Raw genomic sequence first — 68,409 nt, 5'->3', positions numbered from 1 at the left:
CGATGTTGCTGTTATGACCGACTGATGGTCTTAAATGCAACTTCCCCTTTAATTCCGTTAAATCAATAAATATGTTTAACTGTGCAAGAACAGGGGTGAATAGTACAAGATGAAAGAGCGATGTTCCATCCACAGAGCATGCAGACTGCACAAACAATAGGAACGCATGAGATGGAAGCCCAGGCATGGTCCCGAGGAGCGGACGCCGTATACATAAAGCATATAGGTTGTGGGGAGGGGCTCCTGGTTATTTCTGACAATGGTAACAGGATACAAGCCTCAGTACTGTCTCCTGGCTGGGATCTCCATTCTGCGGGGAGAGACAGGGGTCCGGTTGGCAGTGAGCTCAGCGCCTTGGAATGTCAGACGCTACAAATGAGATTCTCCTGAAATAAAACACGTGTTATCCCCAATTGTCAGCAGGAGCGAGATCAAAACCCAACCTATATATAACGCTTCGCCGGGCTGTATATAACCTATATATAATGCTCCACTGGGCTATATATAACCTATATATAACGCTCCGCCAGGCTATATATAACCTATATATAACGCTCCGCCAGGCTATATATAACCTATATATAATGCTCTGCCGGGCTATATATAACCTATATATAACGCTCCACCGGGCTATATATAACCTATATATAACGCTCCGCGTGGGCTGTATATAACCTGTATATAACGCTCCGCCAGGCTATATATAACCTATATGTAACGCTCCGCCGGGCTATATATAACCTATATATAACGCTCCGCCGGGCTATATATAACCTATACATAACGCTCCGCCGGGCTGTATATAACCTATATATAACGCTCCGCCGGGCTGTATATAACCTATATATAACGCTCCGCCGGGCTATATATAACCTATATATAACGCTCCACCGGGCTGTATATAACCTATATGTAACGCTCCACTGGGCTGTATATAACCTATATATAACGCTCCGCCGGGCTATATATAACCTATATATAACGCTCCACCGGGCTGTATATAACCTATATATAACACTCCACTGGGCTATATATAACCTATATGTAACGCTCCACCGGGCTGTATATAACCTATATATAACGCTCCGCCGGGCTATATATAACCTATATATAACGCTCCGCCGGGCTATATATAACCTATATATAACGCTCCGCCGGGCTATATATAACCTATATGTAACGCTCCGCCGGGCTGTATATAACCTATATATAACGCTCCGCCGGGCTATATATAACCTATATGTAACACTCCGCCGGGCTATATATAACCTATATGTAATGCTCCGCCGGGCTATATATAACCTATATATAACGCTCCGCCGGGCTATATATAACCTATATATAACGCTCCGCCGGGCTATATATAACCTATATATAACGCTCCGCCGGGCTGAAGGCCCCAGAAACCTCAATTTATGTCAGCGTAAACCAAAATTACTACAACATCATTCTTAGGAATCCTATTTATATCTCACCTTATTTGCACTTTCTCCTTCAGAAGAAATCCCATGTACATAGTAGCAGCAAGCTGTGGCCTATTCTATTAGTTACATCCGCTTCTGAGAGAGCTGAGTGACCACCAACATGGCCTTCACTACATGAGATATCACCCAGCTTTTCAAGAGCCCCGAATGGCATATAGTTGAAATAAACAGCAAAAAACTGGTACGAAAGGGCAAACTTCCAGAAAAAGACTTGAAGGAATTAGATCTAACTTTTATTTTATATTGCAACAACCAATAAAAGACCCTTCTTCAGCTGGGCTGGGGTAAGTACTAAGACAATGAGATGAGGAGAGAGAGAAAGATAGAAGATTGAAAAAGTAGTAAGAAGCAAACAAGTGATTAAAGGAAATGTAAGCATATAAACAGTACAGTCCTATAAACATACATGTACGGCCTTCGGGGGTCTCACATCTGCGTTGGACCCTTCAGTCAGAGGATTGTCACAGATACGGCACAAAATACTGGAAGAAAAAGCAACGCATGCAGCGTTATTTCTTCTGGCTAAAAGCGGGGCATCTGTGCGGAAACCAAGCGGACCCCATTGTAGTCAGTGGGGTCTGTCCGGTGCTGCTCAGTTCCGTCGTAATACAGAGTCATTCGGCAAGAGGATTTTCCCTTTCCTGCTCCCCAAATGGAACAGGAAACCAGAACCCCCGCTGCAGATGTGAAACCACCCTTCCCCTTATTTTATTGTGTCTCACACCTACTTGTTATTAGAACTTACCCCAGCTCAGCTGAAGGAGGGGTCTCAACCCCCGAAATGCGTTTTGTTGCTGGTTTTGCAAAATAAAAGTTGGATCTAAGTCCTCCATGCCTTCAAGTCTTTTTCCGGAAGGTTGCACCTTCGTACTGTTTATTTCACCTGTGACTACTTGCACCCACCTGGTGGGCAGTCCATCTGGTCCTTAATACCTCCTTATGAGTCTTTGAACACTTGTTCCCATATCTTACTTGGCCTTTATACAACATTTTAGGCCCCTTCGGCACTACTGGATTGCTCCACCAACATCTTTTTTTGCAGCTGAATGGCATGTAGTCCTTGTTGTCACTGATACTGGAACTAAGGATGTAACCTTGTATACCTAGGTAGATTTGCCATTCAGTAATCTGGGGGAAACCCCTGTAGGAGCGCTAATACAGCCCTTGGCTATCTCCATGAACATGGAAGAGAGCGATGGTCCTGCATACACATTGTGACTCCCTTTACTAAAGGGGACTCAAGGGCACTGTCCTGGTGATCCCTGGAGTCCCAGTGGACAGACCCCAAACAGTCATACATTTATCGTCTATCCTGTAGAGAGGTGACAAATGTTTGTGGTGGGATGATTCCTTTAAGAGGTCAACTCAAAGTGCTTTTACTGCTCTCTCAGCATGTTCTGATATTTGGTGTCTGTTAGGGCATGTTGGGAGTTGTAAGATCTGGAGAGCTACAGGTTGGACACCACCTCAGTGGAACATCTCTACAGGGGCCACATTGAATAAGGTAAAAAGACCAACTACTGCTAAGCTATCCAGGGGCTTTTAAGTTGCAATATCAGAGATGAGGCCAGTTTTGTCTGGATCCCTTCTCTCCAGGTGCCCGTAAGTAGCCAATGGCTTGCCAATATTGGATAATGCCAAGCGGGCGGATGTAGATCCACCTTGCTAGGCACCAGTTTGACTTAGGGTTAACTGGGGAGACAGCACCAGGGGAGCCCCAATTTTCACCCTTGAACCCTCCAAAAAAGAATACGGTCTTTGCCTTGGGATCCCTAAGCCTACACTCATCCAGATAGTCCTGGTAATGTGGCTGCTGTCGCTGCACAGGGCTGAGGCATGGTAGATGATGGTGTGAACTGTAGCGCAGTGGTCAGACAAGCAATGGTCAGGGCTGGCAGAACAGATGCGGTAATGCAATCCAAGCAGAAGGTCAGGACAGGTAATGGCGAAGTCCAATGAGAGCCGAGGTCAGGGAGCATAGAAGTCAGAGTCATCAGAGGTCAAGCAGAAGTCAGAACCAGAGCAAACAACAATGGGGCATTTTCACAATGGCTGATGCAGACCAACTGCAAAGCCAGAGGAGAGTTGGGATTGGTAGGGGAGCAGAATAGGGAGTGCATGCTGACCGTTTAAGAAAGGGGACAAGAGCGTGCGCTCCCTGTGGGCAGCCGATAGGGTCAAGCAGATGATGCATTAAGCATGGTGGACAAAGCCTAGCATGCACGACAAAAAGAACGGCGGTGGCTGACCGCATGTCCAGTGACAGGTAAGCCGTGGCAGTAGCACGACGTGACAAAAAATCGGTAGAACTACTGCAGTTTTGCACAGGTATGTTGTTCATTTCAGAGCATCCTGAAAATCTAAGCTTGCAGTAGTGAAAGTCATGAAAATATTATTTCTGTTTCCCTTAACAACGCGCTAAATATATGATACCACTAAATACACGGCAGACTAAATCCAGTTCATCCTAGTCTATAGTGAGCGGCTCCACCCAGAAGTCCTCCTTAACTCTGTACAATCTGCACCATAACTAGAGCCACATTGTAAAGTATTAGGAATCACCCATAGGGAAACCAGGGTGATAGTGGGGCCATAGAGGTCCTGGGCACCCCACTTTATAGAAGACATAGACAAACTGGAGCAAGTTCAGAGAAGAGTTACCAAGATGGTGAGCGGTCTGCAAATCATGTCCTATGAGGAACGGTTAAAGGATCTGGGAATGTTTAGCAGAAGAGAAGGCTGAGAGGAGACTTAATAGCGGTCTACAAATATCTGAAGGGCTGTCACAGTGCAGAGGGATCAGCCCTATTCTCATCTGCACAGGGAAAGACTAGAAGCAATGGGATGAGACTGAAAAGGAGGAGACACAAATTAGATATTAGACAGTGAGGAGGATCAATGAGTGGAGCAGGTTGCCACGGGTGGTGTGGAGTTCTCCTTCAATGGAAGCGTTCAAACAAAGGCTGGACAAATATCTGTCTGGGATGATTTAGTGATCCTGCATTGAGCAGGAGGTCGGACCTGATGACCCTGGAGGTCCCTTCCAACTCTACCAGTCTAGGATTCTATCACAAAGAGAAAACCGCAGCTTTATGCCTATCAAATTATAATACAGACATTAAGCATGGAGGAGATGTTGGGAGATTTCAGCTCTAAAGCCTGCAGAATTGTGAATGCAGCTCCCTAGTATAATACAATAATCAGTACAAGAAAAGTAATGTGCAGTCAAAAGAGGAAGACTCCTCAGCGGTCCGTTAAACTATACAAAATGTCAGTATCGGAGTCCTACTTGTTTGGGGGTGCCGGTCCCGTGGTACCCCTCATATCCAGGTGAGCGTAAAGTAAATGCAAGGAGAGGATCCTATATGAATTCTGTTTAATGCGATGCGTTTCAGCTTATTCTTAAGCCTTTTTCAAGCACAAACATATACATGCAACATACCTACAGTTATAATAAACCAGGAAATGAGTGCAGGTGATCCGGTTTCGTATCATCTCCTTGCATTTACTTTACGCTCACCTGGATATGAGAGGTGCCACGGGACCGGCACCCCCAAACAAGTAAAACTCCGATACTGATATTTTGTATAGTTTAACGGAGCGCTGAGGAGTTTTTCTCTTTTGACTGCACATTTCCTTCCTCCTTAACATGTATTTGTTTGGAGTCCCTCCATGCTGCTCTCCCTCTGGGATGTTACTTCGAGACCGTTGATCTACTACATACCCATTATATTGGGATAGAAAGCTTCTGTGGATAAGACGACTGACCAGTACCAAGGGAGTGGCCAAGTCGGGGTGAGTTATACATTCCGAATACTCCCGTTCTAACTTAATTGTCTTCTGCTATACACCATTGGAGCGCCGCTTCTGATTATTGTCTCTCACAAGATAAGTAATGTTATTGCTCTCGGTAAGACGGACAAAATAATTTTGTGGATATGATACCTTTTAATGGCTAACAAAAATACATGATGTTATAGTGAGCTTTCGAACGAACACAGGGTTCTTCTTCAGGCTTAAATTAAATAGATCTGAAGAGGCATGCATATATATACACAATAATGAAAACAAAGATCTGGTACCGTGTTAGCCAGTAGAGCAAAATGTGATTGCTCTCAGCAAGAGAAACGACGTAATCTTGTAGATATGATACCTTTTAATGGCTAACAAAAATACATGATGTAATAATAGCGAGCTTTCGTACCAACGCAGTAATTCAGGGACCATAAACTTTCACTCCCTTATCAGTATTTAGCTAAAAATGTTTGTGTATCTCTTATAACAATTCGAGCCTGTTGACCTTTTTCCCCCCCTCCAACAGTAATTTAGGGACCATAAAACTTTCACTCCGCTATCAGTGCCTAGACAAAAAAAGTTTGTTTTCTGGTTTGCAGAATTCCTTTTAAGTGCGAACCAATCACATCCATATCTGTGCCTTGTCATAAGTATGTATGTTATAAGTGTGTATAAATATGCATGCCTCTTCAGATCCAATCCATTTAAGCCTGTAGAAGAACCCTGCGTTGGTACGAAAGCTCACTATTATTACATCATGTATTTTTGTTAGCCATTAAAAGGTATCACATCTACAAGATTACGTCGTTTCTCTTGCTGAGAGCAATCACATTTTATATATACACACACACGTATGACAAGGCCCAGACATGGATGTGATGAATTTGCACTTAAAAGAATACTACCACAGAAATACAAAAATCTTTCAATAGTCACTGATAAAGATGTGAAGGTTTTATGGTCCCTGAATTAGTGTTGGGGGGTCACCAGGTCAGCACTGTTATCTGTGCTATAGATCTTTCATACTTCCCAGTCACGCATGAACCCTCATGAACAATTCAACCCTTTGTTGAAAGTGTCAAAAGTTGTTATAGATTTATATTCCCAAATTCCTCTGTGCTGCTGTGTGTGTATCAGAAGAAAATATACATCACAAAGGAGCAGAGACATGGGGTGATTAATTTTGCATTAAAAAATAACAGAATAACAGCAAGCGCCAAAGAGTAAATCCCTAATTAGTCTGCAGATAAGAATGTGAGAGTTTTGTCTCTAATGTGCTGTAGGTTCAGAGCCCTGGTGCCCCCAGCGTCTCTGCACCAGACCTCTCAGATGTCACACCCCATCATAAAGCCTTCAGAGATATTAAGTTCTGTGTTTAAAATATCAACCACCATTACAAATCTGTATTCCCGCACCCTCCGGTCCCTTTGGGATTTGAAGATGCCTTTTGAATATAGTCATTCCCAAATGTTTTATATTGTGTCCTTGGCAACATACATCTTCAGTCACAGGTAAGCAGGTCTTTCTTTCACTAATTTTATAGCAATGAGACTTCATTCTTGCTAAGTGACTTCCTGGCCTCTTGCTCCATCAAACCATTGGCCTACTTCCGCTACATTGATGACATCATAATCATCTTGGCAAACTCTGAACAAGATCTAAGGAAATCCCATGAAAGATTCACTCCACCATAAGCCTAGCATTGAGCTACTCAGATACAGAAATTGACTTTCTGGAGAACATCCTAACATTTCTAAACAACTCAATAGAGACTTCCCTGTACTGCAAACCTATTGATCGGCCCACATACCTCAGATGGGACAGTTCCCATCCTAAACACTTCTCTGCAGAGATGTTGTGGCCACCCTACCAGAGATGGTGCAGCCGGCCACTCCGACCACTTGGCGGTAATTTACATGCAGCATGAGAAATGTAAATAGCCTCGTTATTAAGGTATGCTTTGGCCAGGAAGTCTAACAGAATAACGATATAACTATGTATTACATCATTGCTTTATCAGTGAAGGGGGTTTAATAGCTCTAGAATGGATGACAGGTTTCCTTTAATTCACCTTAAAAGGACATTTGTAAATCAGGGCTACCATTCTACTTCAGTTGATGATCAAATCACTGGAGCCACCAGGATACTTAGAAGTCAACTACTCCAATACAAGGAGAAGGAAGGAGACAACCGTGTGCCTCTAGTAGTGACCTACAACCCACAGCTGAAGGTACTAAGGGAAACTGTAGGGAAACCCCACCGTACCTGCACAAGGATGACCGTCTGACCACCATATTCCTGCACCCTCCGCTTCTGTGTTACAGGAAACCTCCTAATTTGAGGAACCTTATAATCAGGAGCGCATTAACCTCTGACACACAAAAAGGAACTCATCCTGGCAAAAACTGTTCCTACACTCATTGTAAAAATAAATAAAATAAATTAAGCACTTCGGAGGAGTTGTCAGAATCAGATGAAACTTTTTCTGCGTGATTGTAATGTTGGTGTAAGAGATTACAATATCAGAGCAAAAGGAGAATTTATTGCAGAAAACTGAACACTTGAAGGCTCTAGTACCCTGTTGTACCGCCTCCAGCTTGGATACAAGATGTGATATGGGCAGGCATGGAGGCTCTAGTAACCTGTTGTACCGCCTCCAGCTTGGATACAAGATGTGATACAGGGGGCATGGAGGCTCTAGTACACTGTTGTACCGCCTCTAGCTTGGATACAAGATGTGATACAGGCGGACATGGAGGCTCTAGTAGTACCCTGTTGTACCGCCTCTAGCTTGGATACAAGATGTGATACAAGCGGACATGGAGGCTCTAGTACCCTGTTGTACCGCCTCTAGCTTGGATACAAGATGTGATACAGGGGCATGGAGGCTCTAGTACCCTGTTGTACTGCCTCTAGCTTGGATACAAGATGTGATACAGGCGGTCATGGAGGCTCTAGTAACCTGTTGTACTGCCTCTAGCTTGGATACAAGATGTGATACAGGCGGCAATGGAGGCTCTAGTACCCTGTTGTACTGCCTCTAGCTTGGATACAAGATGTGATACAGGCGGCCATGGAGGCTCTAGTACCCTGTTGTACCACCTCTAGCTTGGATACAAGATATGATACAGACGGACATGGAGGCTCTAGCACCCTGTTGTACCACCTCTAGCTTGGATACAAGATGTGATACAGGCAGGCATGGAGGCTCTAGCACCCTGTTGTACCACCTCTAGCTTGGATACAAGATATGATACAGACGGACATGGAGGCTCTAGCACCCTGTTGTACCGCCTCTAGCTTGGATACAAGATGTGATACGGGCGGCATGGAGGCTCTAGTATCCTGGTGTACTGCCTCTAGCTTGGATGCAAGATGTGATACAGGCAGGTATGGAGGCTCTAGTACCCTGTTGTACCACCTCCAGCTTGGATATAAGATGTAATACAGGCAGGCATGGAGGCTCTAGTACCCTGTTGTATCGCCTCTAGCTTAGATACAAGATGTGATATGGGGGGCATGGAGGCTCTAATACCCTGTTGTACCGCCTCTAGCTTGGATCTAAGATGTGATACTGGTGGGCATGAAGGCTCTAGTACCCTGTTGGGCCACCTGTAGCTTGGATCTAAGATGTGATATGGGTGAGCATGAAAGCATACAGGTTCCATATGATATCCTGTGGTATTTCAGTGCACATTTGCTGTAACTGAGCCTCTAGATCACCTGAATTCATAGGTTGTTGAAGTTGGCATTCCAGATGGTCATATACACGTTCTATTGATGATAAAGCTGGCAAACGGGCAGGCCACAGAAATGTGACAATGTTGTGGAGACATTTCTTTAATCCCCTTGTGTTGCGGCCGAGCATTATCCTGCTAGGAGCCGCCATGAGAGGAACACATGTGGCTGCAGGATGTCCTGAACATATCGCTGAGCTGTTCTTGTCCCTTGTAACACTACTAGGGGGGACTGACTGTCGGGTGTGATGGACCTCCAGACCATCACACCAGCAGGGGGCAGTGTACCACGCCACAGCAAAGACAGGATTGAGGCGCTTGCCCCTAGGACGCTACACAGGAACGCATCGGTCATCAGTGACCAAACTAAACCTGGATTCATCAATGAAGACAACGCAGTTCCACTCCATTGCAGTCCAGTTTTATCGTTCATGACAGCACAGCAAATAAAGGCCACGGTGGGTGTCAAAGGCAATACATGTAATGGGCACCATGAGACCAAATGGCCTTCAACCAAGTGTCTGGAAATTGTTCTGACAGACACAGGGGTGTAACTATGGGGTCACCTGTCCCTGGATGGCGGATAGTGAAACAGATGCTTGTGCTCATCGTATGATCCTCGTTACTGGTGTTCTGCCAAGATGCATCCTGAGCCCAGTCGCCTTGTGTGTCCTCACACATCCACTGGTTCCATCATCTCTTAACAGTCTGGACAGAACGGCCGGTGGTGGACAATTCGTCGATACGACCATCCAGCTCCTCACATCCCAATAATGCGCCCCTCTCAGACTCTGGAAACGGGGTGACATCTCTTCTCTGCGTCGTAGAGGCGTCTAGTGGTCAACAAGCTCTACAAGCAGAAGAAGAGGTGACTGCACACAAGGAGCCTCCGAGAGCCTCTTATAGGACAAGGGGGAAACCACTTTTAGGGCCTCCGGTGACAAAACGGTTCATGTAATCACCACAACTCTCCATTACAGATCTGCCTGAGATGGAACCGCATGCCGAGATTCACAGCAAAATGACAACTTCTTCTGGGTGCTGGATTTTGTTTTACCAGAATGTATATGCTTACCAGAGACAGGATACGGATCCCCAACACACAGCAGGACTATAAGATCCCGGGGACATTCACATGTTCCACGTCCGATGCTGTGTACCTCATTCTGTTCACTAAATGTCCGATTGGGGGGCTTTATGTTGGCGAAAAACTTAAAGCAAGGGTGAGGTCTCACAATTAAACTGAGCCTGCCACGTTCCCACAGCACCTACCTTATGGTGCTGTTAGGGGATATGACAGGGAGCCGGGTGATGCGTTATTCATACTCACCTGTTCCTTGGATCCAGCGCTGTCGCCCATCAAAGATCGCGCGGCCCTGGAGAATATGACTCTAAAGAGTTCCATATAAGCGCCTTCCAATATAAGTCTATAGGAGAAGCACGCGTGCATGGGGCTCTAAAAAGAGTCAGATTTTCAAGCACCACGCCATCTTTGGAGGGCGCCATGTGTGATCCGTTTTTTTTGTGCACCCAGTGACATAAATAGGTGACTGTCATCTAAGAAGTCAGATCAGAATAGGGCATGTTGCAAGATTTTTAGAGTCTGTGTAAAAAAAAAAACACATGTTGTTATAGCTCCATTGACTCTGATGGGTCAGTGTGCTGTCTGTGGGAAGTCTGTTACAAATAAGGGAGATGGAATAATACCTCCACAGCGCCACCTGTTGGAAGGCAGCATTCCTTCAAGCCAAAGTCAGACTCTTTATACAAGCCTTGTAACAATGACTGGAAACTAAAAGCAAAGCCAGACTCCATGTACAGACAACTGTTTCAGGGTATTTACCCTTCATCAGTGTGCAGTAGGAGTCTGGATTTGCTAGTGAGAGGCCTGGGATGGGGGTCAGAAATGCTATCTTTTCTCCTTAGGGTGAGCAACTATACTATAAACTAAGTGAGGAGACTCAAATGGCTTCTTTCAGGGCCAATACCCTGAAACAGCTGTCTGTACATGGAGTCTGGCTTTGCTTTCAATTCCCAGTCATTGTTACAAGGCTTGTATAAAGAGTCTGAGTTTGGCTTGAAGGAATGCTGCCTTCTAATAGGTGGCGCTGTGGAGGTTTTAGTCAATCTCTCTTATTTGCATATTACCCAGAGGAGCATGCATGGCCATTTGAGTCTCCTCATTCACCGTCTAGGTGCTCTCCCTAAGGAGAAAAGATAGCAAGTCTGTTACAATCATGGGCAGCACACAGACCTGTGGATAAGCCCCATCACGGAAAAACCCTTTAAGTGTATTAAACTGAACTACAGTGACTTTCTTGGTTGTTACCATATCATTTGTCTCTGCCTGGAACTCCCTTTAAGCGAAAATCTCATGACGTTATTGAAAAAAAATGAGAAAGTCACCGTGTATGTAATAATATATCAACATGATGATGTATAAAGCAGCTGTGAAGTGCGCGACGCTTAACAGTATAACCACAAGATGAAATCGTATGATATGGAGTCACTGATGTAAGCGGTTGTGACAGAGACAGCACACAGATTGTGGAGCAGAAACACATGCTGACCCTCCATGTGTACCCACTGCACCTCTGGGAGCTTTTTTGCAATTTTTTTCTTAAACTTTTGCCAAAAATGGCAAAAACACTCTGATTTTGGTGTGCTGACGGTCACAAGACTGAAGGACGCCTGTGGCATAGGGACAGTTGAGGGAGCATCTGGAACAGAGACAATACAGGGGACATCGGTGACAGAGATATTGGTGGGGACACTTGGAGCAATGACAATGAAGGTGCCTCAGGGTTGTGAACAGGCCCTATAAAATAGTTTGTTTAATTATAAATATATTTCCTTTTGTTAGAGAATACATTATGTTGGTGATGTAACTGTTTCTTTAAGGTTTGTGAGCGCTAGGCTCCTGGACAAAGTGGCGCAATGGGCACGGTCGGGTATCATGAGCATAGGGGCTGATAAAAACTGCACTACGGAAGGAAGCAGTTTTGTAGCTCTGGACGGTGCATGTGTTCTGGCCTGCATGGAAAGCAAGCTGCGATTCTCGAATGCTCAAGCAAAGGTCTACCAAAGGTCCATCCATCCAAGGCTTGGTAGTATGCCAAAAAGCTTCTGCTAAAAGTAGCACTGAGTGGCTACCATGGTGAGGCAAAACACAGCCGAATCTGCTGTGAGTGGAGAGTCCAAAGTGACAGTCAGACCTTGCACTTCTCGTCTATGAAGTCCAGCATCCGGTGACACTAGAGAGACTGTTCTATGAGCCATAATGTCAAGTTTTCTTGTTGCCTGTTTAGCTGTAAATACAACGGAAGACTTTGTTATGCACCAGTCAAGTGATATTTATTGGCAAATGTCAAATATTGGACCCTGCGACCCAGCATTCTGTAACCAGCACGGATGAGACTTTGAGGTGTCCCTCAGCTATGGGAGGCCGGTGATGGAGTCACTGGGTCCGGCCCCGTCTCAAGTTGTGAGTACGAAACAGGCCGCATCCCCTGCTAACCCCCCTATTCCTTAAAAATTCTGCAGAACAATCCGAGCAGGAGTGTTAAAAGAGCACCCAAGGCACAGACACTAAAAGAGACACCTAGGGCAGAGACAAAAAAGGAGATACCAGGGAACGAGACAATAAAGGTGGCAGCAATACTGGAGGGGAACCTGGGGCAGACCCAAGAAGAAGGCATTGGTGGTAGAGACATTAAAGGGACACCTGGGGCAGACCCATGAAGAAGGCATTGGTGGGAGAGACATTAAAGGGGGCAACTGGGGCAGAAACACTGGAGGGTAAACTTGTGACAGAGACACTGGAGAGTATATCTGAAGCAGAGACACTGAAAAAGGTACATGGTGCACTTGAGGCAATGATATTTAAATGGAAATGTGGTGCAAAGACAAAGAAGGGGACACCTGGGGCAAGTATACTAGGGCAGATACCTGAGATGCAAGCGCTAAAGCGGATAACCCGGTCAGAGACACTAAAGAAGGCACAACACTTGGGGCAGAGACACTGGAAGGAACGCCTCAAACACAGACAGCTTACTCCAAGGTACACTAGTTTTGGATTGCGTGTAAGAGTATCCATTACTCTGAGTGGCTGGCTAGACTAATAGACAAAACGCTCCTCAATCCCCTATTAATCACCCTGGATTCCAGTATGTGCCAGTGCAGGCGTAACTATGTAACTATGCCATGAGTGTACAGCGGGGGTGCACGGAGGCCGTGAGAGTTACCATCAGAAACACCATTTATTTCTACAGTTAGGACAGTTAGTCAGTTTTATATACAAAGTATCAAGTCCCTCGGTGCCGAGTGCAACCGCTACAGGGTCTACAAGGCTGAGCTTACATGGCACAGGAGGGGCAACCGAATTGTTCTATGCATCACAATGCAAGCCTCTGTAGTCAGCTACAACAGCCTGCAATGTCCCTATATGCCAACATGTAATGTGCCATGTAGTAAACGCTGCAGTAAGACCTAGAGCAGTAGATTATAGTCCAGAGCTAGTATGAAGCCAAGCGATCGCGTTACAGCATGAAGAACATGACAACCCTATGTGAAAAGTCATGATAGAGCAGGGCTAAATGGGTTGTCCGCTTTCTCCACACCCTTTTCGTTAAAGGAACCCCCTGACAATAAGCTGATCACATGTTGTGCAGCTGTTGGAGTCTGCAGGAAGAGTTCGATGTCCCTACAGCGCCTCCGCAGGGGACATGAAGCATTATACGATGTCTATTAAAATCAATGCGCTGTCTATATAATGCATGCATGTGTTAGGTCCTCCAGAGCAAGACACGGTCTACTCAGGCTAATAGAGTAAGGTCTTGAATAGGTAACCCACCTGTGAATGCGCTAATAGGGTGCTTGAAAATGGTTTTTGCAAATCGGATAGCCCCTTTAAGGGATCTGATAAATGTACTTTACATATGAGATCTCTCTCTTACAGCTTCTTTATCGCAACATGAAAGCATCTGCTCTCCTCCCTGCTGCGGCTGCCTGCGAGCGCCGAGCACCACATGACACTGTGACATCATGCTTGGCCGAATGTCCTTTTCTAAGTTCCCAGGGTCACAAGAACTTTGTCTGGAGGAGGGTAACTTCTAAGCCTGCAGAGAAGCAGTGAGAGCAAGAGAAAGAGAAGATGTTCGGGAATATAAAGTGGCACTTTACTGATGTCCGGGGATTATTCTCCATAACTGCACATAAAACATAGCAATGTGCGCGGTCAGCATTATTCTCCTACTTTATGCAAATAGGAGATGTTCAATGCCTCACCAGCGCCACCTATTAGAAGGTAGTATTCCTGCAAGTCAATGTCTGACCTTTCAAGAGGCTTTGTAACAATGATTGGAAATATAAACCAAAGCCCTAAAGAAAAGATAACCACGCACAGACAGACTGTTTCAGGGTTTTCGCCCCTTACAGTAGGTTGCTGGCTGGCTGGGTGAGAGGCCTATGATGTGGATCTGAAGGAGTAAAGTTGACACTGACTTGTAGGAATACTACATTGGTGGCGCTGCAGAGGTATTGTTCCATCTTCCCATTTGCATATTTCCCAGAGGAGCATGCATGGCCTTATAAGTCTCATCACACCTACTAACTGCTCTCCCTAAGGAGAAACTTTACCCATTCCATCCCACATCAGAACTTCAGACAATCCTTAAAGATGCACCTCTTCATTGGCATACCAAACCTCCTGATCTAGTCTCCTATCTCCACAATATGCCCCCTGCCCCTCCCTATGGCTTCCCACTTTTGCCTATCGTGTACCCTTCCTGCCCCACATCTCCCGTACTACCCCAACCTGTTTGCGTCCCCAAAAACTGTATATCACATGGTATCATCGCATTGCTGTGCTCCCCCTTGCTTCACCTCCTGCCCCCGTACCTTCTGTATCACCCCCACCCCGTTGTCTCCAGATAATTGAATACCACATGTAACTTTTGTAATTTCTGTAATTTTCGTATTGTTGATGTTCCACATGTGCCTCGAAAGTGCTGCAGAATAAGTTGGCGCTATACAAATAATGATTATTATTATTATAGGCCTCTCACCCAACCAGCAACCTACTACACACTAATAAAGGGCAAAAAACCCAAACAGTCTGCTTATAGACTCTGGCTTTGGCTTATATTTCTAGTCACTGCTATAAGGCTTGTTAAAAAATCAAATATTGACTTGCAGGAATGCTGCCTTCCAATAGGTGGCGCTGCAGAGGGATTGTTCCATCTTTCCATTTACATATTTCCCAGAGCATAAAGCATGGCTTTATAAAGGTGCGTTTAGACACAAAATGATCGCTCCAAAGTTGGCTTTTGAGCGATCATTTTGCATAAACTACTACTTGGTACTAATGCCTATTAGTACCAATTAGTTGTATGTGAGCCGCTGGGAGCTGCAATCAGGGAACAGACCACCTGCTGTTCTCTGAATACATTCCCTTTATTCTGCAGGCGGGGCTGACAGCTGAGACAATGTAATCAGCGCTCCCTGGGCAGAACACAGCGTGCGGTCCGACTTATCAGCTGTTCTGCTGAACAATGGATTTCACGCCGAACTGAAATCCATCGTTTGGCAAAAAAGTGAAAGATGGGCACATTTACATGCAATTATCACTCAAAAGGTGGCTTTTGAGCAATAATCGTTGTGTCTAAACCAGGCTTACACCTACAGATGAAGCACATCTTAACTTGATTGTGATAGCATGGTCCCGAAAACGATCTTATCCTAACCCATTAAAAAGCTATTGTTTTCTTATCTTAACACAATAAAACCCATTTTAAAGTAATTCAAAGAATAAATAAAGCCCCCTGATAGTGCAGGACTCTGTGATATCACAGCATTCAACAGAGGATTATCAGCAGCACAAACCTTGTAACTCAGATAAGTGAGGCGGGTCTGGGGCACGAGCCCAACAGTGCCATAAAGCGATGGCCTCAGTGCAACCCAAAGATAAAAATAAGGGCTGCAGTCAGTTGGGGCGAACTCTTAATCCAAGATTCTTGTTTCCTCTGCGACAGAAAAAAGTGCATTAAGAATTCAACAGACTGCAGCCCTTCTTTTTATTTTTGGATTACACCGTGATATCACTAGGTGTTATCCCTACGCAGAAGCTTCACCCCTCCGGACTCCTTAACCACACACATTGTCTGCTGCCATAATGACTCAACATGTATAGGAAAAGAAGAAGCCCATGCGATAACCCAGAATGTACAGAGTCCACGGAGATGTTCTCAGCATCGGATATAAGTCCACAGTTTCTTCCCTATAAGGCCCCCTGCCCACGGGCATTGCGAAGTCCCACAGGGAATCTCCACCACGGAAGCCACCGCCCGGGAGCAGGAGCCGGCAGACGAATATCCGCGGTCAGCCATATCTGACAGATAGGCTGACCGCGGAGAATCGCGGCAATTCGCAGCATGCTGCGAATTGCCGGCGGCGAGCAGAGAATCGCAATGATTCTCTGCTTGTGGACAAGGGGCCACCGCTTTCCTTAGCAACGCTATGGAAAGCTTCAGCCGGCGTGATTCACCGGCAATTTACCGCCGGTGTAATCACGTCCGTGGACAGGGGACTTAAGGCCTCCTCACAATATTGGGATAGGCCACCAAACTGGCCCTCCAATGAACACAAGCTCTAACAAAATAATAGTCCTCTATTACAATAGGGTACCAAAGGTTAAAGGTTATCCAGGGACGAAAATACTTATCGGATCAGGTCAGGTCCTTCTCTCCTTCTGCTGCAGAGGATGGATGCTACAGCAGTGGCCTAAGTATCTATATGTATTTATGTGTTTGTGCGCATGCGTCTGCAAGTCCTGTACCTTTCATCTGCATTGCTGGGTGTTAATTGACCCTTTCATGCAGCAGAAGCAGCAACTGCGAAAGGCCCATTTAGAAGCAAAGATGATCGCTTAAAAATCGCTCAAACGACAGTCTGAGTGACGGCTTTGAGTGATAATTTTTCATAAACTACTAAGTAGCTACTCAGATACTTCGTAGCTTATGAGCGTGCAAATGAAGCCTTTCTCTGAATGCAGATAACGGCTGGAGGTCTGTTATCTGCATTCAGCTCCATTGTTCTCCAGTGGGATAGCTGCTGAAAGAATACTATCAGCGCTCTCCCATGTAGAACTATGATAAGCAGGAATGACGGTTTTCAAGCTGGGTTGAAGTCAGAGATGAACGAATAGTGCACGAAAAGTGCACGATGGGCGCGCATTCAGACGCACCGATTAAGATGACTTTTGAGCGATAATCGTTGTGTCTAAATGGGCCTTAAGGTCTTACAGGTGCAGACCCCTAATTAACAATGTTCTGTCTTCACCTGGAAAGAAATGATCTTGCAGCACTTGATTAAGAAATTACCGGCATACACTTAATCCAGATTTCTGGCACATATGATAAAGAACTTTGACTGCTGGACATTACTGGCAGCCAGTAAACCCAATGGGGGGTCATAAAAGAGCTAAAAACTGAAGTACCCCCACTACCAGGAAGATGGCAACAACGGTCCACATGCTTCTCTCCTCATCATGTTTGACATGCGGGGAAGCGTCAGCGCCAATGGATTAAGTCTACCATGTGTTCTGCGCTGTATGAAGAGTGTAGACCCCCACAAGTCTCAAGATGAAACAGATCTGAAGCTTACAAGATAGATATTGTACCAGAACCAAGCTTATTACATAGATACTGCACCAGAAACAAGCCTACAACATAGATATAGTACCAGAACCAAGCTTACTATAGTGATATGGCAACAGAACCACACTGACATGGGTACCTACATGAATCTGACCTTACTACATACATATAGGGCCAAAACCAATCTTACTTCAAAGATACAATACAAAAACCAAGCACAATGCACAATGCATAGATACTTCTAAACTGCTGGAAAAAGTGTGTTCTTGGAAATAGCAAGCTGTTCTTATAGTAAGGCCATATTCATCTAAAGGCATGCATTGTGTTGTCAAAGACTGTGAAGCCGCATTAGGGTGCAGCCGCTTGGAGCAGACCCATGGGAAGAATCCACAGCAACAAGTGTGCTGACTGTAACTCCATACAATGTCGGTTTCTGCTATATATTCGTTGCAAATTTGTTGTGGATTTTCACCATTGACTTCAATGGGAATGTCAAAATTCACAACAAATCCAAATTGTTGATATGCAGCAAAATCACACAAAAAGGGGACACAACTGTATCCTGCACACGTGCATTTTTCTCACGCGTTTTTTTCACGTGAAATCAATAGGACTGTCTATTAACCCCTTCATGACACGGCCTATTTTGGGCTTAAGGACGCAACAATTTTTGGCGGATTTTCTTCTCCGTTTATCAAAAGTCATAACTTTTATTTTTCCGTCGACGCGGCCGTATGAGGGCTTGTTTTTTGCGTGGTGAACTGTAGTTTTTATCGGTGCCACTTTTGGGTACATAGACTATATTGTAAAACTTTTTTTATATCTTTTTTTATGATAGCAGGGAGAGAAAACGCATTAATTCTGCCATAGATTTTTTTAAATTTTTTTTTACAGCGTTAATCATGCAGCATAAATGAGACATTCCATTTCTTCTGCGGACCGGTACGGTTACAACGATACCAAAATTCTTACATTTTTTTTAGGTTTTCCCACTTTACTGCAATAAAAAACCCCTTTTTGGAAATCTTTTTTCTTTTCTAAATCGCTGCATTCAAAGTCCTGTAACTTATTTATTTTTTGATGTACAGAGCTCTATGAGGGCTTATTTTTTGCGAGACGAGCTGTAGTTTTTACAGGTACCATTTTGGGGTACATACGGCTTTTTTGATCACTTTTATTGCGTTTTTAGTGAGGCAAAATGCTAAAAATTAGCATTTTGCCTCAGTTTTTTAGTGTTTTTTTTCCCGTGCACAGTCAAAAGCATGTGCAGCTTATTGTACGCGTCGTTACGGACGCGAAAATACCAAATATGTGGGATTTTATTTTTTTTTTACCTTTTTTTATTCTAATCTGAGAAAAAGCATAAAAAAATGTTTTTTTTACCCTTTTTTTACATTTTTTTTAAATCATTTTTTTAATCTTTGTTTTTTTTACACTGTTTGTGTCCCTCTGAGGGACTTTAACCACTGCCCTGATGATCGCTGTCATAAGGCATGGCAGAGCTACTGCTCTGCCATGCCTTATCGCTTATACAGCGATCATAGGCATAGGCAATACAGGACGCCAGTGTCTGGCGTCCTGTTGCCATGGCGAGTTCCGGCCGGAGACACAGAGGGAGTCCGCTCCCTCTGTGAACTCTTTCCCTGTCGCGATCTACTTAGATTGCGGCAGGGAAGGGGTTAACAGCGGGGGCGCATCTCCGATGCCCCCCGCTGTTGCAGCGGGACGCCGGCTGTGACTGACAGCCGGCTCCCGCTGCGGGATAGCGCGGGCTCATATGTGATCCCACGCTATCTCCAGGACGTAAGTTTACGTCCTGTTGCGGGAACGGGTTAAAGTTGAAATGCATCGCAACACACAAAAATTGCAATGCGTCCTATTGACTTTCACACTGAAAGAACGCAGCAAAATCTTGTGAAAAATTATATATTTCTGTTACAGTATATAGGTAGTAGGCTTGGTTCTAGTATCAAATCTATGTAGTAACCTTGGTTGTGGTATTGCATCTATGTAGTAAACGTGGTTCTACATAGATGCAGTAGTAAGCTGGTATCACAACTATGTAGTAAGTGTTACATCCAACCTTCCTTCCACGCTCAAAACATGAACCCATCATACCCGCTCTTATAACCAGATAGAATTGGTATAATAAGTATGAGGTAGTAGTTTGTGGATTGGCCAAGTCACTTAAGCCCACAAGCCCACATCAAGGGTCCTCGTTATCTTGCTCCTTACTCTAATGAGACAACTACCCCCAGGAAACCTGCCTGCAAGCAGGCCAGTCATCCTGATAAGGACGACTCCATGCTGGAACTTAAGGACCTAACTTGCCCAGAGATAGTAAATGATCCACAGCAGCACAGGACACAGTTCACACCAACACACCAGGAATTGCATGCAACCCAGAACAGGACAGTTTGCGTCACATGTCAGGCAACCTGCACAGACATACAGAACCAATATCTGTTCACACCAATGCACACTGAACAGGACTGTTCACACCCCATGTCCGGTCACCTGCACAGACACAGAACAAGTCTCTGTTCACACCACTGGACTCCACTCAGAATGCTCATGCATACAAATATCAAAGCATAGCTAGCTTAAGTGTCCTCACACCAAGGGGAAAGAGAGTCAGCCACCGTGCTGAGATACAGTGAACAGTGTCAGGAATCACCCATCTGACCATACTAGACATCAGACGTCTAGAGGCCAAACCTGTAACAGGGGAAAGAAGAGGGGGTCTGCATAAAATGCAGACAGGGACAACAGATGTCCAGACCGTCCTCAGGGAAGGTGAGAGACACTTCAGACAAGCATGCATAATACCAGCTCTGAGTAAAGGGGTACCAGCTTCTTTCTGCAGAGGAACTGGTATATATATGCATCAGACCAGTAGAGATTGGCTGTCTGGTGACATCCACACCCAGCCAGCACAATTATTCCACACCTGTGAAGGTGTGCTCCTGGAAACCCAACAACAGATCCCAGCATGCACACCCTGACAGCAAGCTTGATTCTGGTACTGTATGTAGTAAACTGGGTTCTGGTTTCATATCTGTGTAGTAAGCTTGGTTCTGGTACTGTATTTATGTACCTGATTCCTGTACCATGTCTATACAATGATTGATGTTATCATTTGTACGTGGCAAACTTGGTTCTGGTACAGTGCCTATGCACATACTTGGTTCTGTTATCATATCCATGCAATAAGCTTGCTTCTGTTATTTTATATAGGCTATGCTGTAAATTCGGTTCTGTGACTGTATCTATGCAGTACAGTGTTTCAGAATTTGGGGCCTCGCTTTTAATTTTGCCCAGGGCCACACTTTTTCTAAAACCGTCTCTGCCCGCATGAATGAAGCAGTGGTCACGTATACGTGCTGCCGCTCTATTCATCTCATTTGGATAATGTTCTATCCTGGCACAATCCCTATAAGTACCAAGCCAATATAAATAGGGGAGGGGGTGTAGCTGCAGTATCCCTTCCGTAGTATTTCATGAAGAAAGAGGGGAGACATCTGATTGGCTAAGAGTTGTATGGTCAGCAGTAACTTCACACCAGGAAGAAGCTGCCCACTAAGCAGGTATAGAGAAAGGACAGAAGCATTTAAAGATGGTAGCAATGCCTTTAAACAGGTTAAATACATAATTTCCATACCTTCCAACATCTCATTCTCAAACTGCAGGACATTTTAATCCACTGCAGGGAAAACAATTACAGAGCGGTCATTTACATGTAAGACATGGACATCTCGTGTCCGCCAAGCCCTGCACTCTCAGCAGTCTGTTCTGGCACATGAAGAGGGTCCTCCTACAGTATAAGGTCCATATGCCCTATTAGGTAACATGGATGGGATTGTGCTATTATATCCACCAGCAGCCGTCTATGGAGTGATTACCATGCTCAGCTTTATGATAGCGACTCTGTTGTTGGTTGCATATAATAATTCTGTCTTTTTGTAGACCATTAAGTAATTAATTACATAACTTATTCAAACAACTTAGAAATAATGAGGTCTTGTTTGTGCACTATGCCAAGGGTTGGAGTCTTTACTCCTAATGGACTTTATGGCTCAGAAGACTCAAAACCATGGGAAAAGAAATGTTGGCGTGAGAGCACTCACTGCAATGAAGGATAGGTCCGTGACAGTGGAAAGTCACACATTAATCAAATATCAGAGCCAAATGAGGAGATGTCGAGGGATCTAATGGGACGACTGTAGCTTAAGCAGAAGAGATTTGTACAGCAGCTATAGAAGACAAAGGACCAAGTGCAAGAGGAACCTGACATACACTGTCCTACTAAGGGCAAATTGGACTCTTAAGGAAGAATCAAAAGTAGTATTTAATAACATACGTTAATATTTAGTGGGGCTCCTTTGGACCTAATGATATCGGATACTCTCTGTGACATACTTTCTACAAACATCTGATACACTTCAGCTGGTATTTCCCTCCATTCATCCTGCAAACCTCTGGCAAGTTCTCTCAAAGAAGATGGAAGCTGTTCATATTTCCTGACCTGATGTTCCAGTTTGTCCCAAAGGCCTTCAATAGGTCAGGACTCTGCCAGTCCAATCGTCCAACATCCATATCGTCAAACAGCGTTGGATCTCTTACAAGGCGCGGTGTCTTGTTGGAAGTATGGCTGACCATTCCCAGAGTATTGTCACATTGTCTGCAGCACATTATTGTCTAGAGCAGTGTTTCTCAACCTTTTTCAGCCCAGTTAGTCAGTTAAGCTGTAGCTGCTAAAATGTAGGTGTAAAATATTTATAAACAGGTTTATTGTGGATACAATAATAGGTGTTATTGCAGAAGATAATTTTTTTGGGGGGGGGAAGCAAGCAATAATACCATCATTAATTATCATTTAATAGAAACATACAATGTATAAAGAAAATGCAAGATACACCTTAATCCTTAATGGTCAGAAGACTAAATAAAATGCAAGAACAATGAAATTCGACCAATACTAATGCTTGCCACAGTCAATCTGTGTCATTAATGGCTGCCTTGGCCCTGATAAGCGGATGCCAATTTTGCAATATCTAGTTCTATCTTCGTCATCCACAGTCTCAAGTCACCCCTTACACATATCTAAAGTTTGTTTCTGGCTTTTGTCAGGAGCTGCTGAACCACACTGAAGCCCCTCTTCACTAAGTACGTAGATGGAAAAACGAACACGAGCAACTTAACTTCCTGCCACAGGATAGGAGAGGAATTCTTCACTTTCACCCAAAAACATTCATAGCCACATTGTTGGAAAAGTGCTTGGGCTTCACTATCGTGTTTCAGGTAGATCAACTGCTCTTCTAATCTGGGATGAAATTCTCCTGCGTCTGCTGAAAATAGATTGAGTAACCATGTTGGTATTTCAAGGGTACATAGATCATGAAACCTAGTTTGCACGTTGTCTTTGGCTTGTTTGAGGTGTGAGCAAAACACATCTAAGTCTGCATCTTGAAGTTTGTCTCTGTCTTTACGTACAATTTCTTGAAGCCTTGGAAGCTGACAGAGCTCGCGTGGACTCAGGTTATCGGTATGAAGGTCCAGTTTGGCAATGAAGGAAGAGATTATACCTTTAGCCTTAATGAAGTTCATTTTGTCTCCTTGTAGCTTTGTGTTGACCTCGTTGAGTTTGTCAAATATGTCCAAGAAATAAGCAACGTCAAGATGTTGTTGTTCAATTGCATCACAAAGGCTTGGGTCAATCGGCCGAAGAAACTCAACTACTGTCTCAAAATGTTCGTATAAGCATCGTAAGCACTCTCCTCTTGACAGCCACATCACTTCGGTGTGTAGGAGTAGACATTCGAATTCTTCGTCATGGTCTTGACAGAGCTTGTGGAAAAGACGTTGGTTCAAAGAGTGCGCCTTTACCTAGTTAACAGCATTAATTACAGAGTGCAGAGAATCATGGACTCTCTCACATAGATGTTCAGCAACAAGATGCTGCCGACGGATCACCCAGTGGGCTGCCATTATGCCAGGTATAGCAGATTTTAAATAAGCTGTAAATCCGTGATATGGACCAATCATGGATGCAGCTCCACCGGTTGCACAAGCAAGGACATTTGTTAAAGGGATGTTTTTTCCTTGTATGTAGAGGAGCCTTCATGTCGGTGGTTTCATTTCTGGTAAACAGTTCCTCCACTACCTTTTCATCCTGATTAATAAAACAAACGTAAAGGCCCATTTACACCAGCCGATTATCGCAAAAAAACCCCGCTAATCGGCGATCATTTTAGCGATGATCGGTGCGTGTAAATGTGCGCCTATCGTCTGATCTTTAAATTCCGTCCAACATAAACATGGTCCCTCACTTTTATCAGTAGTTCTCCATGGAGGGTGCTGATAGCATTGTTTCCCGTGGAGAACAAAGGATCTGAGCGCAGATAATAGCCTCAGGCTATTACCTTAGTTCAGGGAAGGCTTCAGTTACATGAAGTAGCTGAGTAGCTACTTAAATACCAATTAATCTTTATGATTGGTGATAACTCCAATGACTCCACTACAGATCAATCACACTGGATAACCTAAAGAACAACCTAACCTGCTATATTGCATAATGCCGCTGATTCGCTGGAACTTTCAATTATGTGGATCTTTCGGAGAGTTGTAGTTCATATCACTGTTCTGAAAAGACACTTGGAGTCCAGTAAGACTACAACTCCCAGAGACCCACACAAGTGAAAGTTTGAGGCAGTTCCAGCCAATCAGCGGCATTATGGAATACATCGGGTTCGGTTGTGCTGTAGGTTATCCAGTGTTATGAAGTGTGATTGATCTGTAGTGGAGTCATGGAGTTATAAAAGTCATACATTATATGATAGAGGCGCGCAGGCTGCACACAACTCCTATTACATCTAAGTCATATGGAAATAATTACCTCGGTTCTCGATGCTTTTGGATATCATTGATTGTTCTCGGATGGATTATCGACGAAAACCCAAGTATCACTACTAATTTTTAGAAAAATGTAGTCACTAGATGAAAGAAAAAAATCAACAAAGCAAACACAGAAGCCCCCCCCCCCCCCCCGCACCCCTTTATTCTCCAATGCCCCCTGACACCCTTTTTCATTCCACCGCGCCCTTGAGAAGTAAAAATGCCCCCTAGAGGGCAAAAGCGGGCACGTCGAGAACCACTGGTCTAGAGGGTCAAGAGACACCTCCTTGTTCATGGTTCTTGCCACTACACCCAACGGACCGAGACCATGCCACATACAGCATCCCCAGACCATAATGGAACCTCCACCATACTCAACTGTGGGCACAACACACTCAGGCAGAAGGCGTTCCCCAGAAATTGTCCCCACCCGGGTACAGCCATCTGATCTGAAGATGGAGTAGTGTGATTTATCACTCAATATAACGTTCTTCCATTGTTTATTGACAACACTCCTTGTACCATTGTAGATGGGTCGATGCATCTTTGAGAGAACTTGCCAGATATTTACAGGATGAATGGAGGGAAATACTAGCTGAAGTGTATCAGATGTTAATAGAAAGTATGCCATGGAGAGTATCTGATGTTACTAAGGCCTAAGGATTCTTGCTCAGGTGTCCAATTACTTTTAGTAGGCTAGTGTAGCATAAATGTAGGGGTACAGAGGTTACGGTTGGACTTGGGCCCTGATACTTGTGAGGGAACAGAAGCCCATGTGCTACAGTATATAATAGCCATACTCTACATGTGTAGTGTATAATGGCCTACGATAAGGTGCATAATGTCAGAGCTCTGTGAGTTTAGGGCTCCCCAGTGACATGTGGGTGATGTGAGTGATACCATGTCACAGAAAGACGGCAGCATTACTGCAACACATGCGGAACCTCAATGTTTCTCTATGAGTAAAAAGTCACATAAAGTCACAACTGTTCTGACATGGTTGGAATTCTTGCGAAAGTCACTTTCAACTTTTTCCTTCACAGGGACACATTGAGGTCACTCACGAGTCGTGGTAATGCCACTATTTCACAGCCAGTTTATGGAGTCCTAGTTTTACTGTGCGTATTAATACTTCACTGCCAGATAGGATTACATCTTTTCCCAGAAACAGCACAACTCGTGTCCATATGTGTGGTATTACAGCTGAATGCAGCGGAACTGCAATATCACACCTGGCCTACGGACAAGAGCGGCGCTGTGCTCTGAAATCAGAAAAAGATCTGTTTGTTTCCAGACAACTCTCTTAAAGCTGAAGCAAGAACTGAAAGCACATTTAATCAGGCATTGTCATGTTTTTGTTGGTGTGGCCAGACGGGCGCTTGAAATTTCAATCAATTTTTCAAGAAGAGAAGTCATAATAAGCTAAACTGAACAGGAGTCGACTGAAACAAATCCTGGGAACGGGCGCTGCTAGGATATTTTCCAATGGGAAGCTATAAAAGTTCTCGCTGGCATCTAACAGCTACAAATGAGTTTATTTAAGTTTTAGGAAGTGGTGAAATTCTCGGGTCCCGTTGACTTCCTGAGAGATAGCGCTAGGTGTGCCAGGGCCGGCCCGCCAGATGTCTGCACGGTGATAGGGATCACACTTTATTACATGCCCTACTTGAAGACCTTAAACGGTTCCTGTCAGACTTTTGGTGTGAAGACATCTAGGAGAATTCTTCTCTGCCAATACGATTTTCTAACATGTAGAGAGTTATAACTGAAGGGTCTCCGGCTCCACAAACTAGATGGCCTATACTTAGGATACGCTATTAATCCCTTCAGGGCACGGGTAGTTTTTGTTTTTTCATTTTTGTTTCTCTTCCCAACTTTCAAAAAAAATCTAAACTTTTGTTATTTTTCCCGTTGAAGTAGCGGTCTGAGTAACCGCCTCGTGTTTTTACGAGTCGTATTTTTCAGTGTTACTATTTAATGCGCCAAAAATGTACTGAAAAACTTCAAAAAATTTCTAAGTGGAGTAAAAATGGGGGGGAAAAAAACCCAATTTCATCACTTTTGAGGAGGTCTTGTTTTTACAGCATATGCAGCTTTATTCCGTGGGTCAGTACAATCACGACACCCAATTTAAGTCGAGTCTTGTGAGGGATTGGCGTTTAGGATCGGTAGCAATCTGGGCATAAGCAGTCAGAGACAGTGACACATAGGATAAAGTCTTTAGTCCAGGCTTTGCCTGGGTTTATTTCCAAGCAAATAAAGCAAAATACAGGCCTTTACATCAGGCAAACAAAGTAAATCCTGCTCGTCTGAGCACTTACTATACATGGAGTGTCCCTGTCTACACTCTGGTAACCAAAAGGGCTCCTGCACACAGCCAGCCAGGACTTTCAGACCTGCAGAGGTCTCAGCTCTGTGTCTGGCCCTGTAGGCCCAGGCTTTATAATGCCTGGTACTAGCCCCACCTGGTACGTGGGAGTGACCATCCCACCCTTCACTTTGGTCACTCCAGGAAAAGCCGGCCCAGAATTATGCGGCTTGGAGCCACCTACTCACTACAACGTGTTAGTGGCTTAATGCTACTAACACTAAACTGCCGGCTTCCTCCACCGAGCCCAGGCTGCTCGGTGGCATGTATCTGCCCAAGCGCTCCCCAACGCCTCATAGGAGAGCATCCTAGGCGAAATGTAATGGCCCTGCAGCACTTTGCCGGTCACTGTCTCACACTTTACTACAAATATTTTCTGACCACTATAACTTTTTCAGCTTTCCAACTATGCAGCTGCGGGAGGTGCTTTTGCTGCAGGATAACCTGTGGTTTCTATTTTCTTTCACACGGGCTACAATCTCATGTATGTGAAGCTCAGGGTCTCCAATGGGTTCCTTCAGGCTATAAAAAAATCTCATGTGAAAGATCCCATTGGACACCCTGAGCCTCACATACATGTGATTTGTAGTCATGTCGCATCGCTACAGAATCTCGCGGATTCGTAGCCCATGTGAAGGAGGCCTTCCAGAGGTTATGGCGATGCCAAATAGGTTTCTTTGTGCTTTGATCTTTTTATCATAAAAATAGAAAAAGGGTTTTTTTAAACTTTTAATATTCTTAACTTTTTAGAACAATACAAAAGAATATTTTTCACTTTTTTTTTTTTTTTCGTTCTTGAACTTGCGATCATTCGATCATATTATTCTGCTTCAGACACCCCACAATCTCATCATGAAGGGCCATTTGGGAGCTGCAAACTCCAATTGGGCTATTTAAATGCTGCTGTCAGAATTGGCGAATTGCAACTGTTGTATCTGGGTGTCAGCTCTCAAAACCAGCTGACAATTACCACGTATTGAACAGGTTCAGCTCCCGAGTCCACGCTGTACAAAGCCTGTATACATTCGCTGTACATGTATGGCGGATGTCACCAAGGAGTCAATATCAGCTCGGAGGGGTGTCCAACTGTCATCAACTCCACAGAATAGCTGACTGAAAGGGGAATGTCACAGGGCCCCCAACTATAATGCTTTATTCATAGTACTGGGCTCCCTATATGGAGAAGAGAGGCTTTATGGGCCCCCTAAGGGTCCTGGGCCCGGGTGCAACCGCATCCCCTACACCCTCTATAGTTACACCAGTGAGTACAGGGCTGTGCCTGGTAAATAGTGATGGGGAAGTGACCAAGAGATGAAAATTCTGAAAAGAAAAGACCCTCCTCTTTCTCTATTGAGTCACAATTATTTAATAGGGCATTAAAACATGGATTTTTAAAACTGGACAACCCCTTTAACCCCTTGATTGGCGGGTTTCCTACCACCCTGTCGTGCCCACCAGGGCAGGTTTTTTAAAATGGTCTAATCATTGAATTTCAACTAATTTTGCAGTTGCGTCTCAAGAGCCATAACTTTTTCATTTTTCCATTGACATGGCCATATGAGGGCTTGCTTTTTGCGGGACAAGTTGTGATTTTTTTTAAACAGGGGGGAGGAGAAAAAGAAATGGGGAAAAAAGAAAAAAAGGGGCCATGTCATTAAGGGGTTAAATAATGTATTAACTTCCTTCTCTGGGTCATTACGACGCATGGATACCACATGTGTGATTGTATTTTTGATTTTTTACAAAGTAAAGGGAGACAAGTGTTTTTATAATTTTTTTAAATAATTTTTTACATTTTTTTTTTTACATTTTTTTTTTGTCCCTTTAGGGGACTTCCACAGGGACTCATCAGGACCCCTGATCACATTCCAGGGGTCCGATGGTGACAGCCCTTTACATGCTGCAGTGACAGCCCTTTACATGCTGCAGTCACATAGACTGCAGCATGTAAAGGGTTAACACAGCAGAGATCGGAGGTTTTCTCTGATCTCTGCTGTAAGAGCTGGTACCTAGCTGTCCTCTGACAGCCAAGCACCAAGCTCTCCCTGCCACAGAGACCATCAGCTTGCTTCTGACAAGCCGATGGTCTCTATGGCAACCTGTAAACAAAGCAGGAGGTTGCTGACATATCGGCAATATCTTCTGCTGGTTTTTCAGAGCCCTTGCTTTGTTCTCTCTGGGTCTGTGCAGGCAGAGCACACTGTCACAGCTTGTGGCATTGTGCTCTGCAGCTCCCATAGTGATACATAGCCCGGAAATCTTCCGGGCTATGTCACTATGAGCAGTGGAGCTCGTCCCGGAAAATTTCAGGGCGTGCCACTCAAGGGGTTAAAAGATGTATTACAGTGCACTAACGGTCTCAACACATGGGACGTACCTCAATATTAAGAAAACAAAGCTGCTGACAACAGCAAGCAATGTTGTACCAGGCATAACAATCGACAATGAGGAAATTGAATCAGTCCAAGATTTCACTTTCGTTGGATCCAAGATCGACCGCAGTGGCGAATCGGGACCTAAAATCAAACTAAGCATCAGCCTTGGCCGGAGTGCAATGCAAGGAATGGCGAAGATATGGAAGAGCAAAGACATCAGCATTACAACTACATATGCATGCGAGAGCTGGACACTCAAGTAAGTAGACAGAAGAAAGATGGAGGCCTCTGAGCTGTGGTGCCGGCGGCGTATGCTGTGTATATCATGGACAGAGATGGTCATAAATAAGGTGATCCTAGACCATAAGTATCACTAGAAGCCAAAAACACCAAGCAACGGCAGTTCTCTGGAAACAACATTAATGCTCGGCACAGTCAGTGGATCCAGAAGAAGAGGACGCCAAAGAACACAGCATCTAGATACAATCAAGGTTCACCTGACCATGACTGTGGAAAATCTGAAGGAAGCCACCAAAGACATCAGCATTACAACTAAGATCCGAATAATCAATGCAATCATTTTCCCAATAACTACATATGCATGCGAGAGCTGGACACTCAAGAAAGTAGACAGAAGAAGGATGAAGGCCTCTGAGCTGTGGTGCTGGCGGCGTATGCTGTGTATATCATGGACAGAGATGGTCATAAATAAGGTGATCCTAGACCATAAGTATCACTAGAAGCCAAAATCACCAAGCAACGGCTTTCATACTTTGGTCATGTCATACGAGCCAACAACATTAATGCTCAGCACAGTCAGTGGATCCAGAAGAAGAGGACGCCAAAGAACACACTGGCTGGACACAATCAAGGTTCACCTGAACATGACTGTGGAAAACATAAAGGAAGCCGCCAAAGACAAGGAAGCATGGCGTATGCTTATTCACAAGGTAACTGAACGTCAGCAACGACTGAACGGATAAATCATCATCAATGGTCTCAAAGTCAGGGCTGATCTTCCAATAACTTACTGAAGTGAGAATTTGGATGAGGGGATGGAGAAATCAATTCTAAACATGGCAGAAAGTTTTCCAGAGGGCTATAAATAAGGACTAATTGATGAAGTGGTCGGATACTTCTCACACATCTGTCTGTGGCTTTTAGCTGTGAAGGACAACTCTTCAAATGTAAGCATTAGAACTGTATAGAACCACCCGGGTCACCTGATTTGACCCCAGTGGACTTTTTCTTTGCAGGGTCTCCTGAAGGGGAAAGTTTAAGCCACAAACTATCCAGGAATTAAAAAGGAACATTGGGCAGGAAAGAGCTGCAGTAACAACGGACATGCTTACCAGAACGTTCAGCAATATGGAGCATCAGGTTGAGGCATGCTGAACCACAATGGAGGACACTTCCAGCACATGTGATGAGGGACCAAATTTCATAAAAATGTGTTTATTAGTCATAGAGTTATAGCCAATTCTTTTGGGCCTCCAGTGAGTGGGGTACCCGGTATTTGTGGCTTCCTGTGTGGCAGAGTAACCTTCATGGTCCCTTTACACGGAACGACTGACGAGCACATTAGCGAGTGGTCCCAGGGCTTTTACACAGGATCAGTCATTCTGAGAACAGTGGTAGAGCGAGCCGGAGCTCTCTTCTGGCCCCACATCCATTCACTATGAACAGGCAGTTGCCCAAGTTCTGAATGATTCCTGTTTACAGTCCCGACAGTTAGTTGGGTTTTAGGCGAGTTAAAATAACAATTAAGTTAAACAATTGAGCAATTTGTGGCTCAGTGTCCTGTCGGCGCCCGCTTGTACACAGGATGATTATTGCCCGAATCAGCTGTTTCCAGTGATAATTGCCCTGTGTGAAGGCACCTTTAGGTCCTCTCAGCTCCTGGGTGTGACTGCTATCTCTACATCCTTATATCTACACCCCTGTCAGTGGGAGTCTGTATATTATACTTCATGGTCAATTCCACATCCTAGAACTAGACACTTTAATTGGCAACATTGAAACGCTAATTACATCTCTTCATCTATAAGAGGACCAGATGTGAAAAGCTCAAATCAATATCTGCTGATGTAACTGCGGCGATATTTAAAACTGACCTCACATCGACCAAACACAACTGGATTTACTGTGGGAAAGTTACTCAAAGTTTAACTGTTGGAGTAATATGATGGGAAACTCACGTACTACTAAGGCACAGGGGCAAGTTGCGGGAAGCTCAAGTTGTCACTTTTGGGAAAGGCACTTAATACCAGGGCATAGCATTGGATTATGGGAAATATGCCCGATATTTTAGTAGAACTGTTGACTGTGTATAGAGTCCCTACATTTTTGGGGCAGAGAAGTGTATTGTGGGAAATCGGCTTGATATTTGGGGACGCCGTTGCCGTTGACTTCTCCAGACAGAGTTCCAATAATAAACCTGTCTCGTGTATTTTTATCTACTTTTCTATTCTCAGAACTTGAATAAAAACAAGTCATGTTTTCCCCATGATGAAGATATTCCAGCGAAAGGAAAATTCCCACAGTCCGAAGAAATTACGGCGATGGGTACAAAGCGATAAGCAAAGCCTGCTTAATGCACTTCCATTTGTGAGGAGCTTCAGGGGATTAAGGTCATCTAAATACTATCTGCATTATGTATTATTACTCATTTCTATAGAGTATACATATTCCACCACACTGTATGCAGACTCTATGCTAGTACATCAAAACGGGACAAACTTAGTCAGAAGTTAGGATATTTAAAGTAGACCTCCATGTGGAAGTGTCTTAAATCCCCTCATGACCCCTTCATGAACAGAGGTGGTTTGGGTCTTCTGGCCCCCTTCTTCCCTGTGTGAAGAGTATACCTATAATAGTGTGATCCAGGAAAATATCCAGTGAAAGGGGATCCTGTGGAAATAACTCATTGGCAAAAGGGGTCAGAGGAGGATGTCAAGAATCCTTCTGATGAACAGGTGTAGCACAGTCAAGCAAATTGCAGCTGAATACAATGCTGGTCGTACAACAACACGGATGGGCTATAACAGCAATTCAAGTGCCCTTGCTGTCTGAGGGTATGTTCACACAGCGGATTCCCCAGGGAGTTCCACCACTAAAACCCCCATCTTTCTGCTTTTGGCATGATTTCACACATGGATTCAGCTCTGACAAGGAGCAAGATCCACATGCAGAATTCGACATGGAAAATCCCATTTACGCGGGTTTCAGCGTCAAGGGGTGGCCTGATATTTCTTGACATGGAAACAGTACTGTGTCAGAATTCCCCTTGTGGATTCTTCCCATTAACAGGGCTAAATCCGCGTACAGATCTGCCTCAAAACCGCGGCACAAAGTTTTTGACACGGTTTGTAGAGGCAGAATTCGCCACAGAAAATTCTGCCGCAATTCCAGCGTGTGAACATATCGTAAGATAAACGGAAGGGCAAGTCTGCAGCGGGCGAAGGGTCACAAAAACGGGTTCACTGAGCAGAGGAAAAACATCCCCGGTCAGAGGAATCCAGATTTCTGTTGCATCGTGCCGATGGGAGGTCAGGATTTGGCGCAAACAGAAAATGAAGAACTCTTCCTGTCAACTGTTCAGAACATTTCAGTACCTCCATTTAATTTGACACAGCAGCAACAAAGGGTTGTATAGCGCCAACTTATTCCGCAGCGGTTTCAGGTAATTTATTTATTACCCCCCCCACCAAGCTGGGGGCTCATTTTACTTGGAAGGATGGAAGACTGAGTCAACCTTGAGCTGGCAACCTGAACCAAGCGGGGATTGAACTCACAACCTTCAGGGCGTGACTGAGAGCTTAACACTGTGTACCAGCTACTCATAGGGCGTCTCTGATAAAGTGGCCAGTCAGTGTATATTTGCAGGTACTAAACCACATCTTCCCACTGCTTGTATACTACAGACACCCGGGCTCCATGATTTCCAGCACTTAGCATTGTACATTCTGTATGTTTTATGTATAATCCCATGCACCAGGCTTCCAGTTACTGGTGCCATATTCCAATCCAACTTTCATCCTGCAAGCACTAATACTTCCTGCCTTCCTATTACTCCCAGTATCCTCCATTCTTTCCATTATTGGTACCATAATTCCATCTTTTTGATACAAGTGTTGATACTCTGCCTCCCACCAACTGTAACCTTCTCCATCTTTTTCATTATGGGTATAATATTGCACCTTCATACTGCAGATACTAATATCCAGCCTTCCAACGATTTACAGCATTCTCTAGTTTTCCTACCCTGTTTCCCTGAAAATAAGACATAGCATGATTTTCCAGAATTTTTGAGGATACAAAATGATTTTTTAGGCTTTTTGAGGATGCTTGAAATATAAGCCCTACTCCAAAATTAAGCCCTGCTAACAGGTAATTTGAAAAAAAATAAATTTAAATAGTGTCCAGGCAGCTATACATGTAAAAAATTAATATAAGACACTGTCTTATTATCGGGGAAACACGGTATCAGTTGTACTAATTCAATCACCATTCACAGGGAATCCAACACCAGGTTCATGTTGCCCGAAGCATTGCCAACATGGAGCCGGGACAAGTATGCACTGTGCCCCCGTGTATGGGTTATTCTGAACCACTGTGGCTTCGCAGGAGAAGAGTCCGGGTGCTGAACGGGCCGCCTGCAGTCCGACCGTCCACCAATAGGAAACATATGTGAAAATAAAAGTCCGTCAAACAAAACCCAGAACTGTTGTGCAGCTAAAATCCCACAAGAGCGGGACGACACTCATCCCACAAACCTCCAGCAATCGGTCTCCTCACTTCCCAGATGGCTATAGACAGTTGTAAATAGAGGAGGGGAGGCTACACAGTGGTAGTCATGGCCCCGCCCAGCTTTTGTGAGATGTGTTGCTGCCATCAGTTTTTTAAATGAGTTCCATTTTTTTAATGAAATGGAAACCTGTCTCCCTTCCCCTCCTGATGTTCTCTACGTCTATTGTGAATCAAATGTGGTTATATGAGATCTCTAAATCAACGCATTCTTTTTTCCTTTACATTTACTTACATTTTACACAGTCTCTCAACTTTTTGGGAATTGGGGTTGTACCTTGAAGTGTCACTTGGGATTGGAGCCGAGCAATGGAGGTAGACCAAGTTGGTCTCTGGCCGCCTGCAGCATGTAGACTGACAGCTTTCTCCCTCTTCGCAACAGGAAATAGAGTTACCAGTCTACATGCTGCAGCGGGGAGACAGCGGGACAGCCGGCCTTCAGCGCTTCGTTCCGGAGTCGAACTTCAAGGTACATTTTTTTTTTTTGAAACTCTGCAGTTTTGCAGAATACACCATCCATGGGGCAATAGGTATAGCGATCCCGGCTGTGGTTCAGGCAGCATGAACCTGGTACCAGATTCCCTTTAAACCAATGTTTCCTAAACTCTGGTCTTCATGACTTCCCCAACAGGTCATGTTTTCAGGATATCCTATGGTAGGAACACCTGTGACAATGTCTGAGGACCAACAATAATTCCATCACCTGTGCAATATTATGGACATCCTGAAAACCTGACCTGTTTGGGGAGGGATAAGCCATGAGGACTGATAATACTGATTTAAACCATGCTGCCCTATTTGCGTCACATAGGCCATATTGTACATGCATTGTCTTCAAGCACAGCCGTTGTTGCAGAACCCTCCTTGTTTTATATCTCTTCCTCACTTCACTCTGCCCCCCCCCCCCCCCCCCCCCCCCGTTCATCACGAGGACCCCACTTTTCTGGGACAAGATATCCATCTCCTATTTCTTAGCACTGTCGCCCCACACACGTTCTTTGCTCGTTCCTCTCATATCTTGACCTATTGCAAATTACATCTTTCCTGGAGTAAATTCCTTATCTTACTCGAGGCCCATATTTATCCTCTCGGATTTACATTCTCCTACTTGGATTGTACAAACTTTTCTTTCCTCCAGGCCTCATGACCTCCTCAGAACTTCACGTCATTCCCTTCCTAGGACCACACATCCCTCCCCTCCCCAAAACATTCACTTCCTCCTTATGGTCCATTTTTGGTCTCTATGGCTACAGGTCTATGTTCCTCCCCAAGACCACACAGCCCTCTCCCTTCCTTTTATAGTCACGCTTTCGGGCTGTTACAGATCTGGATTACTCACTCTAGACCTTAATGTCATGGGAATCCTCAGTCAGACAAGACCTCCATCCCCTCCTCCACGCCGGCCAGAAGTACAACTGCTTCTAATTACAATAATCCCACTCCTGCTCCAACGTCTCCGTATAGGAGCAGAGTTTATCAAACCCCTATAGACCAGAGGTCTTCTAAGCGATGCACAGGGAACCCTACAGATCCTACAGAACATGCCGGATCTGATGTGTGCAAAATGTTCTACCGCGGCTCGTCAGGCCACGCATCTGGAGATCACGCTGCACACATGACTCACGCGGTTTTACATACTGAGGCATGGACCATCATAATGTAACATACATGATACCACCAAGGAGAAAAGGAACATTTAAGTCCCAGCCCCAACTACCACATGCTATATATACACGGTATATATAATACTACAATAACTTTAGGCCCCCTGTCGGAGTATGACTACTACTTCGGCACCTCCTACAGCACCCGATTTCAGTTCTCCATTCACCCACAATTGTTTATTTTAGTATAACAAGAGGGTGTCCAGTTCTTTGTGTCGTAACATGACATTAAAATGCAGCTTTATTATGGCCGCCTGGCACTGATATAACAACAATGTAAGATATATGTTAGTCAGTCATACCCAAAAGTAATGGGATTTGTAATGGCTGTCACCCAGCTTTCCTAGAACCAGATAGAACTAAGAAATGCTTGAATATAATATTTAACAACTTAAAATCGCTGCTAGAGATTCCAAAAAGCTTCTCTTCGACACTCCTGTCCCTGAGTCCTATCAGGTATTGCAGCATTCAATAAAATAGGGATGAGCTGCAATACCAGACGTGGCCAATGGACAAAGGTGGCGCTGTTTGAAGAGGACTTCTTGAAGTGGAATATTCAAAGATTTATATTTGCTGGTGACTTTGATTTTTAAGAAAATCCCCCTGGGATCCAACCCTGAAATGTTTGGTTTAAAGGGGTTCTCCAAGTTATGAAAAGCCATCTCACCCGTCATCCTTGCTATAAAACAACAATCATCTGCTACTGACCTCTTTGCCGCTCTTCGTTTGTCCCCCACTGGCAGCTCTGGTCCTCTGGCTGCCATCACTTTACAGCCTACAGTCAGCCCTAGCCTGTCTACCAACGAGCTGTTGCAGCCAATGACAGCGCCCAGCTCTTTGCACTCGGTTTGTACATATGCTTGTGTGAGAGCGGCCTGATTGGGCAGATTGTACAATAAAAGAGCAAAGATAAACATACAATATCAAGGAATAGCAAATGGATACAAACATGTCAAGAAACAAGAAAAAAAGGGATAGCGCATCATACATTTGTTGCAGGCGGCTGTGTTTGGGGTCGCGGCGTGCCATTGGGGTGTCATGTCCAGGTCCTCAGGCTGCCACACATTTCTGCCTTTTAGGTCTCAGCGCCTGGACCTCACTGAACAAAACTCCTGACATGTCACTATGATATTTAACAAAACGTTTAGAAGGCTTAGCTATCCTTTAAGATGTGCCTGTGGCATGATGCAATAGAATGCCTGCAAAAATATAATATGCTACTGAAGTATTGCAGTATATTATAAGAGTTCATATGATCGCTAGTTCAGGTTCCCCATACGGACTTAAAAAATAAGTGAAATAAAGTTTTTTTTCAATGATTACAAAAGCTGACAAAAATGAAAGTTTAAAAAGACCCCTTTTTGCCATTTTTAAAATAAAAAAGCAGACAAAAAAAACAAAAATATTTGGTATTGCTATTATTACCCAACATTATTTATCCAGTGCAATGAACTCCATTAGAAAAAAAGGGCCAGGATTGTGGGGGTGTGTGTGGGGGAGGGGGAGGGGGTTGTTCACCACATCTGCAGGAAAAAAATGTTATAAAAAGCAATCACAAAGTCATATATACATCAAAATAGTATGAATGGAAACTACAGGGCATTCCGTACAAAAATAAGCCCTCACACAGCCCCATTGACAGAAAATGTAAAATGTTATGGCGGTCAGAATATGGTGACAGGAAGTAATAAAAAATATATATATATGTTGTTTTTTAAAAGTAGAGACAGCGCTGGATCCAGGCAGCGGGCGAGTATAAAACATACATCACCCCGCTCCCTGTCACGTCCTCTAGCAGCACCATAACTAAGTTAATGGCGTTATGGGGACGTGACAGGTTCCCTTTAAACAGCACTATTGAAAAATACAACTCGTCCCGCAAAACACAAGCCCTCAGACGGCTCTGCCGAGGGGAAAATAAAGACAATGGGATTTTTTGAAAGTCAGGAAGAGAAAAAAAAATTAAAAAGGAAAAATGGCTTGGGAGTGAACAGGTTAATCACTTCTCTGTGAACTGCTGGAGTTTCACTGCGAAAAATGATGACGCATGGGATATATCACGTGTGGTTGGCAAGACTTCCCTGCAACATTGACAAGCACCCAACCACCTTAAGTCCAGACTGATACATTGTAGCAAACTAGACTGATACATTGTAGCAAACCAGACTGATACATTGTAGCAAACCAGACTGATACATTGTAGCAACCTAGCTGTGCTGCTGGTATATTTAGCTGACAAGGCACTGCCTAGACTGGATACAATAGTGGATCCACGGATCAGCTAACAGCAGGATTGGCTATGTACAGGTTAGTATGTTAGGCTGAAAGAAGACAATGTCCATCCAGTTCAGCCCCCCCCCCCTCACATTCTCCCTTCCCCCTTGTTGATCCAGAGGAAGGCAAAAAAACCAATGAGGCAGAAGTCAATATCGTTCATTGTGGGGGAAAAACGTATCTGGTGAATAGTGGGAAATGAACCAATACACAGTGAATACATGAGGCTCCGTACACATCTGCGTAGAAGACCCCATTAGCAGTTTTTATAGGGTGCAGAACTACTTCTTACCTGCAAAATGATAGACACTTCGAGGGACCCAACATCCCGGTTATAAGCGTCCGCGGTGCAGCAGATCGGCCCCTCTCTTGTGCTTTCTGCTTCTATTCATTCATCAGTGATTTAGCTTTACTTTATTAGAAAAAAAAAGGAAAACCCCTTTAATGTTACATTGGAAGGAGGTTCTTAAAGGGGCTTTCTAGGAATTTCTATTGATGACCTATCCTTAGATGTCAGACGTCCGCTGCTTGGGATCCCAACTGATCAGCTGATCTTCCAGCCCTCTGTCAGTCAGTGCAGAGTAGTCAGACGTGAGCATTGAGGTTGGAACTGGAAGTGTAATAGGAGGCATCTCTCCCACTGAAATCAATGGCAGCAAAGCCTTCACTAGACTCCTCATTGTGGTCAGAGACCATAGACCATAATAGAGGACATCGCTCCCTTTACACCTCCGGCTCCTCATTGCCGTCAGAGCTGGAAGCATAATACAAGGCATCTCTTCCATTACTCCAACAGCTCCGCAATACGGTCAGAGCTAGAAGTGTAATAGGAGGCATTGAAATCAATGGGAGCAATGCTGTCTATTGCACTTCCAGCTCTGAAACCAATTGGATGTCGAGTCCCACTGCACTGGCAGTGAACCTGAGAATCAGTGGACCCCTCAACTACTGATGAAGTAAGAGGATAGGTCATCAATAGTAAATGCCCAGAAAACCCCTCTAAGAAAAGAGATCAAGCACTAGAATACGGGGCTCATGTTGCACCTTATTTTTCTTCTTTTTTCACATTTTTAGTTTTTTTTAATGTTCTTTATCTTTAACTATTTTTCAATGAGAAAAGAAGAAAAATAAATAATAGACAATGGACAAAGGAAATGAGAGGGCAGAGGTGAAGGTAGGGGAGGGAAGACCCGGGTCAGCTCTGTGATTAGAGACACTGCCACGTAAAGCTGGTACATGGGTGCAGTCTGATCAGGCCAACACCCGCAGGGAGTTTGTATGTTCTCTGTGCTAATAGTTTTCTGTTCGGTATGACAACTGGTGGTGGTCAGGAAGCCTCCAACACAACTCGGTGTATAAGATTAGTCAAGGACTGATGAGAGGGTATATATAGGGGGAATAAGACTGTGTCCAATCCAGCGGCTCCCAAGCCGCCACTAATGCACATCTCTCCGGGAATGAGGTGGAGCGCCATTGTGCATCATATTATTGCAGAGGCGCTGGCATTGTGTGTTGAGATATGATTTGCCTAGATTTCTTTTGTGATCGGCCTGATGTTAGAAAAATGTATCCATTACCGCTGATTTACCATGGGATTGCCACAGGACCCCTTAGTTAACTAAATTCTTTGATTTCACTAATTGCATTAATTCATTTGTTGCATTTTTTAATTGTCACCATTCTTTCCTGCATGGGGGAGAAGGCAGCCGAAGTTGTAGCCCCCTAGATGGTGGGTTGTGGTGCTTTTGGCTGGCACCAGATTTTGCGCTTTGACCCATTCTTACCTCTGCAGTGAGAAAGGACTACACTTTGTATTATTTCCGGTTTGTATGACAAGTCTGGGCATCATTGCGTAATTAAGGTCTTAATAAATAATTTGTAACAGCATAATTAATACCTTTCATCGGCTCCTATAAATACTTATAGGTATAATGTATATGTTCTGCATTCAGATTCATTATAGAGCGCTGTAAATAATGACATGAGCAACACCTCCCTCTATAGGCAAAATATGGAACTACACCCATGGCAAATAATAGTCAAACAAACGTGTCTCCGAATATCAGATTATCAGATGGTCATTCATTGTATATATTCTTGTTTCATGTTCTGGATATGCAAATTCAAACAAATGATCTATGTAGGGGGGCGTTCACCTAGTTCATCTCTATAGGGGGCAGTATTATTACTTCAGTCGTTGGTGTTGGCATAGTTTTTCAGATTAGTGGTTGAATTAGGCTTCCGGGTTCTGCAGCAATAATCCTCCATAGCATGCAATGGAAAAATGATTCTTCATGCACACGAGCGGAAACATCCGCAGCATGCTCATTTTTTTGCGGTTCCCGCACGGACAGCTTCTTTTGTAAAGCAGGAGTTTTAAAAAAATCTGTACTGCGCCTGTCTGACAGCGAGACATGAGGACCGTCCGCAGTACAGAGAAGCTGGAAGATGACAGGTCCGCGCGGACGCTGGCGATGAAGACAACAGGTACGCAGGGTCACCCCCTGCGATCAGCGCCTAATTCCGCAGCTGGAATTCGGACCTGCCATGTTGATGAGGCCTTAAGTTCATTGGGAAATTCGGGCCCGCATGGGTTCCCTGTGCAGAACCCTGCAGCGGATCGCACCCGGCCCGCAGACATGAGGCCTTTAAATACATTGTATTAAACTGTCCGGACGTTGCGGGGCTTTCCTCCGTCGCGTCACGTGATCAGCTGCTAGGAGGCTAAAGCTGCCTGTCCACAAGCGATAGTTCATTGTGTTACCTGCAGCAATAATCTGGCCGTGGGTAATGCAGTGAGCGGTTTCCATAGTGTTGCTATGGAAAGTGCAGCCTCCTGTTTACGAGCGGAGGATCATAGCGATTCTCCGCTCGCGGGGTCCAAATCACGGCATGCCGCGATTCTCCACGGTGAGCCTGTCTGTCAGATAGGCTCATCGCGAAGACCTGTCAGGGCTCCCCCTGTTCCCCCGCAGTGGAATAATGCTAGTGATATTCCGTTACAGCCGTGGACAGGGTGCCTAACTGAGGCGACAGTCATGAGAGCATCTAGAGCAGCACTTGGGGAGTCCAAAAGAGGCGAGGGTTGTTCATTTTTTATTTTACTGCACTCGGCCAGTAAGTAGAGGGACCTGAGGACTGTGGGCAAGCATCTGGAACTGTCAGGGTACACTGGAAGTTGTACTTCTTTCAAAATCTCAACAGAGGACCTAAAGTTTGATAGAACTACAACTCCCAGCATGCTTACATTCTGATGGCATGCTGGGAGTTGTAGTAAGTTGAACTCCCCACCAGCAGCAGAATTCTATCCCCTCTTCATCCCTCCTCAACTGGCATTATCCCCCTTCACTCCCCTATATGTGATGCTGAAGGAAGCTGCTCTCTTACCTCCACTGCAGACTGCCGATGAATTAGATGATGAAGGCCCTGCAATGGTCATGTGATTGTGATATCAACGCAGGTCCTTCATCCACTGTACAACTACACTTAGAGTATGGGGATGTGGCGGGATATACCTACTACTGCCTGGGAATGCGAGACAGCGCCCCAAAATCGAGATTGTTCTCCAGCATCAAGGACAGTTTGCAGGCCGGACTATGAGGACCACAAGCTGCAGACAGTGGGGACCACAAAAGGGGGAACCTAGAACAGTTGGGATCACAAGAGACAGAATTAATTACTGTGAGACCATAAAAGGCGCAATATTATTTTACGGTGGGCACAGTGTGAGAGCTGTTACGGTATGGGAGCACTGAGAGGAGCGCTTGAGGTTGTGGCAGGATGGGCAGTGTATGCAGAGATGAGTCATGGCTGGAAGAAGTCTTCATGGTGATCTGGGCACAAATAGACAAGAAAAAATGATGAATAATGTCTGGGGTGCAGTGTTTTATGATTTATTTCCGAGGGCATAGTGTGTGGAATATATTAATTTAAAGGTACATTGTGTGTATTATAATCTATTACAAGGGACGCACCGTATCTTAATTCATTTGTGGGGACATAGTGTTTAGTTCTATTTTAGGGCGACACAGTGTATGAAGCTATTGTTTTCAGAGGAGACAAAGACATCTGAGTCATAAACTCTGCAAGGCAAGAATTAGCTGGAGAAGTCATATAGATCTGGAGCAGATGGAGAAGAAAATGAACGAGTCCAGAGTACGTTTCCTCTGAGTCACTCGCTGTAATTCTGTACTCTATTATCAGTGATGCATCCACATGTAACTGTAGTCTAGTCTGTGAAGCATATCCTTACCATTGTTGAGGGAGCTGTAGTTTCACGTGTTAAGAGTAGGGATGAGCAAGTATACTCGCTAAGGCACTACTCGCTCGAGTAATGTGCCTTAGGCCTCCTTCCCACGAACGGATTTACGTTCGCGGCAAAAATCCGCTGCGTTGCCCCCTGCTATTAGTTTCTATTGAACCTAATAGCTCAATGCTCACGATGCGGAATTCCACCGCGGAATTCCGCACCGTGAAATCTCCCGTCCTCACCCGCGGCATGCTCTATTTGCTGCGGGTGTACGCGCTGACGGCTTCCATTGCAGTCAATGGAAGCCGTCCGTTCACGCTATCTCCCGCTGTAACACAGCGGAAGATAGCGTGAAAACGCTTTCCCGCCTACCGCCGTCGCGTCATATGACGCGGCCGGCGCGTCACGTGACACGGCCGGCCGCGTCATGTGACGCGGTGGGCGTGTCACATGACGCGACGGCGGTGGGCGGGGAAGCGTCTTCACGCTATCTTCCGCTGGTAAGTATGGGGTCTCTGGGGGGGCGCCGTGACCGTCACGCTCGTGTGAAGCCGGCCTTAGCCGAGTATCTCCCCGCTCGTCCCTAAAGATTCGGGGGCCGCCGCAGCTGACAGGTGAGTCGCAGCGGGGAGTGGGGGAGAGCGGGCGGGAGAGAGAGATCTCCCCTCCGTTCCTCCCTGCTCTCCCCCGCAGCTCCCCGCCCCGCGGCAGCACCCGAATCTTTCGGGACGAGCGGGGAGATACTTGGCTAAGGCACATTACTCGAACGAGTAGTGCCTTAGCGAGTATACTCGCTCATCCCTAGTTAAGAGCTTTCATAGCACACGATTGGTTGCCATTAAAGGGGTTTTCTATTATATAATATCATTAGTGGCAGCGGGGGGATGAAACAGATATTAAAAATAAACATCTCCTCTTGATGCGCTGCTCCAGCCCCCGAGGGGTTTGTTTACACTCCGGCCACGGTAAGTATACTAAGCAAGCATAATTTAGGGCAGGGAGGCCCAAATCACCATAATACAAGTAGCTCAGGCCTCCCCTTTAATGCATTAGTATACCACAGCATTATTGGCAAACACCCAATTATAGAAGACGATCTGACCTCACTGCTTCCCAATAGGGAAAAGGCCATGTGATAATTTCAAGTTGCGCTTGACTTCTAGGAGGACATTTGGGTCATTAGGGTCATGCCCGAGTCACGGTAATGCCAGAATTGAACTATGATTCGAGGCCAACCAACATTCACAGTGGAATACTAGCTTATAGCTGGAAGAATTTCCAATCTAGTCGCTGTGTAACCCCAGTTTTAAATGCAAAAGGATTTGTATTGTAATGTACAGATTTGTACACTAGGTGGTGCCACTGCGTCTACACATTAATCCTGCCTGGGTGAAACCTGCTTCTCAAGACTGAAAACTCCCAGTCTCCTGTCTTTGTGCAGTTGTATGTTAAATCAACCTGCGTATAACCTACACACTTTGGATCCATCATGCCAAAACTGGTGTCAAAAGTTGCAATTTGTAGTGCATTGCTTGCTCAAAAAAATTGAGCCTTTTTAATTTACACCAATTTAGGCCATTTTTATAAAAAAGTGGTCTTGGTTTTTCGAGCACCGGCATGGCTTCCCTGGGCTAACCTAACTCTAGTGAATTATACCAGAGATCTACTGCAGCTCGCGGCTTGTATAACTGTCTGTTTGGGGGCCGAGGAGACTCTGGATGTGCTTGATATATGAAGAGGCATGCACGGGTAGGGAGGTAGAGACGAGGGAGGAGATATAGGAGGTGCAGCACCGTGGAGAGCTTTGTGGATGAAGGTGATGAGTATAAATTGTATTGTGTACTGGACGGGCGACCAGCGAAGACTGGAGGTGCCGTGGGTGGTGCGACACAGGCTCAGGATGGTGCAGCGATGACAGGTGGAGGTGAGGGCCTAGCCTGCACTTATCCCTAACACAGGGGCCGGATCATCTGGGCGCTAACGCACTATTCACTTCACCGCACGCATCATCATGGTGTCGGAACCCCCTCTCCTCAGTCAGTACTTGTCAGGGCTCTTCAGACTAGCACTGGTTCCCTGTTTCCCTGCTCCCCTTCTGACCGTCTACCGGACTGGAGGAGGAAAGGCTAAGCACGACCGTTGGCCACAATGTCAAAGCAGCTGCATGGCGTTCCAGTCATTTAGGGGGAATGCAGTAGCATTATCCTTTATAGATGCATTGGCATAGCGACTGGCACTGGGTGGGTGCATCAGTGGAGCGGTTATACAGAAAGTTGTGCCCGGCTGCTGGATTCAGGATAGAGCATTTAGTGAGGAGAAAATTGATCAGTAGCGAGTTACAGTAGTCAATGTGAGAATGGGTGAGGGCAACAATAAGACTGCCTTCACAAGGGCCGGAAGAACTGCGGATTTTCTGGCAGCAGAATTGCTGTGGAAATTCCGCATCATTTTCAGTACAAGCTATGCGGGGGGGAAGGGGGTTATGGGAATTTTCCACATCAAATCTGCAGCATTTTGGAAAATCGCTGCACATTTTAACCCTTTCAAATCCAATTTGTATCCTGGTTTTCCTAGGGGGCTTACTCTTTTTCTGCCTTTATACAACAGCGCTATCTGCTGGCTAAAGCCAGTACTGCATGAGGTGACACATTGGATAGACTCCGACAGCAGAGAGGCTGATAATATACAGTAGGAGAACCCCAACAGACGTCTTCCAACATTAAATCATAATGTCTTCAGACGTCAGACAGTCGATTGCAAAGGGTTAAATCCACAGCAAGTTTATTGACGCTGCAGATTTATGTTGTGGAGCTCTTGACATACAAGGGTTAAATCCTGCAGCATTCCTGCAATTAAAAGCATGACCAATTGTGAACCATTTAGGTGCAGATTAGGTCACAGTGGATTTTCGGTGACATTGCTGCAGGTATTCAGTTGCGGAATGCCCAAAGTGATTTCGCTAAGTGTGAAGGCGCCCTTAGAGGTTTTTTCTGTATCTATAATAAGAAAATGCAGATTCTAGAGATGTTTTTGAGGTGCAAATGATTGAATATAGGGAGTGAAGGAAAGATCAGTGTCAAGACACCAAGACAAGGACCGTTCTGCCTAGGAGTTATGGTGGGAACACACACTGAAATGGAAATAACTAAAGGGGTTGTCCACGTGTAAACTATCGATCACCTATCATCAATACTAGCTTAATGGGGGTCTGCCAACAGGGACCACCGCCAATCAGCTGTTGTTTCCAGGGCCGATGCGCTTGTGTACTAAGCTGATTTCTGCAGAAGGCAAACAGCTCCATTCCCACTGTAATGGCCAAGCTTGGTATTGCAGGCATTGTAATGAATTGGAACTTTGCCTGTAATATCAAGCCTGGCCCCTACAGTGAGAACGGAGCTGTCTGCAGAATTCAGCCCAGTGCACCCGCCCAGAAACAGGTGATTGACTGGACTCCCGCAGATCTTTTATTGATCCTGAGGATAGGCCAACAATAGTTTACAACCAGACAAACCCTTTAAAATTGAACTTTAATTTAGCGCAATATATTTAGCCGCCTTTTGAAGTAAACAATAACTTACAACCTGGAAGCGAGGCCTCCACAGGTGTAGCTGACATTCACCAAGGTAGATTTGTTCAGGTGTGCTGCAACATTCAAATTGTGTGTTTGCCAGCGAGGTTTTCACAGGTGGCACATCAAGATTCACAGAGGGTAGGGCTGGGTGACGACACGGGTGACCGGCTGTAGCCTTGCTCATTGATAACAGTAAGGCCCAATGTCCACCGGCAGATTGGATGTGCGGAATCTGCGTGGGGAACCCACACGGGAGATCCGCAAATGAAGCCGCCCATAGCGAAGAATGGGCACCCGCAAATAAATTAAAGAATGTGGATTTGTTTTGCCGACCTTTTGGTCTGGAAAACGAATCGCAGCCCGCTCCATTTCACTGTGGTTCCCGCATGGCCGGCCTCCATTGAAGTTAATGAAAGCTGTCCGTCCCATGGCACTTGTGCAGTGAGCACTGCAGAAGTATCGTGGGATCTGCGTCATGGTGGAGCCGTTGCTGTGCTGAACAGAAGACACTGGACAGGTATGCGGGGAGGCCTTAGGCAGCTGGCACAAATGGCATTTTAGATGCTTTTTACTGCATTTGTGAACTGCGGGAAAGAAAGCATCCAGAAAATGCATATGGCGTTTAAAAACAAATATGGTTTTCACAATGCACGGCAATTTTTATAAAACTGCAAGCATTTCTTTGGATGCATTTTTTCTTGCAGTTCGCAAACATCAAAAATGCAGCAAGAATGCGTCCAGAAAGTAAATGCGGCCTAAAAGGACCTTGTTATTACATGCAAAAAGCAGGTGGAAAAACGCTGACTGAGCTGCGACTGAACTCACTCAAAGTAGATTGTGAATCCAGGCATCGCCCGCAATCAGTGGAACGCCACTTGCATTTTGCAGGCAAGAGACGCTTCATGCGTTAGCGCCCTCATGGTACCTCTATCACTCCTGTATTTTTACACAGGAGGGATAGTCTTCAGAAAATGGAGGCGGAGTGGGCCGAGGATCACTTCCAGGCGCCCGCCTCCATTCACGACAAACACGCAGTCGCTTAAAGGTTTAGTGTCTCCTGTTTACACGGAGCTAGACGTCGCTCAGCAGTCACTCCGTTTCAGTGAACTGAAATGGAATGACTAGTAACTATGAAGCAATTCCTCACTCAGTGCCTTGTCAGGGGCTGTTGCGGCATCCGAGCGAGATGCGCCAAACTGGGGGAGACCACGGGGATTTTAAGATGGACGTCATGGATGGCTCTGCAATCTCTCCCGACAATGGCGGCGAAGGTGTTCTATTTGGTCAAACACAGTGCCCCAAATCACAGATAAATCTCTTGTTATAATGAACGGTGGTTTGTCACGTGACGCCAGCACCTCATCCGGGACTACGGTGGTCAAAGGCGGAAATCATTTGAAACAAGTCTTGGTAACTTTTGTTAGCAAACCGGAAGTGCACAGTTTACTTCAGTATTTTAAAGTAGTTGAAACACGGTACAATTCACAGTGGCGGTCATACAGAACGATAGCAGAACAGACGGTTATGCGGTACAGTTGAATTTCAAGTAAATACAATTTCCTCTTCAACGCTCTCTCTCTATCTAGTTGAACTTGGAAGGTTACTCAGTATAAATTCCCACAGGCCTAGTTATCTGTTGGGCTACTGGAAGTAGATTAGGCAGATGTTAAAATTAGAGCTAAGGAGGGAGGCACATCCCCGGCCTAAAGTTGCGGGCATAGCCAGCCGCCGGAAGCGCTGGACGAGCGGCAAGACTCAAAAACACAGCACACAAGCGCGGCCGCTGCCGCTGCCGCTGTGCGGCCCCCAAGACCCCCGCAGGAACCACCGAGGCCACAAAAACGCCAGGAGAGGCAGGAGCAGGAGACAGAGCGCTCCGGCCCGACCGGAGGCTGCGGGACACCAGACCTGGTGAGTCACCCACACACACTTCACTGCAGGGGTGAGGAGGAGTAACAGAGGGACAGGGGACCCTGCAAAACGGCCAAGAGTGTCCATAATAGACACATACAGAGCAACAGCTCACACATACAGAGGGACAACCGCTGCCCCGAAAAACAGTGTGCACACAACTGCCCTCCCCCCAGAATCACCCCACTCACCATTAGGGGAAGCAGCCAAGGGAGGTGAAGCCCCGGAGACAGCACGTGCAGCAGAGAGGGGACTCCCGGGGGTCGCCCCCCCTCCCTCCCTCCAACAGAGAAGCACGCACTGAAGGCAGAGGAGAGAGCTGAAGGCTTGCTGAGAAAGCAAAGGCAGCCGTGCAATCAATAAACCCCTGCTGCCACCTAGTGGTCACCCAAAGAATAGCACTCTACAAAAGTATAAAAACTCCTCTCTGAAAAGGGAATTAACCCCTTAGAGGAACATAAAAACACGTTCCATAGACAAGAAAGCAGGACCCCGCGTCTTTTCAGTGCCTTACTACCTAAAGTAGAGAAACAAAACGCAGACCCTCTTCGCCTTAACGGCCAACTGGCCCAGCGCCAAATCTGCATTAACACCCTCTCACTGCAGTGCAAACTGAGAGACCCTGCGGAGAAGGACCCCTCTATTCCAAAGATGGCACAACACGACTGAGTGATGTAGTCCTTACCGCCAAACGCGGCTCTAAAACAGCTCAAAGCAAGGCTGCCTAGCGCCAATGAACACTCAAAATTACTCTAACTAACCTGACTACGTCTCCCGCGGCTCTACATAAAAACCAGCCCTCCTGGTGAAACGGTCGGAACATTAAAAGACTCTCTCAACGCATACCTTCAGATACTATCTACACACACAATGGTTAAACGCCGCACCAAAACGATTGCCCCAAGAAGACTCTCGGAGTTCTTCCCCCCCGGCCCACGGAGCGGTAGAAACAAACCGGCAACCCCCCACCCGAAGAACCCCGAAACAGCAGAAACAACCATCTCTCAAAGCCCTGCTGCCCCATCACAAAACTCCTCCCCGGGCTCCTTATCTCCTTCCCCGGGCAGCCCCACATCTCCACCGAAAAATGGAGGCAAGAGGAATGCTCAAGAATCCCCTTCAACCTCGCCCCCACCCAAGGGCCCCGCAGCGAAAAAGACCCAAAACAACAAACTGCACGAAGCTCCACAGCAACCAGATAATACGAACAACCTCCAAGCCTACCCAGACTCCGAGAGCCCTTTAACCATAAACGCCTTGAAGAACATGCTAATATCGCTTCAAAAAGACATTTCCAACGACATACAAAACCTTTCCGGACAACTCCAATCCAATATAGACCACTTAGCCACACGAACAGACCACATCGAACAAAAATTCGGAGAATTCACCAAAGCCCACAACGAGATGGTGGACGCTCACGGCAATCTAGAAGACGAAGTGGCCCAGCTACGAGAGAAGGTTATTGATTTAGAAGACCGTTCCAGAAGGAACAATCTTAAGTTCAGGGGAATCCCGGAGGCCGTGCCTCCTTCAGATATACCACAGTATCTACTCAAAATGCTACAAGCGCTCCTCCCGGATCTCCCCGAATTAGAATATGCGATAGATAGAGCCCATAGGATTCCAAAAGCGCGCTCCGTCCCTGAATCAGCGCCGAGAGATGTCCTGGCAAGGATTCATTTTTACAAAATAAAAGAAGAAATCCTATCAGTGGGAAGACGTAGGGGTACATTGCCGGCCCCATACGAGAATATCCAAATATTCCCTGATCTTTCAGCGGCCACCCTACAGTCACGCAGACTCTTTACAGCAATTACATCAGCTCTTAGAGAAGCTCACATCAAATATAGATGGGGATTCCCGACCAAGCTTCTGATTTCCAGAAATGGAACTCTTCATGTTGCGACTACAGTAGAGGAAGGCGCCTCCCTCCTACAACAATGGGAAATTCCTACACTCCAGAAACCCCCGAGGACGGCGGGGGGCCCTACTTCCAGAGTCGAAAAAGACTGGTCGGTCGCGGATAAGCGAGGCAAACACTTGTAATTGGTGCTTGGAAAAGGCCTAGACCCATTTTAGTCCTCCACAGTCGAGCCCGAAGTGGATGGCCTGAAAATTCTATCCCCCCCTAAAGCTCATTCATCCAGTGCATACCAGCACTGGGTGAACAATGTTTTGATTATGTTTATAATTGTTGTTTATTTTTCTGTTGTATTCAGGTATAACAATGTTTCTAGGAGGTCTTTCCCCCCCCATTCCGCCCTCCCTGATAGACTAAGACGCCACGTCAGTTCAGCCTACAACCTTCTTAATAGTCATGCCAGTTAACTTTTCCTCCCTAAATGTAAAAGGTCTAAACAGCCCCTTTAAACGCAGTATGCTCTGGAGGCAGGCCATCAAATCCCACTCCGATGTTTTCTTTGCTCAAGAGACCCATTTCATAAGGGACAAACACCCCCCCTGCAAACACCCTAAATTTCCACACATCTTCTTGGCTTCCAGCGAGGGAAAAAAGAAAAGAGGAGTAATGATAGCAATAAGCCAAAACGCATCATTCTCCCAAAGAAACCTAATTGCGGATCCAGCGGGCCGCTACCTAATATTGGTATGCGAGATAAACAATATCACCTATACCTTGGTAAATGTCTACTTCCCCCCCAATAAACAAGCTAAATTCTTTAAAAAAGTCATGTCAGAAATGGCCAAAATTCGGGAAGGGAACCTAATCATTGGAGGAGATCTGAACTCTGTACTGGATCCCGAGCTAGATTCCACGGCAAGCAACAGAGGCATATCTCCTATCGCTCAAATTATCCATGCAGAGGGGCTTTACGACGTATGGAGATGCCTTCACGGGTCCGAAAAAGATTACACCTTCCTCTCTGCCCCACACGCATCTTACTCCAGGATCGATGTATTCCTGCTGCCGCAGAAGGGCCTAGAAAACACCCTTCAGGCCGAAATCGGAACAATCTCATGGTCCGATCACGCCCCCATATCTTTGTCACTCAGAGAGTCATCCAACTTCACCCCATCATCTCCATGGAGATTGAATGAGTATACTTTAAATCTCCCCGAACACGAATCATCTCTTAAAGAGGAGCTAGAGGGCTTTTTCGTAAACAATATAGGTTCGGTCCCGAACATGTCCACCGTGTGGAACACTCACAAAGCCTTCATGCGGGGCATGTTCATAAAAATCGGAGCCAGAGCAAAACGAAAAAGAAATGAGGAATTCAATCGCCTGATGGACCAAATTAAATCCCTAGACTCCTTAAATAAAAAAGACCCATCCACACAAAAGACAGCAGATCTGTTCAACCTAAGAGCAAAGCTCCAAAACTTATTAGTGACCAAGCACGACATATCATTTCTAAAACTTAAAATGCAATTCTACGCTCATGATAACAGGACAGGGGCTCTGCTAGCGAAACAACTTAAAGACGTTAGAGCAAAAGAAAGAATCAGACACCTATTTGACCCCCAAGGCAGGAAAATTTTCCATCCCCAAGGAATTGTCAACGCGTTTGCGGCATATTATTCTTCCCTATACAACTTAAAAGACAACCCAAACATTCACCATCCCCATAGCGAAGAAATACAAAATTTCCTACAAAACATAAATCTTCCCTGCCTTTCTCCAGAGCAACTAGACTCCCTCTCTGCGCCAATCTCGACACAGGAAGTATTGGACACAATCAAATTATTAAAACCCCATAAGACCCCTGGCCCTGACGGCTTCTCAAACGGCTACTACAAAAAATTCGCCCCAACACTAGCCCCCCATCTGGCATCTGTGTTCAATGGAGCAATGAGGAGCGGTTCCTTCCCACCTGAAATGTTGGAGGCTCTGATCGTCACCATACCTAAACCCGGGAAGGACAACACATCTCCGGCTAACTTTCGCCCCATTTCCCTCCTGAACACAGATGTTAAAATATACGCAAAACTTCTCAGCATAAGACTTCTCTCGATCCTCCCCCGTCTGGTGGCAACAGACCAGGTTGGATTCGTCCCCCAAAGACAGGCCCCCGACGGCACCCGACGATTCCTAAATCTTGTCAGGGTGGCAGAAAGGAACAGAACCCCAGCCCTGCTCTTGGCGCTAGACGCTGAGAAAGCGTTCGATCGCATACATTGGGGATTCCTGGAAGCCACCCTGGGAAGGTTCGGTTTTTCGGGACCCATCAAGTCTGCCATCTTGTCTCTGTACTCGGCACCGTCCGCAAGGGTCCTCTCTTCAGGATGCCTCTCCTCACCGTTTGCTATTTCCAACGGCACTAGGCAAGGGTGTCCCTTGTCGCCCCTAATATTCGCCCTGATCATGGAACCATTAGCGGAAACAGTCAGAGCTAACCAAAATATCCAGGGTATCAAAGTAGCCTCACAGGAACATAAAATTGGATTATACGCGGACGACGTTATCCTTGCCATCACAAATCCTGTAGCCTCCCTGAGACAAGCCCAAACTGCTCTAACCAAATTTGGCAAGGTGTCATACTATAAGATCAACGACACCAAATCTCAAATGTTAAACCTAGGCTTGGACGCTAAAACTACGCAGTCTATCTCAGAATCCCTTCCCTTTTCCTGGTGTAAGGGCTCCCTACCATATTTAGGTATTAATATAACATACCCTAGCTCCTTAACCTTCTCCCAAAATTACACACCACTCCTACACCGCATCCCGAGCATTTTAAGTAAATTTCGCAAACCCTTCATTTCATGGGCTGGCAGAATAGCTGCGGCTAAAATGATGATTCTCCCGCGTATATTATACGTTTTCAGAACGGTTACTATCCCGATCCCCACTCACTTCCTATCAAAACTTCAAGCTCTCATCAACCAATTTATCTGGGGAGGAGCACACGCCAGAATTAAATTCTCGACTCTGGCAAAACCATATGAGCAAGGAGGTATGCAAGCCCCTGACATTAAGAGATACTTCGCCGCAGCTACACTGGATCAAATTAAACATTGGTGGATCCCTGCATCCCCCAAGAAATGGGTGAACATAGAAGCAGCAACTTTGGGAGCCCCCCTAATCTCCCTTCTAGGAGCTACCCCCTCCCCCCTCCCGCCCCATACCCTACCAAGCATTCAAGCGTCAGTCCACATATGGAATCAATTAGTTTCCTCAACCCCGGAAAAGGTGCCGGCCTCACTCCTTCCACTGAGATTTCTATCTTCCACCCTCCCGGATTTTGAATACGGGACCTGGGAGAAATTCGGAGTTAAAAAGATTGGAGACCTTTATAAGGAGGGGTCCACTATGGACTTCCCCACAATAGGTAGGATACATAAACTCCCCAATAAACTAGGTTTTTCGCACCTAAGACTAAGGTACGCACTACAATCCATAGATGCCCACAAGCCCATATTCCCCAAAGCGGCCTTCACATTCTTTTCACTATCAACAGAGGTCTCGGGAGGTATATCCACCTTTTATGAATCGTCATTCTCCCTGATCGCCCAAACTAAATCAACCCACATGACTCTATGGGAGCTTGACTTCAAACAAACCTTTAGTCTGGAGGAGTGGAGCCGGGCGCTTTCATGGACCAAGAAGATCTCACATGGCATCTCTCACTGGGAATCCTCCCAGAAGATATTTCTCCGCTGGTATCTCACCCCGGCAAGAATAGCCAGAATGAACCCTTCAACCTCGGAGGCTTGCTGGAGAGAGTGCGGTGCAAAAGGTACATACTTTCACATGTGGTGGCTATGCCCCACCATTCGGTCTTTTTGGAACCTAGTATTTAATTTAATACACTCCGTTACAAACCAGCACGTCCCCCCGGACCCTACCCTGGCTCTATGCTTCTTAAAAACAGATAAATTATCCCCTTTCTATTCAGCCATCACCTCACACATTATCCTAGCGGCACGCCTAGCAATAGCTAAACATTGGAAATCAAAAGAAGCTCCCTCTATATCAGAGGTTAGAAATTCGGTGGAACTCACCTTCCACCTAGAGGAAGCCTACTCGCGTAGATTTGTCTCCCAACACCCCCGTACATCCTTTTGGGCAACTTGGATAGACTACACAACCAAGAACCCCTCATAGAGAGGATGGGAATCAAGCAATAAATGAAAAGGAGGACCTATCCTAAACACAGCTCTCAAACCCCGAACTCACCAGAACGTAATGACTGGTAAATAGAACCCTGAAACAATCACCCCCTTAAACATGGAAATGAACCTCCGTTGTTGTGTTGTTTTGTTTTTTGTTTTTGCTATGTCCTTATAACATATGTTTTTGTTTATGTTCATGTTTGAATCCCAATTCTGCTATGATTATTTCTCACCTATTAAGGTGCCTCTTTAAAACTGTAAAATGTTGTTTATTTTGAAAAAATGTCAATAAAAATTCAATTATTAAAAAAAAATAAAAAATTAGAGCTAAGATGGCCGTTTTACTACTGCTGGCTTTGAGTTCGCTGGGTTTTATGTAATTCCCTGTTTGCTTGCTTCAGCCGCTCACAGTGCAGACCTCCTCCCTGCACGACCTCCTCCGATGACCTCCTATGCAGACGGACTACAGAAGACTGCTCTGACTTCTCTTTCACTTTCTGCCTTCTTTCTGCACTTTTTCTCCTCTCTTCCTCCTCAGTATACTGGCTCATACTACAGTTTCTTGCTATGAGCTCTAACCAAACCCCCTGTCCAATCAGTGAGGGCATGGCTTACAGCCAATTAGCAGCCAGCTGTTGCCAAACTTTTAGCTTAGGAATGGGAGAAACAGGGTTTCTCTGATGTAAGACACCTCCTATGCCTTGAAGCACATAGGCAGGTGTGACAGGACAATGACTGTGTGGCTATTCTGGAGGACCCTCTGGGCCACTACACCGTGTGTCCTTGTTTCAGCAATTATTTGGCAACTATTGGTCCACATAAAGTTACTTTTATTGTATGCAATTCCCTTAAACCTCTGCGCAGCTTTTGGTTCTGGATGACATTATATTTTGGCTTTAGTTACTCCCCGGAACAACCCTTATAATACCCATTTGATCAACGGTAATAGAAATGTGACCATCTTACAGAATAAAGAAAAATCCCTTTGTTATAGTTTCTTCTCACAAGCTGCCTGGAGCAATGCAAATATTAGGTAATCATGTAACGCGGAAGGACTTGTCAGCCATGTTCTGAACAATACGCCAAAAACAACATCAGGAGACAAAGATGTGAAAGTGGAGCAACGGACAAAGCGGATGGCTCCTGAGATCGGTGGAAACTGGAAGGTGGGGGCAGAGGTGTAACATGAAGCTTCTGGGCCCAAATGCAAAATCTATAACAGGGCCTCCAACTATAATGCTTTACACATAAGAGCAGGCTCCCTTTATAGAGAAGAGAGGCCTTAGGTTCCTGGGCCCGGGTGCAACTGCATCCCCTACAGTTACGCCCTTGGGTGGGGGTCTGTGTGATGGCATTGCCATGATGAAGGAATGAAGGACGACCAGCTATAACAATCAAGCACTCTACGAGAGACTCCAGATCTACAATAGGTAGGGAGTAATGATGTAAGTACCAGATATCATATGGATCTCACCATCCAAAATATAAGGAAGATTGTACCAGCAGTACCAAAAATGACCCCACACTGGGTCAGGCCGGAGAATGCAACAGCCAGGAGAGGAGCTCAGATCAAAAACTCCAAAGCAGAATCCATGTGAAAAGTGAAACCGGCAGCATATAGGGATGCAGTAAGAATATAGTTTATTGCCCCATCACCATCAGAAGCAACGCTTCGGCCCTGTGGCCTTCTAAAAGACAGCCAAGATGGCTAAATAGCATTGTAATTCCTCCAAGTAGACTCAGCCGCTTGCACCAAACGCAGGAGCTTTCTTCTACTATTTCCCATAAGGAAATGTGGCAACATACCCCCTCAGCATCCACTGTGGGTGCAGCTCCCTGAATGACCTCATCTGAAAATGTGAAAGAGCGTCAGCCGCTCCATTTTGACATCTTGGACATGCTTAGACTGAAATTTCCCATTTCATGATGGGCTACGGTGTAAGTCCCCCAGAGGGACACATATGGTGTAAAAAAAGATCAAAATAATGTACATGCTTTTTCTCATATTAGCATGAAAAAAAACCAAAAAAAAACATTGCACATATTTGGTATCTTCGTGTCCGTAACGACGCGTACAATAAGTTCAACATGCTTTTTATTCTGCATGACAAAAAGCATTTTAAAAAACTGAGGCAAAATGCTCATTGTTAACATGTTGCCTCCCAAAAAACGCAATAAAAGTGATCAAAAAAGCCGTATGTACCCCGAAATGGTATCAATAAAAACTTCAGCTCGTCTCGCAAAATAAACAAGCCCTCACAGAGCTCTGTCTATGAAAAAATAAAAAAAGTTACAGGACTTTGAATGCAGCGATTTAGAAAAAATAAAGATTTCCAAAAAAGGTTTTTTTGTTGCAGAAAAGTGGAAAAACCTAAAAAAAATCTAAGAATTTTGCTATCCTTGTAATCATACAGACCCGAAGAAAAAACGGATTGTGTCATTTATGCTGCATAATTAATGCTTTAAAAAAAAAAAAAATCTATGGCAGAATTCATGCGTTTTCTCTCCCTGCGATCATAAAAAATAATAAAAGTTTTACAATACAGTCAATGTACCCACAAATGGCACAAATAAAAACTACAGTGCGCCACACAAAAAACAGCCCTTATTAGTCCACATTGACGGAACAATTAAAATGTTAGGCCTTTTGAAAAATGCAGATTAAAATCCACCAAAAATCGTTGCGTCCTTGAGTCCAAAATAGGCCGTGTCCCTAAGGGGTTAATGATCTAATATGTATGGTGGCAGCCTAATATAAATTGTGCCAATGAGGGATTGGGTATGTCAGTTCTTGATCCTTGGTTCATCAAGAGATGTGGGATTTGGCAGGTACATGGTCAACTTAAAGCCTACTTAAATTAAAGGGATTGTCCTAGTGTAGCTGCAGCTCCCATTTTTTCTCCTATGGGAGCCGATGACAGCTGCCGGAGAAGGGAGGTGGGATGGAGTTTAGCAGAGTGACTGTGTTCCCCTTCTCTTCTCCTCTCCGCCTTCTCTTCTCCCCTCCTATTGCAAACAGCTCAGCACACCAGCTCCCGCCCCGTCCTGCCTCCTCCCCTTGCAGAGAGCTGGTGACGGAGTGGGAAGGGCTGTCTTCCCCCCACTCGATGGTGTATATGCTGCCCCATGCATCACACGGTAGCGTATATCAGCCAGACGTTTTCATGGCTGGCCAATATACGCTCGTGTGAATAAGCCCTTCTATTGGTTGTGTCTGGTAGTCATTTTCATCAAAGTGAATGGGGCTGAGCTGCAATACCAGGTGCAACCTGTGAACAGGTGTGGCACTATTTTTCCAGTGCTGTACAACCTTTTGAATGCTTTATCTATAGCTGCAGTTTTAGGTTCCTCCCTTGGAATGACACCGGATGATGCATGGCTTCATTGTGAATTGATCAAAACCGTATTCATGAGTAAGTCATTTCACTGCACAATCCAACCCCATTAATTCAGTGACTCAGCGGCCGGCCAAGGAGTGACCTGTATGACTGCCTGATGACAGCCAGGTACACAGGACAGAGAATTCATTATTTCATTCTTTAGAGTTCCCTTCAGCTTGATGCCTCCCCAAGATTGTCTCTGCAGGTAATACTTATTGTACAGCAGAGAGTCTCCATATTCAGGTGTTTAAGATGCCTTCAAGATGTTAGAGGTGACTAGGGGCATTTCAGGGCAAGATATAGAACTCACATAAGTAGGATATCAGCGGGAGCCGATGCTGTAGCAGCCACGTCTTTACATCGCGCAGCAGGTTTTCGTCACACTGTGCAGTAGAGCGATCTGATTATACCGATCCATCAACTTGGCAAGCGAAGAAAAAGTGACGTCATCAGAGGCCGGACTGTGATGTCAGCGTCAACCTTTTGAGGAGTGATTGACAACTGTGGTGCAGATTTAAATGCACTGTAGACACCATTACCCATATCCTCACAATATACAGTTGCAAGAAAATGTAAGTGAACCCTTTGGAATTAGCTGTGTTTCTGCATTGATTTCTAATGAAACGCGGTGAGTGTTATATAAGCCGCAGTTATAGACACACAATCTCCTAACACACAAACAGTTGGGTAATCGTCCACATAAGTGAGCCTCCGTATTGATTACCTCGCCAAGAAGCAAAGGGTGTTTGATGAAGAAGACAAGACTGGAAGATTTGGTTTCACCGACGCTTTCTTCATTGTACAGTAAATACTCGGTGCGAGCCGACCCACAATAAGAACAATGACAAAGCGGCCAAAGAAAGCAGCGGGACGGGAGAAGTATGGAAGATGTCGGAGAAGACTTGAGTAGAAGCCAAGGAATTCTATGAAATAGATGCTTAACCAAACCAGGTTGGACCGTGAAAAGTTGAAAGCAGATGGGTCAAATTTCCAATCTGAGGGCTGAATAGAATATATGGGCAACACTGAGCTCAGGAATATAAGATTTCCGAATTCTAAGATCTAGTATTTGGCCAGAAACAGACCACAATCTACGCTCAGCATTATTATTCAATTCTAAGCGCAAAAGAATTAGCGTCCAAATTTTACGTACGGAATCTAATTCTCTCACTTCCCGATGTCATAGAAACATGAAATTTGGCACGAGCATTGATTATGTCATAAACTGGAAAAGCTAATGGGTCCCAACTCGATTATTCAATTCTATGCGCAAAAGAATTAGCGTCCAAATTTTACGTATGGAATCTAATTCTCTCACTTCCTGATGTCATTTTATATAGAGGAAACGTCGCATGGTTAGCTCCCCGTGGTGTTTCCTGGGTAACGCAAAGAAGCATGCAAAATGGTGAACATATGTTTTTCCGGTATCTCTAAAGTAACCACGACTTCATAAGATTTTCCATGTGAACACCAGATAAACACCAGTACCAAATTAACTCGGGCAAAGATGGGTATGTCAGCTACTATATAATATGGACAACCATCCAAGCCAAGTGCGTAACTATAGGGGATGCAGGGGATGCGGTTGCACCCGGGCGCAGGAGCCTTGGGGGGGCCATAAGGCCTCTCTTCTCCATATAGGAAGCCCAGTACTATGAATAAAGCATTATAGTTGGGGGCCCAGTTACAGGTTTTGCATTGGGGCCCAGAAGCTTCAAGTTACGCCTCATACCAAGCTATTAGCAATCAGGGTGCAAAAAAAGAGATAGCGTAATATTAAGATGCTATTACCCTCCAGTCTGCAGGGATCCGCCTAATGAGATAACCTGCATAATATTTATTAGGCTCACAATAAAATACGATTGATATGACAAAAAAAAAAAAGAAAAATAGAGATTTTGGCCCAAAGTTACTATTCCAAAGTCACTACTTGGTATATTTATTCAAACTTGCTGCTCGACGTGTTTCCCCACCCCATGAGGATGGATCATCAGGAGAGAGATATCAAGTCAAAGAGACTGTCAAATCGATGGAGCTACTACAAGTATATAAGTGGTCTCAAAGCTCAGACTACAATACGAGGTGATTAATGCATCGGCTCCTAGATTGATCTGGCCAAGTCATGGACCGCCTCCTGTAACTCTCTGGCCAAAGCTCAGCACAGCGGACTCTCGTACCGCACCTGGATATATATAAAAAGACTCCACGAGTCGAAACGTCATTGTATTGCTTGGGAAGAATAAAGATTTGCTTGGATGCTGCACCTCGATATCGATATACACTGGACTGTCTAAGGGATCTTTCTGGATCAGGTTCCTTTTGTGGCTGTTGCAGATTTCCTGCCCGGCTGAACGCGGCACGAAGGTTGTGCTGTCTGCACCCCACTATTCTCTTACCTGTGCTGCACCCCACTATTCTCTTACCTGTGCTGCACCTGCTGTCATAGAGTCACAGACGCAGGGCTACTGCAATTCTATCGCTGCGAAGTCTATACTCAGTTACAAAGAATTAGGCTGATTCTCACACACCCTTATAGTTATAATCTAATTCCAAGGAAAAACTTAAGCAATCAGCCACTGATGTGTAAACCGCAGGCAATGATCTAATCAGGTCTTCTGTTCCCAACCAGGAATTAACACAGATATTCAACTAGTCTGACTGCAGCTGAGGCAAACTGTATCTAGAGCCGGCTACCTGAGATAAGATAAGTAAAGGTTAAATAAAGTAAATGAAGAGTGGGCTCATGTATCTTGGCCAACATCCAACCAATGCCTTGCATTTATTACCTATCATTCACATGCAGTGTGGCTTTAAGACTCCAGGGGGAGCCCAGGGTGGCAGTACCAATGTGGTTTACTGATGGAAGAACAGGGCAATCCGCCAAATTATCATGGCGTCATTAATAGGTTGCTGGTCTGCATGGTGAACTACATATATCAGAATGGTCTGGCACCCTGTATCCACTACGTGTGGGAGTATACGCCAAGCAGCCAACCCCCTCTATATCAGGAGGCAGTGTGAGTGGGTGTCTCATCGGTGTCCTACCCAGGTGTAATTCGCTCCCCCATTTGGTAGTCAGCTACCTGCATAGTGAGAGGAGGATGAATCTATATGGACTCCTCACTCAGTAAGTAACGGCCATTTTCTGTGATTGGTAACAAAATAAAGAGAGATCAAAGGCGGCAGCCCTGATGGTGGACTGAGGGTATGTAAGTAGAGCCAGATAACAGGGTGGTACATGTTTATAAGACCCCCAAGTGCATGCCCTTAACAGTGGGCATGGCTATAGTAACCAATTAGTGTATCCGTGGCGCTGGGTCTCTTGTCCGCACATGCACGGGTTTTTCCCGCAATGCACGTTCTGGATTCTCAGCCTGGGAGCGGGCCTTGTCACTTCGGTGACTGCTCTACGCTGTGAGCAGCCGCTGACGTCACAGCATTTGGTGAGTGACGTTTGGTTACTGTTAAGGGGCGCGCACTAGGGGTTTTTATAAGCTGAGATATGTACCGCCCTGTTATCTGGCTGTACTAACATGCTGTCAGTTCACCATCAGGGCTGCCGGTTTTGACCTCTTTTTATTTTGTCTATTTATCATTTACTATCCCTTATCTCAGACAGCATGATTAGGCAGGGTGTCTCATTACGTGGATCCCTGAAGATTGGAGGGTAATAGCATCTTAATAATATCTCTTTTTTTGCACCATGATTATTAATATCTTGGATGGTTGTCCATATTATATATTATGGCTATTATAGATGACATAGGTCCAAAGTCCAGAGATTGTATACTCCTTTTTAATCACAAAGGTGGAAACAGGTGCTTTCAATAAAGGACTTGTTTTCCTAGGTTTGTCGGTCCTAGGCTTTCTATTTTGCCTCCTTGGACAGTTTTTTTTATTGGTCATTAATAAAAGTTTTACTTTAGGGTTTGGGGTGAATACACTTGGCTCTCCAATACAAAGCAGTCATTGATTTTAATTAGGCAAATGAAGACCAAAAGGTGAAAACTTCACTCCCCATTTGACCCGGTTTCTGTTTATTTCCATCTTTTTGGAGAGCACATAGAAGAAGTGACTACGCTATTGTGTCCTCCAAAGTGTGTATATAGACTTGGTTTTGTGGCCACTTCAGCCGGACATATAGGCTATGGGTTGGTCATAACTCTATAGACATCATTCTCTCTCTGGCCTTTTCTATCTGCGTCATCAGCTTTCATTCTTCTCTTTATTCTCTACCTTCTTCTAAAGGACATGAAGCTACGAAGAAGGTCCTTTTAGACGGGATGACTGCTGTAAAAGGGTCCTAAGAACAAGTGTTACAAGCATGGAAGGATCTCCATCTTGGACTGTATATGCAGCAACGTGGTTTTAATGTGTTCATTTAAAAGACGAACCATTGCCCGGATGTGGGCGGGACCAGAGCATCTCATTTACAAGCCTCAACATTATCCTTGGCACAGCAAGGTATTAGCAGCACCTCATGTGATAAACAAGGACTTGCAAGTGCAACACTAACCGGTTGTTCGAGTGAGCAATATGTTTTTCTTTGATTATCCCCCACCCACCCATAGATAAAGCCTGTGGATCCTGCTTCCTCTGCCCACTCATAATTAAAGACCGTGGGGAACCCTATTAAAGGTTTTACTCCAGTTTATGGAGTCGAAAAAAAGTCACAAACTTTTTTGCAAACGTGTATTTTTGCAAAAATTTGTGACTTTTCTCCTTTTTGTGCCGGCCCCGACACTTTTTTGAAAAGTGAGAGTGGCTTGTTGGGAGGCGGTGTGGCCGCCCCGACCAACAGATTTATGTAGAATCAATGCCAGAAACTGGTGGAAATGATACCAGAAATGTGTGCCAGGTCAGACCTGAAGTACATTTCTATCTAGGCACATGGAGCTTCCGGGCATGCACCTGATACATGGAGAGGTGGGTGCGCCTCATGCAAGAAATGCTGGGCTTAGTAAGTTTGTGCCTGTGAGTTTGGCTTCTCCCACTGACCCATAGATTAAAGGGCTTTTCTGGGGAAAATACTATTGATGACCAATCCTCAGGATAGGTCATCAATAGTTGATTGGCTGGGCTCCGTCACTTGGGACCCCCACCGATCAGGTGATTGTGTGCCCGCTGTTTTGTGCCGCAATTACACAGAGGTCGGGGCGGAAGAAGCAGAAGTCTCCGCTCCGACCTCTGTGTAGTGGCCGGCGCTTGTAACTGCATTAGGGGACATTACAAGGATCTCTCCCATGATCTGTTTATAACCAGGACTTGCGGTAACAAGAGGGCATCCGCTACGTCTAGAGGAAAGCAGGTTTCATCACCAACATAGAAGGGGGTTCTTTACTGTAAGAGCAGTGAGACTGTGGAACTCTCTGCCTGAGGATGTGGTGATGGCAGGATCCATAGAGAAGTTTATGAGAGACTAGATGTCTTTCTGGTGCGCTATGATATTACAGGATATAGAGATTAGGTGACCAGCGGGTTGTTGATCCGAGTCATACATTTAGGTCCAACATTACAAGTGTAGATCAAGGGATTATTCTGACTGCCATTATAGAGGAATTCTTTCCCCCGAATGGGCTAATTAGCTTCTGCTTCATGGGAGGGTTGAAACAGGCTGAACTGGATGGATATTGTCTTCATTCAGCCAACATACTATGTTACTGCAAGCACGGCTCTCATTGAAATCAAACCGTGTCTGCAATTACAGCGGTTCGTGTTTATTTCACTTTGCACCGTGAATGTGTGCACAAAATTGGCGCAGTACGCAGAGAATTGATATCAGTGGGTTTGTTCACCTTAACAGTTTTTATGCGTGCACAAAAAAAAGAAAATAGTACCCGCGCTGTCTGCGTATTTGCGCAGCAAAGGTCCCCATAGAAGTCTATGGGAAGTACGCAAATGCACATGCAATAGCCAATAGGATGCATGAAACACTGTGCAAACCCACGGAGAAAAGTGCACACTGGGACCTCATTAGGTTAATAATCTTTTTAATCAGGGGGGGGGGATGTCGCACATACATATGAGCAGGAACTGCATGTGCAAAAAAGTACAGAACAATGCACCAATACATGAGCAAATCAACTTTGTTCACTGTGCAAATCCGTTACGCTGAGGCGAGCGTATTAGTACATAGGCTCGTCTGAAGAAGCCCTAAGCCTGTGAGCCTTGCTCATCCCACCCATATACAATGATTGATAATGCCCCTCTATACAAATGCATATAAGTCAGAAAGACGTTAAGTTTTTCAGGTTCTGCACAGCTCCTAGTAATAAAGGGGATGGAGCCAACCAGGGCTGGGCCCTTTCTCTCCAAGGGCCCCATAATAACTGCATGATCTGCCTCTATAGTAACTCATCCTTTGGTGCCGTTCCCATCTAAAATGATCTGTATCATAATTTTAACAAGACTGACTGACAGTAATGACTCCCAGGTGGGCTTATAGGTGTGTATATCCAGGAGGCAGGGAGAGATTTGGTTATATATTCCAGAGCAGGATCACAAACGCTGATCATTAGAGGAGATAAAACTCACCCCGAATCAGGGAAAGAAGCAAATGTGATGATGTAGTGAGAGCGAAGCCGAGTTAGGTCCTGCCAAGCCTCTGCCTCTTCTGTAACTTCACAGCCTTAAGGTTGATCTCCAGTCTTGAACGACATTTTATACATTTACATTAAGGTTAGTTTAACATTAGAGATGAGCGAGTAGTTTGCCTTATCGAGTATGCTCGCTCATCTCTATTTAACATGTACCTGACTGTTCAGAATCAGCTTCTGTGTGCAGGAGGTATAATGTTATACCCGGTCATTATACAACATGCAAATAGCATTTATCAGCAGTTTTCACCTCTGCAGGCAGCATCTCAAATTTTTACTTCTCTCTGAGCTGGTGGGTGGAGACTGCTGTAGCGCTGCTATGATGGCTCCCATACACTGCACATGCTTAAAGCAACAGATCCTGCTCTCTGTAGCACACAGAGGAATAACTACATTATGTAAAACATTTTCCAGTAGTACTGAGCAGTGTAGCTGTGATCCAGGATCTGTTACGCAGTAAGTCACACAGTAGCGCCATCAGCCACGTCTCTGGGAGTCTATGCTCCTCTCTCCATCCTCCCCTCTTGTCTCCATAGACTTCTATGCACAAATCATCGCCCTCCTCCACTTCCTGGTCTCGATGTTTACTTGACAATAAGCAGTGAACAGCAAATTAGAAGGAAGGGAGACCCTAGCAGACAATCTGTGTGTGGCCCTTATTCAACAAAGATTCCTCTACCCAACCTCATTAAAAAATTTTATTCAAAACACGTTTTAAAAAGACATATGTAGGGGGTGTGGCTTAGCGGATGGCACGATAGACGCTTCTTCCCCCGCGCTACGGACAGTCCCTGGCATTTCATATAAAAATCAGGCACCTGGTAGCAGTGACTATACCAACGATATGTTGGAGAAGGGGGACAGTCGCCTATTGAGTGCTACTTTGGTGCTCCGTACAGAGGTGGATTTCAAAATTGGGGTCAAGCAGCGGGACCTCAGCAGAGCGGTGGGAGTGGATGCCACTGTTGCTGCATCGCTGCCGGGGTGCAGCAGAGACAGACAGCATGCCTGAGTGCGCTCCCAGCCTCTTTCCTCCCAAGCCCCAGCAGCACAAGGCCGTACAGGGGATCAGGAGGGGGGCTGCCGATTCTAGCCAGTGGGACACCTATAGAGCAGCAGGAGGTAAACACTGCTACTGCCGCTCCTTCACTAGGAGGGAGTACTGACCGGGGCAGCATTCCTGGGTGTATTCCTGAACTCTCGTTAACAGAGGTAGTGGAGACTCAAAACCAGATATACCCACAGATTAACGCTCATGACACTAGCTTACAAACTGGACGATATCGAAAATGGCCGTAGGCCAAACCATATCCCAAGGGGGTTGAGTGAGGAGGTGGGAAATGCATGTTTGGAGGATCGGGCACATTCCTTTTAGCAAACTCCTACAATGACTCCAGATAAACATGTAGAGATCGACAGGATTGACAGATTTGTGGCCACTACATCCTCCGACTCTTCCCATCCACGTCATGTGATCTGTAGGATTCACTTTAGTAAGGAAGATATTGAAAAAAAAATCTAAGAAAATAGGCATTTTAAATTCAAAGACACTACAAGTACAGTTCTTCCTGATCTACCAGAAGGACTTGCCAGCACCGTAGAACTGTTCGCCTTCTGCTCATGGCCTTGAAGGAAAGGGAGATAGCTTACAGATGGGGGCACCCCTTCCAGCTGACAGCCAGGACGAATGGAAGATCAGCTATGTTTAGGGGCCTGGGAGACCTTCCAAAGTTTTTGGTGACACTTAAACTTCCTATGATTTTGCTCTTGAATTGTCTGAACCATCCGCCTCTCCACCGTTGGCGCCCAGGAAAAAAAATGGCACAACAATAGAGACAAGACAGAATACTAGAGGAGCCTCGTCTCCGGTCTTCTAGGGGGCCCAGACAGAGGTGGATTTAAATCCTGCACACTTGGCTAACTGCTACGTCCTCAACAGGGACACTAATTCTGCTACTGAGATGAAAATATTTAAATTTCCATGATTACTGTCTAGTTACTTTACATTCGTGTGTTTAGTAGATGCACCACGCCTTTTCATACCAGACAGTTTTTTAGGCTGCGTGGTTTGGATCCCCCTCTGGGCCTACTTATGGGAGGTTTATCCAGCTCCATATCATGATGCTAGAGGTCCCGGGGCGATCCACACCCTATGTTGCCATATGCATATCATCTGAGCTATGTTTTTATATTCTACAGATGCCTAATAGACGAAGAGTTGGAAGGGACCTCCAGGGTCATCGGGTCCTCCAGGGTGATCGGGTCCTCCAGGGTCATCGGGTCCAACCCCCTGCTCAATGCAGGTTTCCAATACAGCATACCTCTGTAGGATTAATCCTCAAGTACTACACTTGGGATAGAGCTAGGAGCCTGGCTGTCAGCTCCTCTTCTCCCCAACCTAGGGATTGCAACACTTGCTGTTGCCGAGACATGAGTCAACTAAGAATTCGAGTATAGGCCTGCCCTGTTGTGAGTCAAGGTTTATATATTTTTTGGGTTATAATCTTCTTCTTCTCTAATTTCTCCCTTATCTTGCTCTCTGTCTCTTCCTCCTTTTTCACCTCTCTCTTTATTCCCGCACTATTGTCTTTGGGGTCTTTGTGGGTTAGGCCTGCCTACCTTCTAGTCCATCATTCAACGGAGATGTCATGGCGTTCTTGACATTTTGTATTAATGTCAGGGATCCATAAATAATTAGCCAAATTCTATAAAGATTCCATTAAAATAAAATTATGGTGGCCATGTTCTAAGAGACTCTAAGCCCCTCGATGTAATAATGAATATTGCTTCCATTGAAGTCAATGGAAGCGGTCCGATCCACAGCCCTTCTATAATGACATTGCGGAAAGGTCACGGATTCCATGTCATCGCTAGGCGATAATGCGGGAAAAATAGTGATTAAAAAAAAAATCTGTACTACGCATGTCCGACGGCGTGCGGATCATCCGCAGTACAGCAAAAAGACTTCCACGCGGACACTGGCCAGGCACAAGGTCGGATTCCGCTGCGTGATTCCGCATGCAGAATGTGACCCGCCCGTGTGCAGCTGGCCTTAGTCTCTTAGATGGTGATCCAGCATGTTCCTTGGACATCTTTCTATGGTCTGACCACACTCCAGTATACGGATCTTTGGGCTTTAGGAGCCCCAATGATAATTTATTAAAAGATGCAGCATGTATGATGGACATTACCAAATCATTTTGTGGCAGACTACCAATCCAATACCACATCAGCACCTATTCAATGGGAGGCCTTAGAATATGTCATTAAGGGAATATTCATCTCACACGGCACAAGATTAACCCCTTCCCGCCCCATGACGTAAGGGAACGTCATGGGAGTTGGGTACTTCCCGCAAAATGACGTACCCTTACGTCATAGGGATAGTGTGAGATCATAGCAGATCTCGCGCTATCCCACAGCGGGAGCTGTCACTAGTAGCCGGCGTCCCGCTGCGACAGCTGGGGGCATCGGAGATACGCCGCCCCCCCCCCCCGCGCGCTGTTAATCCTTTCCCTGCCGACATCTATGTAGATCGCGGCAGGGAAAGGGTTTACAGAGGGAGCGTGCTCCCTCTGTGACTCCAGCCAGCTCTCACGATGACTTCACGAGAGCACGGCTGGTTGCTATGGCAACAGGACGCCAGATACCGGCTGTATTGCCATAGCCTGTGATCGCTATAATAAACGATAAGGCATGGCAGGAGAGAAGTCCTGCCATGCCTTATCATAGTGATCATCAGTGCTGCAGTGTAAGTCCCTCAGAGGGACACAGATTGTGTAAAAATAAAGTACAAAAAATAAAAATGTTAAAAAAAATGTTAAAATACCCTTTTTTACCCTTTTTTATGCTTTTTCTCATATCAGCATAAAATTTTTTTAAAAAAATTAAAAATCCCACATATTTGGTATCGAAGCGTCCGTAACAACGTGCACAATACATTGAACGTGCTTATTATCCTGCACGTCAAAAAAACATTTTAAAAAATGCTAAAAAAACTGAGGCAAAATGCTAATTTTTAGCATTTTACCTCCAAAAAAACGCAATAAAAGTGATAAAAAAACAGTGTGTACCCCAAAATGGCACCAATAAAATCTACAGCTTGTCTCGCAAAAAACAAGCCCGCACAGAGCTCCGCCCATCGAAAAATAAAAAAGATATAGGACTTTGAATGCAGTGAGTTTAGAAAAAAATTATTTCCAAAAAAATGCTTTTTAATATGGAAAAGTGGAAAAACCTAAAAAAAATATAAGAATTTTGGTATCGTTGTAACCGTACGGCCCTGCAGAAAAAAATGCAGTGTGTCATTTATGCTGCATGATTAACGCTTTAAAAAAAAAACTAAAAAATCTATGGCAGAATTGATGCATTTTCTCTCCCTGCGATCATAAACAAAAATAATAAACGTTTTACAATATAGTCTATGTATCCAAAAATGGTACCAATAAAAACTACAGTTCGCTACGCAAAAAACAAGCCCTTATACGGCCGCGTTGACTGAAAAATAAAAAAGTTATGGCTTTTGAAAAATGGAGATGAAAAAATACCAAAAATCGTTTGGTCCTCAAAGGGA

At 45.1% G+C, this 68,409-nt stretch overlaps 1 long non-coding RNA gene across 1 annotated transcript; it reads right to left on the bottom strand.

Annotated features, from left to right (window-relative positions):
- Nucleotides 1-12,271: 12,271 nt before the first annotated feature.
- LOC136579847 (uncharacterized) lies at nucleotides 12,272-41,695 on the bottom strand. The gene is made up of 3 exons (XR_010786933.1): nucleotides 41,567-41,695; nucleotides 38,344-38,463; nucleotides 12,272-12,324 (listed from the first exon to the last, which is right to left on the bottom strand). It is a non-coding gene; the product is annotated as an uncharacterized lncRNA (long non-coding RNA).
- Between the last annotated feature and the right edge of the window lie 26,714 nt (nucleotides 41,696-68,409).

This window comes from Eleutherodactylus coqui, chromosome 10 (genome assembly GCF_035609145.1).
Source record: "Eleutherodactylus coqui strain aEleCoq1 chromosome 10, aEleCoq1.hap1, whole genome shotgun sequence".
In the NCBI taxonomy this organism is placed as follows: domain Eukaryota; kingdom Metazoa; phylum Chordata; class Amphibia; order Anura; family Eleutherodactylidae; genus Eleutherodactylus; species Eleutherodactylus coqui.
This window is presented reverse-complemented; position numbering and strand designations above follow the sequence as displayed.